This window comes from Pinus tabuliformis, chromosome 2_2 (genome assembly GCF_031772625.1).
Source record: "Pinus tabuliformis cultivar Carrire ecotype Pingquan chromosome 2_2, CPIR1, whole genome shotgun sequence".
Classification (NCBI taxonomy): Eukaryota; Viridiplantae; Streptophyta; class Pinopsida; order Pinales; family Pinaceae; genus Pinus; species Pinus tabuliformis.
This window is the reverse complement of record NC_142300.1, coordinates 406369029-406441117: the sequence shown is the minus strand read 5'-3', so window position 1 is coordinate 406441117 and position 72089 is coordinate 406369029. Positions and strand designations below refer to the sequence as shown.

The 72089-nt window shown below is 37.2% G+C and overlaps 2 protein-coding genes and 2 pseudogenes across 3 annotated transcripts; all 4 read left to right on the top strand.

The window, feature by feature from the left end:
* Positions 1-35786: 35786 nt before the first annotated feature.
* Positions 35787-36437, top strand: LOC149193007 (uncharacterized). Its single transcript, XM_089406517.1, has one exon. The coding sequence runs from the start codon at positions 35936-35938 to the stop codon at positions 36329-36331; it is 396 nt and encodes a 131-aa protein (XP_089262643.1). The 5' UTR covers positions 35787-35935; the 3' UTR covers positions 36332-36437.
* Positions 36438-43092: 6655 nt separating this feature from the next.
* On the top strand, positions 43093-44642 carry LOC149193006 (G2/mitotic-specific cyclin-2-like). Its single transcript, XM_089406516.1, has 6 exons — positions 43093-43189; positions 43392-43496; positions 43591-43680; positions 43788-43949; positions 44077-44136; positions 44232-44642. The coding sequence occupies exons 1-6, from the start codon at positions 43139-43141 to the stop codon at positions 44337-44339; spliced, it is 576 nt and encodes a 191-aa protein (XP_089262642.1). The 5' UTR covers positions 43093-43138; the 3' UTR covers positions 44340-44642.
* Positions 44496-47413, top strand: LOC149193005 (G2/mitotic-specific cyclin S13-7-like; annotated as a pseudogene).
* A 1652-nt stretch (positions 47414-49065) lies between these two features.
* Positions 49066-55442, top strand: LOC149193004 (putative apyrase 7 pseudogene; annotated as a pseudogene). Its single transcript, XR_016255022.1, has 3 exons — positions 49066-49130; positions 50487-52205; positions 55317-55442. The product of XR_016255022.1 is annotated as a putative apyrase 7 pseudogene (transcript).
* The last annotated feature ends 16647 nt before the right edge of the window (positions 55443-72089 follow it).

Here is a 72089-nt window from a genome sequence, read left to right as displayed (position 1 = left end):
TGGGATACCCAGTAAAGCCTAAGGGAGGAGTCTCGGTTTAGGGCCTAGTGATTCGGGTTTGGATTGCAATAAATCCTAAGAGACTGGTCTCAGTTTAGGGCCTAGTGATCCGGGATTGGATTGCGGTAAAGCCTAAGAGACAAGGAAACAAAAAATTCCTCAAGGATAGTGATGGATTACAGATGGCATTCCAAGTTCGGTTTGGGTTTGTGATTGGAGCACTAGTTTTGGTGTGATCACCATTTGGTAAGGGTGGAGGTGGTTTAACCTTTGGATTCCCTTGGTTATTTTTGGATTATTTTTTCCATGAGATCCCACATTCATGCTTAGAATGGCAAAGGGGTGACTGGCTGAAAGAAAGATTTGGTTCAGCCATGTGTATGGTCAGGTGGTCCATGAAAGTCTCGAACCTGGTCAAATTTTCCTATGGTTAATAAAAGCTAAGTTATCTTTCTTTTGTACTTGTTTATATGTGGATGTAATGGCTGTTATCTCACTATAATTTTCTTGGTTTAATTTTGGCTATAAGCATGGTTATATGACTGGTTATTGTCATGGTTATTTCATGTATTTACTTTTAATGGTTAAAATTATGGGTGCAATACCTAATTGATGTCATAACAGTTCAAGGGAGAAGGTGGTGATCCTTATTTTCAGGTTTCATAAGAGTTTTTAGTCATTCATGCTTTGTCTTGTATCCTAAACCTATAGATTGCATTGATGCCAAGTGTTTAATAGAATTTCAGTCTCTGTTGGGGATGGTTAGGCCTAGTCCTGAAGTTTATTTTTGGTTTATTAGTCTTTTCGTCATGTGTTTAATGGACTCTGGAAGTTACAACAAGTTCTGGGCAGTGGCCAGAATTCCAGGCTAGAAAACTGCCTCAAATTTTGTGGATGTTGGCATAGGTCTATTGGGAAAAGTCCCTGAACATAGGCATGCAGTCTTGTGAGAGTGTCTAGAGGTCCTTGGATGCTAGCATGCCCATAGCATGAGAGCGTGCAAAGGTCAAGAGGTCTAAAAAGTCAGTGGGACCCAGGGGAGGGATGCCTGAGTGATTGGGATGCCTCTTGGGAGTCTTGTTGCTGATGTGGAAGGTATGGCTGATGTGTTTCCGTCGATTCCATTTCCTTAATGTCACAAAGAAGGTTGAATCACATGATAGTAGCATCTCGTCGCATGTTTACCTTCGTTGGCGGGTTACTTGGGTAGATTTGGGAGGAGGGTGGTTACACAATTTCAAGCATTCTTGTAAATGCTTACATTCATTCACATGAAAAGTATCTTAAGCATAACCAACCAACCCTCTGTCATATAGAAGTCAAAATAAAAATATCACTCTTGCACACTTTTCATAAGAGGATCCCTTATAGTATGGAATCACCAACTAATTCGTAGCAGTGCCTAGAACATAGCAAGTACTAGTTCCTATTTTACTTACAATTTAGACATCCATATAATTCCCAAATATCAAATCTTATCTTGATAAATTCTTACCTAAATTCCTTCTCAGCATTTGAGTGTATCAAAATTATCTCTATATGGATACCGACCATTTACTATATGTTATATGATTGGTTGGCACCGTAGGAAGGGTCATTGCATTTCCCTTTACCAACCTATTTGTCAACACTTTATTGTCCATAGCCTCATCTTCACCAACCTATATACAACATGCTCATTAGTTTCTCTAGCCAACATGCTCTTTCTTAGTTGATTATCATCAACGATAGTTATCCATCATAACTCTAATATTAACGGACTAATATGAGTCTACATGTTTATTATATATATAATTAGCATATTTATATGCATAGGAAATTTCACTATTCTCATTCCCATCCCTATCAATGCATATACATTGTATCTATTTAATTCCTTGCATTTATATTATGCCTATGTTCTTGAATTATTGATATACAATAACTTTTCAAAATTTAATAAAGCATCAAAGTAACAACAAACGACTTGAGAGATTACCCATTATGGTTCTAACCACATCACTTGGCCTTATTCCTTTATCAATTAGCGCCTGATTTTTTTATTATTAAGCAACCTTCAATAATCAACCCTCTGTTAAATTTCCTAGAAGGATGGAGTCTTCTAGCCTTGTAGTTGTACTTATCCATACATTATAGTAGAAAACACACCATAATCCCACTCCAATATCTTAACAAAGATCTACCACAAATTCCGCAAAACCTATGACATTTCTTCTACCAAAATGTTTGATCTACATATCCATTTTTATGTATTTAACATCTTCGGATCCTATGCCACAAAGCCTCACTATTGTAATCATTTCTCTATATCCTTTCCTTCTGTGGTTTTCCTCTAGTCCATGTAAGTTGAATATTTAAATCCATGTTTTGAAAATTTTATTTTAATAGCCCGTGACAATACAACTTTGTAACACACACCCATAATCCTAGGTGTCTTTAAGGATATGGGGCTATAAAAATTTTCAATTATTTTATTAAATACAAACCCTATTTCTATGACTGCCATCATCTTATACTTGTTAACAAATTTCTAAAAATATAATGTTTTTAAATTCTAAGCTGGGGGCATCAAATTAGAATCGATTGAAAAATCGTTAGTTTGTGCCAAGTTAATGTGGACATATAACTGGCACATGGTAGATGAGGTGGCACCCCAAGAATAGTTTTGTGTCATCACCAAAACTACTTAGCCCTACCATGTTTTTTTTCTAAGTAATACTAATTCTATTAATAAAAACAATAAAATACAGTGAGGCTCCGGCCTCTGTGGTGCTGAAATAGAGTTATATCATGTTTAGACATTTAGAACTGAAACAGGACTGCCCACCTAGGGGAAACTAGTCCGAGTACACCAATAAAAAGTGTTGCCCACACAGGGGTCCCAACTTAAAAACCAACAGAGACGTTTGTGGAGTTTTACCAAAATTGACAACATAGTTTGACAAAACATTAAAAAAACCCCTAGGAGTAGGAGTGGGGATTCGAAACCTGATGTCATGGAAATCTAGCTGCATGGACCCACTAGGTGTCGTTTGGTGGAGGCTCTTCCACAATGAAACATCTGTACTCATCCAAATCTTCCACAGCTACTTGCGTGCCACCAGGGATGCCCCCGACTACTTACGTGCCACCCGAATTGCCCTCGATTGTATGCCTGCCTCCAGGGATGTCCTTACCATGCTGAACGCTGTCATGGCCATCTTTGTGTCTGGGCGAACCAGAGCTTCTGTCTAAGTGCTTCCGTCTGCTAATGACTCGCTTCTCCTGTGCCGTCTTCTGCTTACTGATATCCTCCTTCTTCTGAACTGTGTCATGAGTCTGTACATCCTGCTCATCCTGCGGGCGAATTTCTTCACTGAATGCCACTGTGACAGTGGCAATGATATCAGGGTGGTTCATGGTGCTGTGAAAGCGGAATTGGGTCAAGTGGTGCGACTCTTGAGGGGGCGCAGGGGGATTGGTTGTTTGAGATGCAGCATTAACTCTTCGAGCACCAAAGGCTTCAGCCCGACTTCTTCTGCTGCGGGTGGCGTGATATCTGCCAGAGAATTGGCCTATGGACGAAGCTGAGGAAGGGGAGGACGACAGAGTCCTCGGCTCAAGAGATGGCAGTGAGGGAGGGTGGATATTTTTGCCTCGGTTGCTGCCTCCCCTACTACGCATCCGGTGTCGCAGATGCGACATGGTTCTGTGGGCGGGATGGAGCTGATTGGTGTAGGCCGAGATGACAAGAGTATTAGTAGTGAGTGCTGAGGGTGAGGCAGCGTCTACATGGGAGTTAATAGAGCTATTTAGGCGAGAAACAGTGGCATTCTGAGAAAAATTCAGAGCGCAGTAAGCATTTTGGGAGAAATGGAAACCATCTTCCAGAACAATACAGCTGAGGAGCCAGCAGCGTCTCCCTGTTGTCGTGCGAGAGCTCGGCTCCGCAACATCAGGGGGCAGGAGCAATTCAGTGGGGAAGGGGTGAAAGTATGCAAGCTTGTAGAAGCCATGGCCTTAAGCTTGCAAAGAACATCGTGACCTGTGCACTAGAGTAATGGCGCCTGCAGGTTGATGGTGGATCGCCATAAATTACCTTGGATGGGGATGCGGGTGGCCATGTGGCTTAGCCGCCTACCGTCCCCCTGTCTAATCCTTATTACATTCATCTTAATCACCCGCATCCGGGGGCTTAGCCCTACCATATTAATCACCAATATAAACCTAAATTACTTTCATATATAATATTAATATTATTAATAATTAAGTATAGAACATCTTTTTCAAATAAAATTTCTACCATTTCTCTCCAAAATAAATTTCATCTTTTCTTCAAAATATTTTATTAATTACGTCCAATTTCCAAAATAAATAATGTTTTATTATTTACCTTTTATACTTAATTTATGAAAAAAAATTTATCAACCCATCCTTATTATTTTTCACATTCATGCACTCTATCATGAAATGGCAATGCAGATACGAAAATAGCATTTACCTCAAAGTGGCAATGCAGATACGAAAATAGCATTTACCTCAACCAGAATTATATATTTGAATCATTTCCCTCCACAATATTTACTCATGCATGAATTGACAAATGCAATATATATTTATTACAAATATATTTAATAATTATAGTAAACATAGTGACCACGAAAAGGAATATCATCCCTAAGGGTAACACTTTTCAATCCTCTCACATATACAGTTTCCCACATTCTACATGGTGTCATGAGTATATTATAAATTTTGTTTATGTTTTTTCCCGGGAATCTATAAAGTTATTTCCCATGCATACATTTTAAGCTTTATTTTGGACCAGTAATTTTTAGACTCGTATTTGATGATAAGAATTCCACACCTTAGAATTTTCATTCTTATTTTTATCATATTTTTAATTTACAAGGTTTTCAACTATTTTATACATAGCTACCAAATTCGTCCGTATCAGAGAAAAAAATACGGAAATTCGGGAATTCGATTCGTACGTCGAATAATTTGGTAAAAATTCGATTCGGTTCATGTAGCTTCGCTTATATTTGGTTTATGTAGTTTATTGCAGGGGTAAGTGCAATGATCCCTGAGCACAAAATAGATAGTTGCTGAATCGCAGGTAAGAAATGGAAAGGTTGCCGGATTGAGAAAAATTCTGAGTTTTAAAATTTAGTGTGGTTTCAAAGAGATTAAAAAGCTGAGTTTTAAAATTTAGTGTGGTTTCAAAGAGATTAAAAAGCTGAGAAAACAAGGAAATAAATAATTTGAGTAAAATCTTGAAAATATAATGGCAGGGTCACATGTAAGAAATGGAAAGGTCGCCAGAGTGAGAAAATTTCTTAGTTTTAAGTTTCAGTGTTGTCTGACAGAGTTTAAAAAGCTGAGATAACAAGTAAAGAAATAATAGAAAACAGAACCAAGAAAGGAAAGAAATAATTAATTGAAGAGTAATTTTATAATAATTAATTGATTTTTTAAATATTATAAAAATAAGTTTTGAATATTTAATTTATAAATATGTATTAATTATAAAAGATTTTAGATGAAATTTGAAATTAAAGAGATAGTTTTGAGTTTTGAATATTTAATTTTTAAATAAATATTAATTATAAAAAGATTTTAGATCAGATTTGAAAGTAAGAGGGAATTTTGAATTTTGAAAAGAGAGATTTTGGAAATAAGACAAGTGTGGTTGTCATTTTGTTAAGTAAACAGTAATTTTAAAATTGTTTATATTGATTAAAATTATTAAAAATTATTTAAATTTCAAATGTTTAAGATATATACTTTCGAATTTTTTCCGAATTGAAAATTTCTCATCCGAATTTTTATCATATCGTATCGTATTCGAATTCGAATTTGATAACTATGATTTTATATAGGTGTTTGACATTTGACATCTACCTAACACGATGGAATTTTAAAATACATGTTATTTTTATTTATGTTATCACATTTTGTCACTATATCCTCTTTCGAGATCCATAATCTAAATTCAGAAAACATAAAAACTTGACAAGAACAATGTGCTCTCTATCATTGTACAGTTTTAAAAGTAATTATCATTATTTAAGCACCCAAACACTTTTATTAATGAGAGTGTACATTAAATTTGGCATAAAAATAACATACCATTATTTAAAAAAATAAAAAATTTACAATAATTATAAAAATATATATATACTATAAATAAAAATTATATAATTATAAAGTTATTGTTTATAATATATTCAAATTCATTGTAATTATGTTATAATAACGTAATGTAATTCATCAATTTATATGAATTATTTTTATTTATTATAATTATATTAAGATTAAAATTAATACAATTATATAAATTAAATAGTTATAAGTATTAATTTTTGAAAAGTAATTAAATAGTTATAAGTATTAATTTTTGAAAAGTATTATATTTCATTTGCTTATAATATATTTAAATTCATTGTAATAACATAATGTAAATGAATTATTTTTAATTATTATAATTATATTAAGATTAAAATTAATACAATTATATAAATTAAATAGTTACAAGTATTAATCTTCGAGAAGCATTGAAATAATTACTTCATGATACTTATCATCTTTATAAGGATAATAAAGATTATAAGAATTAATTAAATTATAATTTTATTTTAAATCATTATTATTAATTATAAAAATAATTAATATATCAATTAAGGATATATACATTTAAAAAAGCATGTAACAATATTCGTAATCATGAAAATTCATCCCACCTTACCATGAAAATTATTAATTTATAAATTGATTTTGTTATAACACTATGAGCTAGTACCGTGGTTTAAAGTAAATATCATTGTTTAAGCACCCAAACACTTTTATTAATGAAAGTGTACATTAAATTGTCATAAAAATAACATACCATTACTTAAAAAACAAAAAATTTACAATAATTATACAAAAAAATATTATAAATAAAAATTATATAACTATAAAGTTAATTTAATTTCGTATGTTTCATTTGCTTATAATATATTCAAATTCATTGTAATAACATAATGTAATTCGTCAGTTTATATGAATCATTTTTAATTATTATAATTATATTAAGATTAAAACTAATACAACCATATAAATTAAATAGTTGTAACATTCATAGGTATTAATCTTTGAGAAGCATTGAAAGGATTACTTCATGATACTTCTCATCTTTATAAGGCTAATAAAGATCATAAGAATTAATTAAATTATAGCTTTAATTTAAATTATTATTAATAATATTATTAATTATAAAAATAATTAATATATCAACTAAAAATATATACATTTAAAAAATCATGTAACAATATTGGTAGCCATGAAAATTCACCCCCACCTTACTATGAAAATTATTAATCTATAAATTGATTTTGTTATAACACTATGAGCGAATACCATGGTTTATTAATACTAGGTGTCCAAAAAAACATACCTCAATACATATGAATTTGTTCATATCACATTTTTTTCAATTAGTCAATTTAATTAAAAGGTAAGAAAGACATAACTTTTTTTAAAATAATCCAAAACCTATATTGTAGATTATTCTATGAAGATTAAATCCCTCACATTCATCTAATAATTATTGTTGATTAAATTAAAATTATAGAAGGCCTATTCCAAAATAGACACACCTATTCTGGAATATTTTTTAGTGGTTAAATACCTATCATGCTCTAAATAATTATTGATAATTAAATTAAAATTTTGGAAGCCTTATTCCAAAATAGACATACCTATCCATGAAATTAATATAAATTATGTAATTTTATAAATTTCAGGTTCAAATTTTATATTAATTAAAAGTCTTCTCATGCTTATCTTTCAAAAAATAAATATGTGTTTATATTTATAGTATTAATCTATTTAGTTTCATTTTTTTTATTAATTACATGTTTTGTGTTTATGTATGATGATGGAAATTATTATTAACGTCTATTAAGACAAATATGGTCCATCATAGCTTAAGAAGGTAAGAGATTACTCTGAATTTCTATCGTTTTATTTGTATGCCCAAAACAGATTAAGAGAAACATTCCAAGAGCATCATAGTTTTGTTGACTTAAAATGTCGAGTTGGTAGTGTGACAAAAATTTTGATTATAATATCCAATGTGAATATAAGATGGGTAATCTAAGTGGAAGTGAGTTTCATCTTGAACCCTCTTAGAACCTCAAGGATGGAAAACTCTTTCAACTCTCAATTTTACTATGAAGCTCATGAAAATTTGTTCTTATTTTAGAAATGTTTATTTTCTTCTTAACATAAGGTCATGAAAATTTGTTCTTATTTTAGCATTGTTCATTTTCTTCTTAACGTGACAAGAGAAACTTTCGATTTTCAATATTGGGGTTAGTCACCTCCTTATAATATCTTAATTTTATTTTTCCCTCTACCTCTTGATCAATAAATAGTTATCCATAAACTTTGAAGCAATAGTATTTTTAATATTATCCTTATTTTTCCAAACAATCTCCTCTTTTATCCCAAAATGATCAAGCTAGGACTAGGAATCCATACATCATTCATGATTGAGTAGAAAGTGGGGGTTTTCAGTAGATTTAGAAGAAATTTTATGGTACACTTTGGTTTCTATTTTTTTTTTAATTTCTTCTTATCCATAAGATACCGAATCATAGACATTCTGGGGAATATTGCTTCAATAAATAGGAAATTATAAGGGGTATTTCTTTTAATATTGAGATTGAAGGTTGTAAATTATTTGTGGATGTATTATATCTCCTTCCACTCTCTAGAGTTACGGAAACCCCAAAACTCATGCATGTAAAATAACAAGAGTGTCGAGAGTTTGAAAGTGGAGTTCGTTTTTATCCCATATCCAAAGATATAGAGTTACAGAAACCCCAAAACTCAGGCATGTAAAATAACAAGAATGTTGAGAGTTTGAAAGTAGAGTTCGTTTTTATCCCATATCCAAAAACATACTGACATACAATTGTTTTCAAGCCCATTATAAGAATTCCACCTTTTTTTTGTTAAGTGTGGTCCCAACACAATGTAAATCTTTCAAGCACTTTTCTAGTTTATTAATGTATATGCCAAAAATGATAGGGGATAAGGGGCAATCACTCTTCACCAAGAGAAAACTATCATCACCACAAAGGAGAAGAGTCATGATGATACTAGTGAGTGTGGTCCTGACACAAAATACATCTTCTAGACACTCTTCTAGCTTGTTAATGTGTATGCCAAAAATGATAGGAGATAAGGGACACCATGCTTGACTTTGATATTGCACTTGATTTTTCCTAACCAATCCTTAGTGGTCCTAAGTTTGGAAATATCATTCTCATAAATCCTTGTCACAAAAAATCTAAAACTTGAGAGAAACCATTATCTCTTGAAGCCTCTTCCATATAATTTTCCTATTAACAATATCGAAATCTTTTTTGAAATCAATGAAATAATAGAGGAAATCACTTTTATTATTTTGGTATCCCCTTTCATTGATCATGGGATTAATAAGATGATCCACATTTGAATGATATCTTCTATAACTAACTTGTCTTTAGCTCTTTTACCATGGCTTTCAAACTAGAGCCTAATATTTTTTCCCAAAATAATTCCACACAACTTGGTTAAATTGTTTTCAATCATAATAATCTTATAATTATAAAAATACTTTTATCCCCACTTTGAAAAACAAACACAATCAAACTTTACATCTAAAATATTGAGAATAAAATATTAATATATATTTTTTATATTTCAATTAACAAAATGTTTTATAATATATCTTCAAATACTATATTTTCATTTTTCATATATATACTAAACACTTTTATTTTTTTACTATCTAAAATCACTTAAAGTTTATAATGATGCAAAATCAACCCTAATCTAAAAAAATAAAAATTAACACCCAACAAATTCTAAATACCTATCCAATTCCAAATAAAAAATGAATAACTCAACTCTGTCTACAACCTCCATCTATAATTATCCAAAATCGGAAGTAGAAGTTAAGGAAAAACTTTGCACTCTAGGTTTCCTTGTTAATCCAAATTGTTGATCCAAAATCCGAAGTAGAAGTCAAGTAAAAACTTTGCACTCTAGGTTTCCTTGTTAATCCAAAATCCAAAGTAAAAGTCAAGTAAAAACTTTGCGCTCTAGGTTTCCTTGTTAATGAACGCTCATTGTTAATCCAACATCCGAAGAAGAAGTCAAGTAAAAACTTTGCGCTCTAAGTCTCCTTGTTAATGAACGCTCATTGTTAATCCAAAATCCGAAGTAGAAGTGAAGTAAAAACTTTGCACTCTAGGTTTCCTTTGTTATTACGATTCATGTTTTATAAATATTTTAATATTTAGAAAAAAATAATTATCTTTATTAATTTTTAAATAAATATTTAAGTAATTTTTTTTATTTTTTAAATATTTAAATCTAAATATATAAGTTTTTATATTTAATTAATTTTAACTATTTCAAATTTTTATTTTAAATAAAAATTATTTTTAAATATAAAAATAAATTTTAATCCTAAAATAATATAAAATATTTAAATATTTTATTTTAATTAAATAAATTTAATTATTTTAAAGTTAAAATTTTTAATTTAATTGTAGTAAAATATATTTTTAATAGAAAAAGATATGAAATTCTCAGTTTATATATACCAAAAATTTCCCAAAACACATGTGAAAGTCCCAAAGAGAAACATGACTCCCGATTATTCTGTAGTAGAGGAAACCAGGGATGATTGAAGGAGCAGACTTGTGGGTCAATGTAATAGATGAACTTTGATTTCGTGGTTTACAAAACGTAAAATTTCTCCTCTTGATTGGTCAATTTCTCTTACTTGGTTCAAGCTTTTTATTATTCAGATGGCTCAATGTTATACTTTTGTTTCCAGGTTAAACCTAGTTTTTTCTTGGGCTTTGAATGAGATTATATAGGATTATAAGTGTTTTTTTTCGATTATTTAAATTTAATTTGTGAAAACTTTGAATAATTTTCTATTTTAATTTTTAATATAAAAAATATATTTTAATTTTATAATTAAAAAAATTATATAAAATATTTTTTCCATGTAATAAAATTTTTAATATGTAAATAGGAAAAAATCAATACATAAATATATAATAAAAAAAATTATTTATTATCCTGAAATAAAAGTGAGAAATATAGATTTGAAATCTACAACTATGAAAAATCCTTCTATTTAGTAAATTCAAAATTAAAACAAATAATAAATATTAATATTTAAATATACAATATAATATATGTATTGGCTTGAAAACACGTTGACCAATTTTGCATCGTTCGAGTTCTTCTCATAGCGTGTCTCCTTTCTCACCAAAACCACCCCTAATTGGGAGAAATGAAATAAAAATAGAAACAATGTATATCTGAATTGACAACAAAGAGCGTGGACCATTACTAACATTCTGACATCAATATGACATATTTAGGGAGGATGATTTAAGGTATTAATAATAAAGAGAATATGGGGAAAAAAATATAATATAATTTATGTGATAAATAATGGACAAATACTACAGGGCTGTCCTTAGGTACAAAGTGATTGGGCACAATATTATTAAAACAATAACTAGTAAAAATTTGACTTTGGTTAGGGAAGATGAATTTTCTTTTTAATCACGTGAGATAATTTTATTCAAAATATTGACAATATAATGTTATTGGTAAACTAATTGTAAAATTTGATTTTTTATTAATATAAAATTTTTTATTTTTTATTAATATAAAATTATTTATTGAAATTAATACGTAAATAGTATTATGTTAAAACAATATGATAAGTGCTAAGAGAAATCAAATTTTTTAAAATGCAAATTTTTTTAGACTATTAAATTTAAAGAAATGTTTACACTTTTAGAGATGTGATTTCCCTAGCATTTATCTCTATGGGGTTAACATAAATATATGTTGGTCTCTTTGTTTCACACACATAAAATGTTTTAATCACACTAATAAAATGTTTTAACTATAACATTTTTTTTATTTTCCTTTGCTTTATATAATATATACATAGTTATTTATAATCCAAGTCATCTATATTAAAATGTTATATATATATATATATATATATATATATATATATATATATATATAAAAGTAAAATACCACATCTCACTATATATATAAGTAAAATACCACATCTATATATATGTAAGTAAAATACCACATCTCAATGGAACACAGGTAAACTACACATCTCATTCACACTATAGTTTTAACTCAATATTACTTTTAGATAGTAGGTGTCAACCCCATATTGAGTGAATAGTAAATTACATATTTTAATTGTGGTCAAATTTGTTTTTTTTGTAATTTGTTACTGTAAGTATTATTTTATTATTTTAAATGTATGGGAGAACATCTCCCCATACTCTACCATAAACACCTCTTAGCGCAACAAGAATATGGTTTTATTTTTGAAATATTGCTTTGTTGATGGATAACCTTAAAATTGAATTATAGTAGTGATATAGATTAAATGGCTAGTAAATATTATGAGGCATCAACCCATAAGAAACCAACATTAAAAACTCATTAACATTAGATGAATCATAAGTTTATATATATATATATATATATATATATAACGAAACAAACATAGTAAAGAAACAATAAGAAAATCTAATTTTGCATCCTTATACATGATATTTTTTCTAATTAAATTGAAAAATAAAAAAGCATAACTACTTTTTAAAATAACTACTAATATTGTATTCCCAAGTGTTACTAAAAATATTAAATGAATGTTACATTTTTCCTATTTATCTAATAATTAATAGTAATTAAATTAAAATTCTGAAATCTCTATTGATCCATAAACATTTCTATTATATATTATTAAAATAAAATTGTGTATCTTGTTATTATTATTTTTTATTTATTAATATCAATGTTTTTTATTATTTGTGAATAAAATATTTATTTTTACTTTTAAAATTAAATTGAATATCATAAATATTTCATTTTTATTTGAATATAACCTTAATTGTAATATGAGAAAAGAGGAACCCGGATGTGGGTGTTTCTCAAGATTATTAATGAAAACCATTAGAACTGCCGGCGCAAGGACCTGCCAGCCGGTGAAATGCACTCTAACCCAGGCTCATCGCAGACGAAACCTGGCCAACGCGCAGGTTGCAATAAATGGCCTTTCAGGCTGAGAGCTAGAGACAATTGAAATTAGAATGGCGTCCCCTGAGCCTTCAATTCATCCACCGCTCCTTAGCCACTGTTCGCCGCAGGCCGAATTCTCTTGTAGCAGAACAACTACAGGGAGACGTTGCTGGCACCTCTATTGCATTGATCTTGGAAATGGGCACCATTTCTCCCACTCCAAACTCTGCCCTGTAAATCCTACTCAGGAGCCCTGTTTTCATAACCAGACTCCCCTCCTGACTGCTTACCCTGCTAATTTGCTCTCCGACCTCACGGGCATGGTCAGGCACCGAATGAGGAGTCGCCGTGGAGGAACTCGAGCTGGCAGCGCAGAGCTCGGCTGCCCCCTCTCCTCCTCAGCACCAGGGAAACCCTCCTCCTCCCAGGTCACCGCTTAGACATCCCCATGCGCGCAGTGGGCGGCGGCGTGGGATGGCATCCATGGCTTCGCCCAACGATTTTAGGCTCCACTTTGCAATTCCTTAGCTACATCCTGGCCCTGTCCCTCATGTTACCCAATTCAGGTTCCAAAGCCGTCTGAGTAGACCCATCATAACTGCCAATGTGACCATCGTCTTCACTGAAGAAGATGAGCTGAACAGGGAACAAGCAAGAAATTCCGAAGAGCTCTCACAGGAGGTGCGAATTCCGGATTTGGGACAGAGTCATGGGAAAAAACTGAGCACGTTGGCCAAAGCTCCAGTGATAGCAGAATGCATGGAGGAGAAGCTCACGAAGGCGACATACAGCGGGCTGGGGGCAGCTCTGTAGGCGCAGCCTTGACGATGGGGTTTGCTGGCAGCTCAAGCGGCACCCAACATGCAGAGGAGCAGCCAGGTGGTGCTGATAAGGGCGATGTGGCAGGGAAAGGCATAGTATGGGACCAATACACCTGCCTCGTGGTCGAGGAGACACTTGATGAGGAAGATGACAAGTGACACCTCGTGGCATTCGGTGCCACCCACGAGCCAGATCTGCCTTTTGCTAATGACGGGTTGGTCTAGTCAGTTGATGTTTTTGCAGTTTGATTGTCTGAGCAATGATCTTGCTGTTCTATTGTCGAGTCCAGAGATGTTGAGATTTATCTTTTTCTGTTGTTCGAAGTATAGATGTATGTTGCTGATAGTTAAGGGCTATATGCTGGTCATTTTTACAATGTCAAGCTGGTTTCCCCAATCTGGGGCAGCTTCGACTGTTTTGATGAACTTTAGAAACAAAGGTAGAGGCGGGGCCTGGTTGTAACTTTATTTTGTTTTTTTAATAGAATTAATCTTACATAGAAAAAAAATTATGAGAAAAGAGGAAATGGATGATGAAAAGCTCCACACATCTTTATTGATTAATTTTTTTAAATGTAAAATTTAATATACATTATCATTTCATTAAAAAATTGTTGCCGTTTAAATAAGTTTGTATTTTAGTTTTAAAATCGTTGCCATTTTTATTTTGGTCAGGAGATGGTTCCGTCTGATTTGCTTGGACGATGACGATATTTTTATATTTACTTACTCTTTATTCGATTGACAAACTAAAACGGAAATTAACATAAACCTATTTTTGTGCAGGAGTTGATGAGATCCCTTGCTCTCACACTGAAATAGAAAGATAAGAATGCCCGTCAGTCGGGATACCTACATTAATCCACAATATACCCGTGAATCGGGATACCTACATTAATCCACAATATAGGGAATATGCAACAAGAAAACAAGAATCTTCAGGTAACAGTACTTGATTGGATTGCTGTGAAGTTTTTAATATTACAAAAAGGGAGTTGTTTTTAGTGTGATTTTTTGGTGATAAAATTTGGTCAAAAATTTTGAGGTGAAATCTTAATTTGTGTTATTTAAACTGGTTTTTTTACTATATATATGGATTCAACGCTCTCAAAAGCTCTTGAGACACTTTGATTGTACAGAATTGTCAGGTGGGCTGGCCAGCACTGCCAAAACAACTCCGATTGTCAGTTGGGTTGGCAACCTTTAAGCCTTAATAACATCTCCAACCATTTTAATAACAGCTCCGACCATTTTGATTTTAGTACAGTGATGTGTGGTTTGACGGTAAGTCACATGGGCGAAGCCCGGGAGGACTGAAGTTCAAATCTCATTGAGTACAGTGACCTGCTGTGGTGGCGGCTAGAGGGGCGGACCCCCCTCCCGTGGGTGTGCTCTTGCTAAAATCATAGGATCTTAGTATAACCGACTTGCAGGTGGTTGGTTATGCTCTTGGTGTTATAGTGGCAGCAATGAGGTTTGATCCTGGGTCTCCCGTGGATTAAATTTGATAGTTACCGATTCACCATGTGTTAAAAAAAAAAACAGCTCCGAATATCGATTGAAAATATATTAAATATAAATTGATATAAAATTATTAAAAAATTGATTAAAATCATATTTAATAATAAACTATTTTCACTATTTATAAAAAATAGTAACTAATGTATTAATTAATTAAAATTAATATAATTTAAATATTTAAATAATTATACTTTAAAATTACAATTAAAAAATATAATTAAATTTTCAATAAATAAATATGATTATATAATTAAAAAGTATAACTAAATTTTCAATTAAAAAATATAATTAAACAATTTTTTTTTAAATACTCTGAATAAATTATATTCAAAAAAAATTGGTCAAGTGTGATTCGCCATTAAAACAAGATGAAAAAATATTTTAAACATTTAAACATAATTAAAAATATATAATCGAACATTTTAAAAATGTAAGCATTTAACATTTAAAATAAATGTTTAAACATTTAAGCATAGACATTTGAATATTAATATAATTTAATTTATTTAAAATACATTAACATTTAAACATTATTTTCATTTAATTTAATTTATTTAATAAAGTTTAACATATTTAAACATTTAAACATAATTGTTTAATCATCTTAACATTTAAATATAGTTTAATGACGATGATGATGGTGGTGGTAGGAAGCGACTAAGATAATAACACTGAGATCTAATGTGGTTATATGCAAGGCACTCTAAATAAGAGAAGATGACAACACATCATATAACTCGTGAGTTGAACCCGAGTGAAGAGGTTAATAACATGCCTTCCAACCACGCGGGATAAGGCATTGTTCCCAACTTGAATGATTTGAAAGTTTAAATTTCCTTCGAAGCCAAAGAGCAAGGCGAAGAGTACTTTTGCGGGGTAAAAAAATAAGAAAAAAACATAGCAATATTATATGCACATGTTTTATTTGTAATACATTTAGTATATAATAAAAGTTATTATTTTTATTTTCTTCTCAAGTTTTACATTCATCTTCATACTCAAATATAAAATTATTATTTCAACAAGATATCGAATATTCAAGAGCCCGTGTGAGCATAGATGAATTTGGTTTGACCATAGAGCACGTGTGAGCGTAGATGAAGTTGCTTTGACCATAGAGCCCATGTGAGCATAGATGAAGTTTGTGCATGCTCTACAACCACTCATCGATAAGGAAGCTTGGTCGTAAGCCATGGATGCCTCCTCGACTGTGTCAAAGGTGCCGAGCCAGTGCCTTTCTTTGGTGAAGGGATTTCGAATTTCAGCCGCATAGCGACCCCAAGGCCTTCTACGGACTCCCAAATATTTGCTCGGTTGATACTTCCTTTTCATTGCTTTCGACGACGATCTACGTGGCTTGGATTCATAATATTGCAGACCCTTTTGATCAGAGCTTTCGACGACGATCTACGTGGCTTGGATTCATAATATTGCAGACCTTTTTGATCAGAGAACTGCGAAGAGTTTTTTTTTTTTTCAGAGAAAAAAAGCAGTATATCATTTATATTAAGATAATATAAAAGCCTCCCTGAGATACATAAAGGTGGCATGTGAAGCCACGATTCAAGATGTTTGAGAAGAAATTGTGGCAGATGGTCCAAAGATTCTCAAAAAAACAGGTTGACATGAGACATACGCTATCATATATAAAGTAGAATTCAGAGAATATAAATGCAATGTGCCTATTTAAGAGACAGCATCACCAAATTTCAAAAAGCAAAACTATATAGATGTATCTGTACAGCCAGCTAAATTGAAATTGAATCATATATAGCAATGATGCGATGGAGGATGTTAGAATAGGGAACTTTGGAATCACGGAAAATTTTGTGGTTCCTCCAATTCCAAGTGCACCATATCATGACGAAGAGTTGTACGCAACAATCTAAGTCTCAATGGGTGGAGAGTCCATCTCCTTGAGAATAAAATGGGGATAATTGTTCTACCAAAAATGGGTAGATTTAACACTTTCTCTTGCATCAAATGCATAACTTGCACTTAATCCTTATGCACTTAAATAAGCTATCGAGGTAACTATGCATGGTGGATACAAATGGCTTAGAGATTTGCAACTCTGATAGAAACCTTCAAACAACCACTACTACACCAAGGGCACTTTTGAGACATTTTTTTAAAACAAAAGAAATCTTTTGTTTCAAAAACTCATTTTCTATTTTAGTTATTTTACATTAAAAATTAATATCAATTGATTTGTCTTAAATATAGACTTTAACACAAAAATAGGTTGAGACAAAAATATTTTAAGACAAAAAAAAGTTTAAGACGAATATTTTAAGACAGAAGTAGTTTGAGACAAAAAATTTTAAGACAAAACTTTATATTTTAGACAAAAATAATTTAAGACGAAAATATTTTGAGACAAAACTTTATATTTAAGACAAAAGTAGTTTGAGACAAAAATTTAAAGACAAAACTTTATATTTAAGACAAAAATAGTTTAAGACAAAATTATTTTAAGACAAAACTTTATATTTAAGACAAAAGCATTTTGAGACAAAAATATTTTAAGACAAAACTTTATATTTAATACAATGACCACTTTAGATCAAACCTATGTTTAATACGATATTTTACTTCGAATGAAAATGGAGGGCAACGTTGAGTTTCAGGGTGATCTGTGCGCGCGTTCTGAACTGGAGCTCCCGCGCCCCTACTTCCTCGGCCCCTGCGGCCCTCCGCAAGCCCCCTGCCTGGCAGCCCCTGCTGCTGGGCTCTCAATCCTTCCCAGCATCTCCGCAATCGGGCTCTGCCTCCCTCCTCTGGCCAGTGTTGTTGCTAGCACAACGTCTGGGGATGCCGGGCTCTCAATCCTTCCCAGCATCTCCGCAATCGGGCTCTGCCTCCCTCCTCTGGCCAGTGCTGTTGCTGGCACAATGTCCGCGTCTGGGTTTTGCGATTGCAGAGGAGCGTAGCCGCTGCCATGAGTGCACCTAGGGGTGGGGAGCCTTCTCCCACCTCACCAATCTCTTCAGAAGAAGCATTCAGAAGATTGCTCTCGCAGAAAGGGAAGAAACATTTGATTCCAGAAGTCCCAAAATTCATCAAAAAACTGGAGGAAATTCCTGAGATCGCCTTGCTAGAAGACCAACCGATAAAAATCGCCCTAGCCTTGGCTGACAGAGGGTTGGTAGGACAATTTATAGGATGTTGGCCCTCTACAAAAACAACAGATGACTAGATCCAACGCAACTGGAGGCCCCAGCTGGAAAACAATGTGATCTTCTATGTTGTCGGAAGAGGGTATTTCATTTTCTAGTTCACCTCCAAAGAAGATCGAGATTTGGTTTTCAAAAACGGTCCGTCTTTTATGGGAAATCAGGGTTTGTATCTTAATAAGTGGACCCCCGACTTCGATCCCTCAATCGATACCCCTAAAGAGCTCCCAGTCTAGGTCCGGCTTCCCAATCTTCTGATCCATTGCTGGAGCTATCACACCTTGCAGAAGATTGGAAATGGCCTAGGCCATTTCATTGACAAAGGAGATAACAAGGGCCAATATACCTGCGCAAAAAATCTGTGTGGAAGTCGATCTGGAAGCTAGACTGCCCGAAGCGGTAAAACTTACAGTCAAGGAATGGCATTACTATCAAAATTGGATTACGAGCAACTACCTTTCAAATGCAGAACCTGTCACGAACATGGACACTTCCAACGAAATTGCCCAAAAGCTCCAACTGGGGACAAAGTGGACGAAGAAGGATGGAAAGAAATCAAAAAGGGCAAGGCAGTCCCAAAACCAACTGAGAAGAAAAATTCAGGGCCATTGGTGAAGCCCCGGCCTAAACCAAAAGCCAAAGAAGTTCCAAAAGAGGGTTCTTCCTCTGGGGTAAAGATAGATGCCATTGGAACCCAAGAGGAACCAGAAGACCCATCGAAGAAAGTGAAAGAAGCAGAGGCAAAGTCAACTCTTCCTCCATCAGAGGATGAACAAGGGGAAAAAGAAGAAAATGAGGAGTGCATCAGTCTGGGCTCCGATTCTGAGGGAGATTCAGAAGATGGAGTCTCAGATTCAGACAGCTCGCAAGTCACTCCTATCAAGTCGGCCAGGGGTCGAAAGTCCAAGAAGAAACAGAGAGAGGAACAAACTTATTTGGATGTTCTCCAAGGCTCTTAGAAAACTCTCAAAGGAATGATGAATACCAGATCTAGGTGCAAGCATGGTCAGGCTCCAAAAGGAGCCACAACCTTCCAAGCCAGTAAATAATGAAATACGTCTCCTAGAATTGCAGAGGGTTAGGCAGCAGGTTGAAAGAAGAAGCTCTGAAAGACATTGTAAGGATGTACTCACCTGAAATCCTTCTCATCCAGGAGACAAAACTGGAGGACCTTCTACTCCTCCAAGCAAGCAAAGCATTCTGGCATAAAGGCCAAGGGAGAGCAGTCAGCGCTAGAGGCGCCTCTGGAGGGATTGCCTCCTTTTGGGACAGCTCCAAATATGATCTGATTCACGAAGAATGTTGCCCCCATTGGCTACTCACTAAGCTCCTCCATAAAGAATCTGGCCACCAAGTAAGTATGTTTAATCTTTATGCTCCGGTCTTACCATCTGAGAAAAAAATTTGTTGGGACTCGCTCCAGTCCTATCTTTTCTTGCACAACCCAAAAAATATTATTATTGCAGGTGATCTGAATGTTACGCTAGCTGCAAAAGAGAAAAAGGGGGGCTCGCTGGTCAGGGACCCAGCTAGAGAATGGGTTGAAGACCTCATTTTAGATTGGGAATTGGAGGATATCAAGCCCACATCTGGGAAATTCACTTGGTCAAACAAAAGGATAGGCCCCGACCACATTGTTGCTCCTCTAGACAGATTTCTAGTCCAATCCTCCTTCTTGACTTGTGGTCTAATGGCCACCTCTAAAATTCTGCCGAACTACACCTCTGACCATAAACCCATTCTGCTTGAGCTCTCCTTGGATGGAAATCTTGGCCCCATTCCCTTTAGATTCAGTTCTCTATGGATTCATCAAGAAGGATTCCAGGAGGTGGTCTCCGAGGCCTGGAACTGGCAAGTTCATGAAGGATCCCCTTTCTTTGTGTGGGAAGAAAAAATGAGGAGACTTAAAAGGGAGCTCAAGGAGTGGGCTAAAAGGTTGAAAACGCCCACCGCCAAAAGAAAGGAGATGCATGACAGTTTAGCAGGCCATCAATTAACAATGGAGAATTCCGATGTAACTCAAATCCTTCTTCAAAAGAAAGTAGAGCTGCAAAAAGATCTCCATAGAGCAAGTAGGGATGAAGAAGAGTTCTGGAGATAGAAGTCTAGAAATCTTTGGTTACAGGCCGGAGACAAAAATACAAGCTACTTCCATAAGCAAGTTGAAGCACGCAAGCACTTCAAAACAGTAAATGAAATTCACTATCAAAACACTGTGGTTAAAGATTCTGAAGGCATAAAGCGAGCAACCCACTCCTTCTTCAAAGATATTTACTCTGCCCCGAAAGACCCTCCTATCGATTCTCAAGCCTATCTGATTGATCTTATTCCTCACTGTGTTCAAGATTCTGACAATATTATGCTAATTGCTCCGATCAGTATGAATGAGATTAAAGAAGCTTTGGATTACATGGATCCGGATAAAGCCTCGGGCCCTAATGGGTTCACTGCAAGGTTCTACCTGACTTGCTAGCCTACAATTAAAAAAGACCTTCTGAGAATGATCCGTAAATCTCAGACCTGCACCAAGATTGGAGGCAGTACCAACTCGGCCTTCCTTGCCTTGATTCCGAAAGACAAAGGCACCACTGATTTCAGCAAATTCAGGCCCATCTCTTTGTGTAATACAAGTTATAAGCTGATTACAAAAATAATAGCCAACTGTATTAAGAAAATTATACCGGTCATCATCCCTGAAAACCAAGGAGGATTCATAAAAGGGAGAAAGATTCTTGACAATATTGTGCTGGTGCAAGAAGCAATTCATTCAGGTTGTCATCGAAAAGAGAAAGGTGTGGTGATTAAGCTAGATTTGACAAATGCCTTTGACAGGGTGAGACATGATTTCCTGTTTTCTGTGATGGAGAAATTTGGCTTCTCAAAAGTTCTCATAACTTGGGTGAAAGCCTGCATTGCCTCCCCTTGGATAGCGCCTCTGGTTAATGGTCATTCAACGGAATTTTTCCAAGCCTCGAGGGGGCTAAGACAAGGTTTCCCTTTGTCCCCACTTCTTTACGCCATTCAAGCTTCGGTGCTCAGCTTCCAGCTAGACTACTGTCAACAGATCCAAACTTTGCCAGGCCTGAGAATGGCTCACAATGTTAAAGACATAAATCATGCCTAGTTTGCTGATGATACATTATTGCTTGGAGGAGCTAGCATAAATTTTGCTAGAACCTTCAAGAAGGAGCTGGACATTTATAGGGAGGTTTCGGGCAGCAAGATTAACTATCTAAAAAGCACGATCTATGGCTGGAATTGCTCGATCAAAGATTTGATAGACATAACAAGGCTATTAGAAATGGAAAGAACCCTAACCTGGGAGTCATTTAAGTATCTTGGGATCCCAATCTTCAAATCAAATCCTAAGGTAGCTCACTGGATGCCCCTGCTAGACAAGCTAAAACTCAGAATACAAGCTTGGGGAGCCTCATAGTTGAATAATGTTGGGAAGGTAATCCTTATGAAATATGTTCTCATAAGTCTCCCAGTTTATTAGAACTCCATTCTACTAGCCCCTAAAACCTTTATTAGTAAAGTGGATGGTCTCCTGAGAAGATTTCTGTGGGAGGGAGGGAAAAATAATGAAAGAAGGCTCCATTTAGTTAATTGGGACACTATTAAGAAGCCATTATTGGAAAGAGGTCTCCAAATGCGGGATCTGGTAGCTCAAAATCCTGCTCTGGGCTCCAAGCTCCTTTGGAACATTGTTTCTGGGAATCCTAGTTGGAGCGAGAGAGTTCTGTGGAAAAAATATTTTCATGGGTAGCATTTGAGGTGCTTGGACCAGCCTCCTAGAATTTCCAAAGGATCACCAATTTTCAAACTCTGTCTCACAGCTTTTAAACTTTTCAGTCATAAGCTTTATTGGATCCCGGGTAATGGGAAAAAAATAAAAATTTGGGAAGATTCGCTTCTTGGAGATCAGCCCTTGAATCAGATGGCAGAACTGGAAAATATTAGAGCTTGGCTTCAGGCCAACAATTTGGAAACCCTTTGGGACATCTCCAATTGGACAAATGATGCAGAAAGTCTATGAAAGGTTGGAATTTGGGGGAGGTCCCTCGTTGGCTAGATGGTGAAGCCAATTTATTGTTGGATTTGCTCCAAGGAAAATCTCCCTTAAAGGCCTCTTTTAAGGACAAAAGAGGGTGGGGTTCTCTTTCAGGCTCTTACTCAGTAGCAGAAGGTTACAAAAGTATGATGGCTGTCCCTAGCGTCCCCCCAGAGCCAACTCAATGGAAATTTATTTGGTCTTTTCCTGCTCTCCCCAAAATTGACTTCTTTTGTTGGACTTTGGTGCTTAAAAGTATCCTCACTAGAGATAACCTAAGGAAGCGTGGAATGGAAGGTCCCTCCAGGTGCCCTCTTTTTGCATCGGATGAAGAAACGGCTAACCACCTGTTCTTATTGTGCCCCTTTTCTCAAGAAGTTTGGAAGGGTGTCCTGATGTTAGGACCTGACAAAATAGAGCTTCTAGGAAATATTCAGGACCTGCTAAGAAACTAGGCCAAGTTATTCCCGTTCTATCTCTCCAAAAAAATCCTTCTCAAGACTAGTTGGATGTGGATCCCCAAATTCACATGCTGGAAACTGTGGTTGGAGAGGAACAACAGAATATTTAGGGAGGAGAGTTGTAACCCGGTCAGAATTATCACTAAGATCAAAGCTATGTTGGGGGAGGCCTTAGAAACCAAACCCACCATAAGATATGGCATGATTCTGGACAGCGAGGAAGATCAATGGTTAAAAGAGCTTGTTCCAAATCATCAGAATAGATCCATTCCTCCTGCTAAATACCCTTCTCATTGGGAAATTCATCTGGAAGAACAAGAATTCATCAAATGGAGATCTGCTTTGGATGATCACTGCCTATTCTTCAATGGGGCCTCTAAAGGTAACCAAGGAAAGGCGGGTGGCGGGGGAGTTATCTTAAGCCCAGGGGGCTCAACTAAGCTGTGCTTTGCTTGGGGTCTGGGGCATGAAACAAACAACAGAGCAGAGGCTCTTGCTCTGTGGCAGGGTCTAAATCTGGCTATCAAGAGGAATCTCCTCTCCATCTCAATATTTGGAGACTCTAGACTAATTATACAGGCTATGAACTCTCAAAAGATCCCTTCTTAGGTGCAGTTAGCTCCCATCCTCAAAAAAATCATACTACTGTTGCCCAAGTTCCACAAAATCTCCTTCTATCATGTTTTGAGGAAGTTAAACTCACAGGCAGACTTGGCAACCAACCTAGGCTCTCTCAGGAGCAGGAGATCTCTGTTAGCAAATGATGTTGAATCGGATTGTAGCATTCCTTAATTTTGGAGTTGTCTGGGCCTCTATTCCTTTGAGTATTTCACTGATTCAGATTCTCCAGACTTTGGGACCGAACCATTTTGAGCTGGCTACTGTTAGGAAACGCAGACTCATCCACAAGGGAAAAGTCAGAACGCAACCGTGGCATTTTCGATCTCTATTCGTCGTTGGAACTCACTGCTACATCTGGGTAGGTGCTGGGGAGTTCACGAGGGCCTCTTCAAGGCAAATTTACCACTCTTGGCATTCTTGAACACTATATAACACTCCGCCAGACATTTCAAAAAGAAAACACAGTGATTCTTGGGATGATCCAGCACTTCGACGTGTTGGATCTCCTCTTTGCAAGCTAGGAAGCAGAGCTACGTCACGGAAAGCAAAAGTGGCGGAATTTCAAGGCACCATTCTGAAACCAAATCAAGTTCTTTTTCAAGCCTCTATCTGCATTCACAATGTAACTCATTTAGTGGACTATTCAAAAGCAAAATCTTCTTTCCTTGCCGACTGTAACAAGGAAATACAGGGTTTCAGTGTTAAAGTCCTCGGTAGCTGATTTGCCGAATTTTAAATAAAAAATAACCGTTTATGTCAAAAAAAAAGAAAATGGAGAGCAGAGCGCTTAGGGTTTGATGCTGCTCTGCAACTGGCAAACCTTCACAGACTGCATCGTTCTGCCATTAACCTTCAGCCATAATGCAGCTACAGCACAATAAGGAATAGCTATCGCACAATGGAATCCCATCAGGGGGAGGACATGATGCCTCCCCCCGCTTATATGGAAAACGGCCTGCGACAGACTGAAAATGTCAGGATGGACCATCAAGAAGATACAACAACAGAGAATGAAAATACACCAACGAATAACAACACAAATGAAGAACCATGAGTGACGTCAAACACCTGCAAGCCGGTAACAGTTGACAGACCCAAAATCGAGTTCCCAAGTCAGCGCATCGACACTCAGATCTAGTTTATGAGGGATCATGCTTTGATAGGAAAGTTCATAGGCCTTTGGCCAACAGAAAAAGCTTTGCACGACTGGATCACAGCCAAATGGAAGCCAAAAGGGCATATAACACTGTAGTTAGGGCCTAAGGGCTTCTTTACTACCATTTTCAATTGTCTGGAGGACCGAAATAGGGTATTGGATGGAGGACCATATTTCTTCAACATAGCAAGGCTGTACCTAAGAGGATGGATCGAACGCTTTAACCCGGACAAAGAAGATCTGAGCTGGTCCCCGGTGTGGTTGCGCCTTTATTCTCTCCCTCTGGAGTATTGGGATGAAGACTCTTTGTGAGACATTGGGAATGGTCTAGGCGAATTCATCAAAGTGGCAGAGGAGACAAAGTTGAAGCGATACACCTCCTATGCACGAATCTGTGTATACATGCACCTTAGCAAAGCTCTCCCGGACGTGGTAAGCCTCTACCATGATGATTATGAATGGTTAAAAACAATAGATTATGAGCATGTACCATTTCGCTGTCAAAAATTCCACGCCCTGGGCCATTTATTCCGAGACTGTCCCTCCAATATGAAATCCATGACCACCCCTTCAATGGACAAATCCGACCTGGATGGGTTCACAAAAGTTCCCAATCGCAAAAAGACCCATAAAAAGCCCTCTACCTCAGTCAAAAAACCTGTCACCAGCACCTCCTTGCCTTCAACAAGCAACAGCTTTGAAATCCTGCTCCAGCCGAAGGTTCATATTTTAGATAATCAGAAACAACTTGAAGCCATTCCTAAGACTTCCACCCATTCTACTCCATCAAGCTCAAAGAAAGCCCTCACTTCTAAGCAACCCATGGACACCAAAACGCCCTCTCCCAGTAACATGCAGAAAAGGACTGGTTAAGGTATCGAGGTAGATAGCACTCAGATGCAGCTCACGATTGTAGATGATTCAGAGGTAGAGCAGGAAATAGTATAGCACATGGAAGAGGAACTGGACAGATTCGACATCGAAGATCTAGATATACTGCGACTTGAACAAGCTTGTAAGAAAAAGGAATATGACAAAATTCCTGAGTGACAGCTAGAGAACTTAGAAGTAATTCTCTCAATAGCACAAAAGCAAAGATCATTAGGCGTCCAAATTGGTAGTCAGTGGGATGGAAGAAATATATTCAAAGACAACAAGAAATGAGGACGGAAAATCGATCTTCAGAGAACCATCCACATAGGGGAGATGCTGGTGGAATCTGGAAGATACTCCAAGCTCACCAAATACTATAATCCCATTCCCAATCATGAATCATGAACCTCATCTCATGGAACATCAGAGGGCTCAATAGCCCGGGGAAGGGACGATTAATAAAGAACATGCTACAATAGGAAAAGCCTCAAATTCTCTTCTTGCAGGAGACCAAGTGTAATTCCACAACGTTGGATCATATCCTTGCAAAAGCGTGGCCAGGAAGCAAAGAAGTGGCGGTGGAAGCCATGGGAGCCTCAGGAGGGCTAGCCAACATTTGGGATGATAAAGATATAACACTTACCAACATACATGCCAGTAAGCACTTTATTTAGGCCAAGTTTCATTTAACAGGGACAAATGTTCATGGACACTTAACTAATGTCTACTTCCCCCAGGAGGCAACAAACAAAGTAGACACATTGAACACCCTAACTCAGATCAACTCAGAAAGATCCCACCCACTTTGAGTCACAGGAGGGGACTTCAACATGTTTACAAGATTGGAGGAAAAAAGAGGAGGACGGATCAAGCTGGACTGTGAAAGCACGCACTTCAAAAACTACATTCATAACAACAGGCTTATAGATATGGAATTCAACAATGGAGTTTATACTTGGAACAACAAGTGTGCAGATGCCCACCAAATTGCATCTTGGTTAGACAAATTCCTGATCTCTGATAATGCAATACATCTTGGCGGGGATCTCTTGGCCTCTATATTGCCACTCTCTGGCTTGGACCATTGGCCTATTAGGCTTCACTGGCAAAGACTGGGAGACAATGTTCGCAGGCCCTTTCGCTTTGAAGCCTTTTGGCTGAATCACCCCGATTTTCATAACCTAATAACAGAGACATGGAGAAATTTCACACCACCAGAAGGTGCAAAAATGTACAAGCTCCAATGTCGACCTTTTGATCGCATGCGAGATTTTGAACCGGAGCTCCCGCGCCCTTGCAACCTCGCCTCCTACAGCCCTCCGCAAGCCTCCCACCTGGCAGCCCCTGCTGCTGGGCCTCCAGTCTTCCTCCTCGGCACCCCTGCAGTCGGGCTCTGCCCTCCTCCTCTGGCCAGTGCTGCAACTGGCTCCCTTCTAGCCTTTCCATGGCTGGGATCGACCCCTCCCAGATGCAAGACAATGAAGACCAGGCTGAGATCTTCGCCTCTCTCATTTCTGAAAATGCTACCATCCGAAACAAACCCACAGCTTCAAAGTTCGTCAAGAAACTGGCTGACATCCTAGAAATCTCCCTTCCCCCTAGTCTCCCAAGGAAGGCAACAATCTCTCTAGCAGAGAGAGGTCTGGTTGGACAATTTAATGGCCTATGGCCCTCTCCCAGAGTTGTACAAAAATGGGTGGAGCACAACATGAACACGAACATCCAAGGAAAAATCGCAGTAAGATTCTGTGGAAGGGGTTACTACACATTCCTCTTTGAAACCAAAGAAGACCGGAATCTCATCTTCAGAAATGGTCCCTACTTCATGGATTCGAGAGGTCTCTATCTGAACAGATAGTCCCCTAACTTCGACCCAGAAATGGATATACCTAATGCAGTCCCGGTTTGGGTTCGCTTGCCCCATCTCCCTCTTCATTGCTGGGGAGATGAATCGGTCAAAGCCATCGCGAACACTGTCGGAAAATACATCGACAGATGCAAACCAAAGGACAACATGCACGCATGTGCAAGGATCTGTGTTGAAGTCGACTTAGGAAAGGGCCTTCCGGAAGCAATCAAGATCAAAGTGGACCAATGGACCCATATTCAGCAGCTGGCCTACGAACAAATCCCGTTCAAGTGTAAGGTATGCCATGAATATGGTCATTTTGCTAATAGGTGTAGTAAACTAAAAGAAAATGAAATGAATGAAAATGTTGAAGCCAGTGAAGACACATGGGAACAAGTCAAAAGAAGGAAAGCAAACCCCAAACAGTCTGGCCTAAAACCAAAGCCTCCCCCAGAAATCCAAGCTGCATCCTTGTCCCCCCCTCCCATCTTGACTCAGCCATTACCCTCTACATCAAACCCCTTCGAATCTTTGGAGGAAGAAGACCCCTCATCCCCCCACTCTCCTCCTGATCCCCAGAAGCCCCCTCTCCCTGAAAGCCAACGCCAAGACACTATTGAATCCTCATTGCCTCTTACTATTTCCTCTCAGGCTCTTCTTGTTCCTCCCCTCAACAGAATCACCAGAAGCTCATCTAAAGATCACGGGGGTTCTAGTGAACCCTCCAAGAAACCTGGCCCAAGTAGGAAATCTGCTAAGCAGCACAGGGATGAGAACGTGCAAAAGGACATAGCAATGGGAACGCAAACACCCATAGAAACTTATATCCTGGGGCAGCATGACAAAAAAGCAATCAACAAGGACCAAGGGGGGTGAGAACCTCCCTGCATACCGTATATCCAATGATGAAAATATTATCTTGGAACATCAGGGGACTTGGGCACCCCTCTAAGGTAGCAGCCCTAATGGATCTTATCATTTCTGAGAAGCCAGGAATTATTATGTTATAAGAAACAAAACAAAACCACAAGGAAATGAATAAAGTCATTGAGCAGCAGAGACAGTATAGAGGAACCATTAGTGAGGCAAGAGGAGCCTCAGGAGGAATAGCAACAATTTGGAATCAAGGTATATGGAACTTCATTTCGGAAACAATAAATCAACATTGGATCAAAGCAACTCTGGAAAATAAAGCATATCAGTAAGCCATTATCATCTACAACATCTATGTGCCGAATCACTGCAGAGATAAGGATAGTTGTTGGCATGATCTAAAAGATAGTTTGGACGCAGAAGAGAACACTAACATTATTCTAGGAGGTGACTTTAATTTAATCCTCCACGCCAATGAGGAAAGGGGAGGTAGTTTTACGCCTGATCCATATAGAATACAGTTGGAAAATATCATGCAGGAGTATAATCTTATGGATGTCCCTCCAAAAAACTGTAGATACACCTGGAACAACCGCAGGATGGGTGTTGGTAACATCATGGAGTGGTTGGACAAAATTCTCATCAATATTACACTTCTCTTTGCTTTCTCCGTCGGATATGCTAACATTCTAACGTGCTCTGCCTTCGACCACTTCCCAATAACTCTAACGCTGGAAAATCATAGGCCACTTGGGCCCATTCCATTCAGATACAGTTCTCTCTGGAATGATATACCAGCAGTTGTAGGAATTGTTTACAGCTCTTGGATCCAACACGTGGAAGGCTCTCCCGGTTTCATTTGGGAAACAAAACTACGGAAAACAAAACAAGCCATCAAAGAATGGGCTAAAACAAAGTATCAAGAACCAGAGAAAGTAAAAAAAGAAATTAAGAACAATCTGGAGAGTATCCAAAGATAAATAGAGGATAATGACCTTTCCCAAGAGAACAAATAGCAGGAAAATGAACTCTACTTACAACTATACCGAGTTAACAGAGAAGAGGAAACAAAATGGAGGCTCAAGTCGAGACAATTATGGTTACAAGGGGGTGACAAGAACTCAGTTTTTTTTCACAAGCAAACGATAGCCAGAAAGATAAGGAATAATGTTAGCTCCATCCTAGATGCAGAAGGTGATAGACAAAGCACTCAGGAAGCCATTCGAAGAGCTGCTACAGATCACTATCGGGACCTGCTAACTGAAACAAAGGAAGCAGAGGATTATACAGATTTATTGCAGCATCTCCCAACAGGGATAAGCAGGGAAATGAATGACATTTTAAGCAAGGAGATAGATGAGGAGGAAATCAGGAGATCAATCTGGACTCTTCAACCTGATAAAGCCCTGGGACCGGATGGCTTTCCCATCTGCTTTTATCGAGCATTCTGGGGAATTATTAAAAAGGACTTGACAAAAATGCTCAATTGGATCCAACAAAAAGGCAAAATAGGAGGATATACCAATGCTACTCATCTAGCACTCATCCCCAAAGAAAACAGGCCATCTTCCTTTGCTCGTTTCAGGCCCATATCACTCTGTAACTCCTCCTATAAAATCTTGACAAAAATCATTGCTACCCGCCTAAAGCCTTCGCTCCCTTCTCTCATTTCTGAAAATCACGGGGGATTCTTAGCCAACAGACAAATAACTGATTCCATTTTACTTGTGCAAGAAGCCATCCATTCGAGTCAAACCAGAAATGAGAAGGGGTTTATCCTCAAGCTTGATCTGGCCAATGCATTTGACAGAGTGAGACACTCCTTCCTCTTGGCAGCTTTGAAGAAGGTGGGATTTGATGACCACTTTCTCAACCTCATTCGAGCTTGCATTTCGCGGCCATGGATCTCCCCTCTTGTAAATGGCAGACCTGGAGAAGTTTTCCAATCCTCTAGAGGCCTCCGACAAGGTTGCGCCCTCTCACCTTATCTCTTCCTTCTAATGGCTGAATCCTTCAGCAGAGCGTTGGACTTTAGCCGGAGGGTTGGCTTAATCACAGGAATAAAATCTGGGGACGGGGTCAAGAACATAAATCATTCAAAATTTGCTGATGACACCCTGCTGATTGGAGGGGCCTCCACCACAATAGCCAAGCGCTTCAAATCTCTCCTTGACAAATACATGAGCTACTCTGGCGGAATGGTAAATAATTTGAAAAGCTGCATATATGGCTGGAACACAACAATACAGGTGCTTCACAATATCGCCATCATCTTTGGAGTCACATGCAAGTATGATTGGACTCACTTCTCTTACTTGGGCATGCCTGTAAGTGCTGGACCTTTGAGAGCAGAAGTCTGGGACATAGTAGTCGACAAAATGAAAAGAAAAGTGCAGCAGTGGGGATCTATTTGGCTCAACCCAGCTGGTTGCCTCACTCTTCTTAAGTCAAGTATATCTTCTCTCCCCCTATATCATTTTTCTCTTCTTCAAGCTCCGGCCTCCTTCCACAACAAAATGGAAATCGTCCTTCACCAATTCCTATGGCAGGGGGGGAAATGATAAAAAGAAATTCAACTTGATTAACTGGAAGTAGGTGATCCAACCCCAAGATCGAGGAGGTATTGGAATTAGATCTCCTAAATTTCTCAATTTAGCCTTTGGAGGCAAAATTGTCTGGAGACTCATTACTGGACTCCCAGCATGGTGGAAAAAAGTTCTGGAAATTAAATACCTCAATTTTCCTAGACAACAGCTTCTTGATTGAGATATTCCCAATAGAGAATCCTCCAAAATTTGGCGATTATGCAAGAGAGAAATTCCACTAATTGCTCAAAATACTTCAAAAATCCCCAAGGGAGGTGCAAGCATCAATATTGGAGCAGACAGAATCATGGGTCAACAGCCAATAAACAGACATGGGGGAGTCCACCCTATCCTTTCCTTTTTTGAAAGAACAGGCATTCATTACTTGGACCAGATCTCCCAATGGGATCCTCACACCCTTCTTTGGTCAGGTTGGGCCTTCCCAGCCATACCCAATAGTCTTAACGCAAGTCTTTCTGTCCTTCAATCCCTTTTGCACAGTATAGCCCCTGTCAAAAAGAACGATCTTGATGTGTTTCGTTGGGACCCATCCAGATCCTCTTACACCATCCAAGCTTCTCACCATTATATTTGCAACATCAGCTACCCCATGCCAAGTTGGCACCACTGGAAGGTGGTTTGGAAATCCGAGGCAATTCCAAAAATCAAGTTTTTTCTCTGGACCCTCCTCAAAGGGAAAACCCTCACGGCCGAAAATTTGCAAAAGAGGGGAATTAATGGCCCCTCTCGTTGTCCTAACTGCTTAGCTGCTGAAGAATCAATGCATCATCTCTTTATTGAATGCCCTTTTGCCATCAACTGCTGGAGGAACTTGTCTCATAACAATCAAATCCCATGGAACACCCAAAACACCATAGGAGAAATTCTTTACAAATGGAAAAAAAACTACCCTTGGCAGCACAGGAAAAATAACACAGTGAAGAGAGTCTGGGACATTCTTCCCCACAATATGCTATGGAATATTTGGCTGGCACAAAATCGGAAGGTTTTTAAGGATAAGGACTCGATTGTTAGAAGCCTTTGCACCAAGGCAAGGAGTCTTGCCCTTGAGATCATCTCAGTTAAGAATCCAAGAAGTATAAATGTCAGTGAACTCAGCATAGAAGAATGCATTTTCATTGGACACATGTTAGACCAAAACACCAGCAATCAGAAGGGCGACGCTGCTAACAACATAAACAACAATGTTTCCCCTAACTGGAAGATCAGGCTAAAAGAGGAAGAATTTGCAGGTTGGCTTAAAAACATCAATAGGAATTATCTCTGTTTCGATGGGGCCTCAAAGTCGAATCCTAGGGCAGTAGGGGTGGGAGGAGTTATTTTTAATGCTAATGGGGATAACATACTCTCATACGAGTGGGGTCTTGGCCACACATCCAATAACAGAGCAGAAGCCCTAGCCCTTTACCAAGGTCTTATCCAACTTGGGAAGCTTGGTATAGACACAGTCACGATATTGGGAGACTTGGCGATAGTCGTCAGTGCAATGGTTCAGAACAGGGATCTGCCCAATGCTCTCCTTCAGCAGATTATTAGATGGTGCCAAATTTTAGGACACACCATGAAAGATGTGCGCTACTATCATGTTTTGTGATCGCGCAATAAAATTGCGGATAGTCAAGCCAACAAAGCTTGTGCCAGATCACTGGGCTGCCTTATCTGCAATGGCGTGGAATCATTTCAGCATATACCATAATGAAGAGACCTCCTAGATCCGAACAACATCTCAGCTCATCCAATATACCTTTGGTTTCTGTTGTTCCGTTTTCCTGAAGGAATAACAGAAGAAATGGAACAACAGAAAAAATGGAACAACAGAAAAAACGGAATAGCAGAAAAGGAACAACAGAAAATACAGCAGAAAAGGAACAACAGAAAAAATGGAACAACAGAAAAAATGGAACAACAGAAAAGGAACAACAGAAAAGAAAAACACAGCTCCAACAAGTTTGTCAAGCTATGTTATTATGTATTTTCTTCTAGCTTATACTACATGCTGCCTACATTATTTATTTTTCTGAGGTTTATACCCAACCACACCCTCCATCTAACATTCAAGACTTTGGGAGTGTCTTCTGGCTAGGCCGCTGCCAGGCTATGCCAGTAGACTAACCAAGTTTCCCTACCGGTCTTCCTCGTTAAGTTTTCCCACAATTCTACTGTCCTTTTTGTTTTTATATTTCATTATAAGTCAAGATAGCTTAATTCCTACTGGAGTCGTTATCAAGATCCTTTATTTGGTTTGTCATCATACAAAATGTGAGTTTAATTTATTTCATAGAACATTAATAACAATCATAAAAGGAGATTTAGTTTCTGCAAATTTATATAATAAATATCTATACTTAGAGTTTCCTTTCCGTTATCCTCATAGAACACTAATTTGATTTGTATTTGGTTATAAGTTATACATTTGAGCCATAGAATACTTACCTGAAGCCTTGCGAGTCTGCACAAACATTTTCTCCACCTTCTAGAAAGAAATGTGGTTTCCTCCCTACCACGACATTAGTCACAGATGAAATCCCTCCCCATGCTCTTCTCACAAGCATGATGTTCTAGGACAACCTAATGTCCTTGTCAACTCCCTCTCATCTTCCTTGTCACGTTTTCTAGGACTTGTGTATCCAACAAGAAATTTGGGATATGAATTCCATCAAGGTAGAAAATCAAGGGGTTTTCAAGTCATTTTTTAGGGTTGCCACTAGCATAGTCTCACAATATGATCCACCTAGTCCCTAAATTGGGGTCTAGTGCTATTTCAATTAATTATTAGATGATCATGGTGGGCCATAATTCCAAGTTAAATGTTATGACTCTTGATAGGATATTATTGGAGATACTTGAGGAGACACCTCTTTGGCTAAAGGGTTAAGGATTTTGACTTCAATATCGAACCATCAACCATATCCTCAACATATCGAACCAACAACCAAGAAGATAACTGAGGTGAAGCATGGGCATCCTCTATTGCCCACGTTGTTCAGGATATATATAAATCTATGAATGCCTCTACACTCCAAGTCTAAGTTTTTGATTCCTTCTCGAGTCGGAAAAACCACTGGCAGTATCGAGTTGGTAAAATAAAGTAGGATCTATTATCCAAAATCCTAGCTTAGTGCCCTGAATCCCTAATGTGACTGATACTTTGATTAATTGAGCTGATGTATCGATCCTTTGTCTCATGGCTAGCTGTGACAACTCGATTTATTGATTTAGCTTATCTAATCTCAGGGTTAACTGTGGCAGCCGAATTTGAATCCATGATCCATTTTCCATTTGTAGAAAAACCACGAGTTCACTGAAACCATCAAGAGTACATGGACAATTCTTCATGTTCTTCCACTCCAACATAATTATATTATCAACATTATAAAACATATAAAATATGTATCAATTTGTGCCAGGCAAATCTACTTGAAATGATCACAACCTATAAGCTCGACCATGAAGTCTTACTCCAATAACGTCAAGATAATTAAACAAGTGACCTTTTAATAGAAAATATTTTTTAACAATGGGAACTCAACTAACTAGGTTGACCCTTAAGACTATGTATTTTTACCATTCACTTTGAAATTTGAGAAAAATAATTTTAAATTTATAAAATTACTAGCATTATAAATGAAATATTTATATCAAACTCATTTTTGCATTAAAATAAAACTTTTATTAACTTAAAATTAAAAAAATTGTATTACCAAACTCCTCCAACAACTAGAAAAACAAACAAAAAATATATATAAGAAATAATAGTACTCAAGGTGTAAAGAAGCAATAAATGTAAAACACACTCATACCGATGAGAACACACTTAACATAATATCAATGAATTTTATGGTTAAAGACTTACATAATTACATTAGCGTAAGTTTTGGCGTAGGTTCTAGATAGAGCCAGATTTCGCCAAGGGGGTCTTATGCCTCCCATCCTACCCTACCTTTTCAGTTTCAAGAACAAATCTCTTTCTTCCGGAGCATTACGTGCAGTCCAATAGTGAGTAGACTTTGGAGGGATCGAATCCCATTACCACACTCCAATAGCGCGCAGAATTCAGAGGGATCGAATCCCATTACCTTAGTTCAAGGTAAGAATTCTTTGAATCAAAATTATCCTCCACTTCCTTGTCGGAGCTTGATTCTATAATGTTGTTGGAAGTTGTTCAAAGAAGAAATTTTAAAGAATTTATGCTTGTATTGTGAAAGTTTATTTATTTTCATGATCGACACGATTTTGTCCAGCTGACTGTGAATGTAATTAGGCCGATAGGCCTTACTATGCATCAACTTCTTCGTCAACACTTTCATTCTCTTATTGACATCTGTCAAACCTCCCTGGATCATATATTCATGCACGTCTTTGTATTCAAAATGGCATCATATTACAAAATATAGAAATAACTAAAAATAGTTGCAGAAAATCTGTTGCGCAGAAATCCAGAGAAACCAAGCTTGCCAATGTCACTGTTGAATATGGCTGTGGCATCTGTGCACGCTGAGGTCCTATAATCATGTCTTCGAGGTGGACGGGAAACAATGTATAAAGATGCATGGGTTAGTTCTATATTTTCGGTTGTATGGAGGTTTAAACACTTGCTCATATAAATGTCAGACTCCATTGTACCAATTTAAACCTTTTTTTTTCATCAGATTTCTCTGCATTTACCTCATGGTCCATCATATTCTTTCCCGTATGCGTGAGACAAAGTCTTGGTTGGCTTAGTTGGAATTTGGTAGGAAGCTGCTGTGCTCTCATCTGGTCTGCTATTTGTATGTATGAATTGGGCCGGAGCAGCAACAGATGCAATCTAAAAGGTCAATGCCATGGCTGGTTATGTGCAGCCAGGTTTCGTATTGTTCCTGCTTTACCTGATCACAAATGCCTTACTGGGAGCCGCGTTGTCAGGGCCTGAGAATGAAATCGCCATTGCTCTCCCCAGTGAGGGAAATACCAGAAGATTATCGGTCTGCAATGAGAATAACAAGTCTGTTTCTTGTCTGGTAAGCTGTTTCAGACCCGATCCAATGTGTGGTGTTGATGGCATTACATATTGGTGTGGGTGTGCAGATGCTCAGTGCGCCGGCGTAGAAGTGGCCGAGATCGGTTTCTGTGAAGTGGGCAATGGAGGAAGCGGCCTTTTGTCTGGGCAGGCTCTTTTACTGGTACATATAGTGTGGTTAATTTTGTTAGGGTTCATTGTCCTCATTGGAGTCCCTTGAATTAGTGACTGTTAGGGTTAGGGTTATTTGGGTTTCTATGATGTCTGGATCGCTATTCTACTGGGCTTAAGATTCTGCGGAAGTGCTGACGTCGGAAAAGAAAAACATCTAGCCGTTATTGGGTTGGTAGTTGCAGTGCTCTTGTGTTCTATGTATCTTTTTCTTTATAGGGAAGTTTGGACGCTATTATGTCAATAAAAGGGTACTTTCTGATGTATTGTTTTTGCCAGCATTTTTCGTTGTTTTTGGGATGTATTTGTACCCACATCACCAGAGAGGTGAGCCATTGATTATTACATTTCAATAAAAAAACCCTCTGAAGGGTTAACTGATTTTTTAAAATATGTTTGTTTGCATTTCAAACATTTGTTGTGGTTAATGAAGGAGGTTAATGAATGATCTCTCTTTTTTACCTGGTGACTTAGTATGATGCTACATGGGCATGTTTTGCTAGTAGAGGACATAGGTATCTTCTTATTTGATATATTTAGAGCACTGAAGGAAGCGCTTGTGATGCACATTAAATTCAGCTCATCCAAACTATTATTCTTCTCTAAACAGCTATCTTCTTCATTGCAGCATTCCTATCTCCGCCAAGAGGGAAATTTGGGTTGTTTTTCGACAAACATGTAGACAATCCTTGTATTATATCTGCCATTAAATCTACACACTAAACAACTATCCTCTTCATTGCACCATTCCTAACTCCGCAAAAAGGGAAATTTGGGTTGTTTTTCTACAAACGTGTAGATAATCCTTGTATTTCTCTCCAATATCTGCCAATAAATTTACACACCATAAAAGAAAATGGAAGCTATAAAATCCAAGGTGAGCTGTTCTTAGTGGGAGGTCAGCAAAACAACATAAGCAAGAGACATTCATCAATCCTTCTCTGGACAAGTATTTACATGTACAAAAAACAGAGCATCTCAGATTATATTCTTAATTAGTATTGGGTTTGGTTTCTTAGTTGATTTTAATAGGAAAGGATATCATTTGTATTAAAAGATGGCTGTGGCCAAGCCAAAAAGTAAGATAACAGAACAAAAATAATGGTATGACAATTGTCTTTCAAAAAGACTCGAAATTTAAAAATTGCCGTCTATTCTTACCTTTCTGGAGGTATAGCTGTAAAGCCAACAGGTACAATGTCTAGCATACTAAACTGGTAAAAAAACTACTTTGCAATACATAATAAAAACCTAAACTTAAATGAAATCATGTCTGCCAAGGGCTTCTTGCTTGATGGCTGCCGGAAGATTGAATTCCAGAGCTGTATTTCTGATCTCCATGTCACGAGAAGTTTGCTGAACAGTTGCCTCATCTTTCACTGCAATACAAACCAAGCCAATGGATGCCTTTGGAGGGATGACCCTAGAATGTGAAGTGTCTTCATTTAAGTGTGAGCTTCTGGCTAGGCCTAGAGTCAGCTCATAGGGTGTCATAAAGTTGCTTCCACCTTCTGTATTTGCTTACTTTGACATGTCAATTTCCCATAAATCTCTGCGTCACTTTTCTATCTACAATTAGAATAATAGTCATTCTGCTGTTGAAGTATGGAAGGGCTACTTGCATGTCTCAACTTGGTGATCATTTATTATCTGGGCTCTTCAAAGGTCTGAGGACTCACAAAGAATACACCGACCCAAATGATTGTGTCCCACCTTTCTTTTCTAGATCTCCCCAACAGATATTGTGCCACCTGCTGGGAAGAGAACCTTCACTTAAATCAATTCAATTTGCCACAGGACAGCTTACCTGTTGAATTTTGGTAGTTCTCTTAACTCGATAATTGTTTGTTATGATTTTACACTCAGGTTGATATTTTATTTTATTTATTATGCAACATAAAACAATTATACAGAGAACTACAACATAAAAACATGAAGAGACAGCCACACAAGAAGTTACACGGGAAAACCCCACTCTAAGGGGAGAAACCCAACAATCCTTTCCTTATGAAATCAAGTCAACAAGACATCAAGTCATATACAAACCAACCAGTAATGTAGCTAAGATAACCAACCTCCAAGTGCCAAGTCAACCCTCGAGCATACCAAGACAAAATGCTTCCAAATCTGTCCACAAAAGAGGTCTGCTTCAGTTCTCCAAAAGCCGAATTTTGCCTTCTGCCTCAGCCTCAGATTATGCCACAGAGCTTAGCATTATACTTCAGAATAAAAGCCTCAAACTTCACATGGTTCCACTTCTCATTATTTCACAGAGTAATATGCCTCAGACTTCACACTTACTTCCATAGGAACGAGCCACAAAACCCCAGAAAATTATGCCTTAGGCTTTGTCTTCTACTTGACCTTCCAAGTCTTCTTGAGCAAGGGCAGATTAGAGATATGTTTTACTTCTGTTTTCGGCCTCTGAGATCAGAAATATATGTGTGTGAGATGTATCAAATGAGGAATGCGAGTGGGCTATATGTATAGTCTCCAAGCCATGCGAAAGGGTGCCACTTAAGCTGAGCCGACATGAGGGTTAGGAGGGCCGACTTGCCAACTTGGTAGGGTAAATGGCACTTAACAAAATTCAATTTTATTCATTTGAAAGGGGCACGAAGAACATGCCCTTCTATATTTTTTTTTGACCCATACAAAGCATGAAGAACATGCTTGTCAATAATAATTTTAATTATTCAAAAGTACATCAATAAAATAATATTATGAATACTGACCATATCTACATTCTTCAACATTACCCAATCCAACTTTGAACTGCAAAATCTGAAAACACTGAGCCAAATGATGCTTAAGAGCAGCCATGTCCCGCCACAGACGGAGGAACCAAATACCAGAGAAACCCAAAACCATGCCACAAAGAACACATGGATACAAGGTCAGTTGATCATTGACTAGTGATCAACTTCTCCAGAGATTGAGAATCCCACCCTCAACCTTCCAATCCATCACTCAGAGTTGATAAACTTCACCATGCGTCAGAGTAAATGACAGGTTACCAGATACTGGGAGGACTTTAGTGCCCATTCTTTCACCATAATGATGCTCCTCCACTTCTCTTGAATATGTGTGTTTCCTTCATTCTTATGATATATTGTGTACTTTGAATGTTAAAGGAAGATGTGAAATAGTTGGAGCCCGCCCATTTATGCATAACTTTCCATTGTCTATCAAAGTTACTTCATTTTCCTGAAGGTCTAAACTTGGTAGAATTCTATTTTTTTGAAGCTCCTTGCTGGCACTTGAGCACTACGAATGAGTCTACCTAGACACATATCTCGAGGGCTTGATTGGTTTTGCATATGCTGAACTATAACCGTAGAGCCCCCAAGTACTGTAAGTCAATTTATTTCTCTTGGCTTGGGACTTTTCAACCCTTGAAACAATGGCACGCCTCTGCTTGATGTTTGGTGGATTCTTCTAAACCCCTTTCTTAAACTTAGTTCTTGATTTCCTCTGGGATCAAGGAGGATCCCTATTACACCTGCCACCTCAGAGTTTGGTTTCTTAGTTTTAGTTTTAGTTTATATTTTTACTTAATTTGTTTTTTAAGTTTAGCCTTTATTCCTTTAGCTTCTATATTTGTTTTCTAAGGAAAACTTCTCATGATTCCCCCTCTTCCCTAGAATATCAAAATGGAGGGCAGCTCAATTGCCAGCCACCACAACAATTTATTCCTATAGAATAAGCACTGCTCTAGTGTTTTAGTATTATTGTCAATAAATTTTTGAGAAGAAATATGTACCGTAACTTTCTGTATCTTTTCCTTCAAATTCAATCTCTTCAAACAGGCTTGGAATTTGAGGATCAGCTCCCTATATGGAATCGATTTCAATCCTGGCGGGCCCTTCAATCCCATGGGTAGATTCTGCAATGGCAAGACCGTCGTGGATTTCGTTGGTAATATTTTTACAACCCTAGTTGAGCCATGCATATTAATCTCAAATACCTGCATTCATGCCTCATTCATGTTTTTTCTTTTTTCTGCAGGAGAGTATTTCAATTTTCCTCTGATACCAGCATACCTGGACCCCAATGCAACGGGCAACATAATCCTCAATGGAGTTAACTATGCATCTGCTGCTGCCGGCATACTTCCTGGAACTGGTTTGGATTTTGTAAGTACTATCTCTCTGCAATATAATAATTTGATGCTCTCTCAGGCTGGGGCTTAGTGGTTGGAGGGACACTGGTATGTAATTAGCATCAAATTGGTTTAAGTAGAACAGTTTTCTTTGTGTTTTGATTTGACTGGAAAAGATGGCTGGTGGTGTTGAGCTGAACTCGATTACAATTATAGAATATTTTGGAATTCGATGAAAATATGTTATATTTTAGAAATATTTTTTTTATAATTTTAAAATATTTTGAAATGTGTAAATTAAAATATATGTTTTTAATGAAATTTAACAGAAAAAATTTTGAAATTTGTTAAAGATTTAATTTGTAAAAAGTTGTTGATTGAATTTTTCATTACATCAAAATTTGCAACACTAATAAACTTTTAAACCAATAACATTATTAGATTTCTGATTTCTGTGACATTCATTGGTAAAAGAAGACTTTTGTTTATCCACAATTGTTTTCATATTTTGTGTGACTTATCCCAAAATGGATCCACTTTGGAATTCGAAATGTGGACAAACTATGAAAATTGTTGTGGATAATCCAAATTCTTCTACTACCAATAACATTATCTATTTTGAGTTAGCTATTAATCTCATATATCAAGTGACCTGTAATTCATATATATGAGCATAGATCACAGAAGCCTCAATTCAACAATTTTCTTTTTCTATCGTTGATATCTACATAAATTAGTTAATATTGATTTTCAAATAGTTTATTTAAATCTCTTTTTGAAAAGTATAAAATTTAAACATCTTGCTCACAAATATTTTTTTTACTTCTAATTACTTTAGATCATATTCATTTATTTATTTATTATAGCTTACCTTAATTTTTTATTTAGCTCATAAAATTTTATTTTAATTTTAAAGAGACATGTCCAATAATAAACAAATTTACACATTCCTTGTACTAGGCTTTAGAATGAGACTTTAGATTCAATGAACTTCTAAACTCAATAATCATTTCATTCCCAAAAATACTATAATGCAACCGAAAAGATGATGTGATGATGAGCCCAACACCCAATCTACTGACTCATAGCCAGCCAAAAAACGCAGAAGCTAATGGAGAGCTGCTATTTACGTCCAACGTTATCTCTACCTTCTATTTATATACTGTTGTTTTAAACTATAAAACATGCTATAACTACTTAATTCTTCCAGCTCTGTAAACTATTCAAGTAAGTCTAGGCTAAGCGTTAGTTAAAGGTTCACTTTCCCGTGCCTATTTTTTTTCGCCCTTCCGAGTATTCTTCCATCATATATTTGATGGCAAATCTGAAACTGCAATTCCACAAACTAAAAGTTGCAATTTCGTGCAATAAAGGTTTTGGATTCTTAGAGGTTTTGTGGCTCTGCTCATCAAAATTGCGAATCCAACAATTTATCATTCAGAATTTGCAAATCTATGATGGGCATGAAAGTAGGGCGTTTTAGTTGCCCGGTAGAAGGGGCATTCAAATATGTTTTATTATGTATTATTTTTATTTAAAATTTTGATGAGTAAATTTAAACAATGGACTTTATTCTGTTAAATTTCAAAACATCTTTAAAATTTCAAATTATTTTATTATGTGATTCTTCTTTACTTGAACATCTCTCTGTATTATATGTACTTCATCATCAGCTTTGCTCTTCTTGATTCATATATTCCATATCCTTATAGAACTTAAGCTGAATTCCTAGGTTGTGTGCTTTTTGATTCATATATTCCCAAGCTGAATTCATAGGTTGTGTTTTTTGATTGTTTCTTACCAAAGCTTCCCTCTTGTATCAAGTCTGGAATTGTTGTTGCTGTTAATGGACAAGGCAAATTTACCTATTCAATTGCTTATTTTCTAGTGCATTTTTTTCTTGATTAACTTATAATAAGATGATTGTGGGAGATTGGAAATTTTTTGGGAAATTGAATTCTCCAAAATAATTTCTATTTTCAACCCTATAAAATTTGAACTTATAACCTAATAAGAACTACACCCATGCAAGCCAATGAGAACTACACCCCATGCAAGCCAACTGATCTATCCTTGTAAATTATGTTTAAAATATCCTTTGAAATGACAGCTTTTCTAATAATAAAGTATCTGGCAATATCGATTTCAATCCATGCCTTCCAATTAATATATTACCTATTTTTGGTTTTTCTTTCGTAATACGAGTGAAACTTGATTTTCAATTTTAGAATATTTTGGAAAGCTAACTAATATGAACAACTTCAAACGCAATTAGGCCTTTTTCTCACATTCCATTTCCCTAATAAACAATTAACATAAGAGAATTTCCCCCTTATGCTTCAAATACATGATAATAACCAAATAGTTTACAATGTTCACGGCCCTAGTTGTTGGATGTGAGTGTGATATTTAAATTTTGAACATGCATAGATGAACATTGATTTTTTTGGAATGGCGCAGATTGGTTGCAGGGACTTTGCAGGACAGGTAACATGGTTTGAAAGCACCACACTCCAACTGGGAGTGCTCGTAGGAGAAGCTAATGCAACAAATCTCATCAAGAACGCCATTTATGTAGTCATCATTGGATCCAATGATTATATAAACAATTACCTATTAATTAATCCTCCCAACCTCATCAATACTTCGTCATCAACTTTCCAACGTCTGTTTCTATTTTGTGATTGAAAATTGGCTGTTTAAGACTCAAGTGCACAAGATGGGGGATTACAAACATCTAGCCAACTCAAAGCAATGAAACCCATAGCACAGTCACAGACTGCGGTGCTAACAGCTCGAAGTGAGGTCTGTCTTATTGATTAAGTTTATTAGTTTTCTGATACTTTTCTTGTTTTATGTACTGGCTCAAATCCAAATATATATCAGCCAAAGGTACCCACATCCACGCCCAATTACTAAGAGGTTTTATAGCTGTAAGATTGATTTCTGTTTATCTATTATGTAGTTTGGATAAAAATGATTAATAATTTTGATGGGGGTATTTCAGGACGTTCAAGAGGTTCTCCCTAGCATTGATGATGGAGACCTCGGAAACCAATTGGCAGTTGCAGAATATGTTGGAGACATATACAAGTCCTATCAGAAGATTGAGGTATGTTTCTCTATCAATGATTGGAGATTTGTGTGAATGTGAAGGTAAATTTTTAATTTTCATTTAGTAATCATTGGCAGTCCCGTATGTCCAGAACATGAGCCGTGTACCTCTAGATTATATGAAAAGGCAGGATGAAATCAATGAGACAATGAGGGCAACCCTGATTGATTGGTTGATACAGGTACAAATTAGTTCCTATCCTAACTTCGTTTGCTGCCAATGTTGGATCTAGAAGAACTTTATGTGGGCAATTTCTTAGGCTTTACCTCGAAATATTAAATTTTGCAGGTGCATCACAAATGTGAACTAATGCCAGAAACATTGTATCTCACTGTAAACATTATGGATAGATACCTTTCTATTTATATTGCTAGGAAGTGGGAATTACAATTAGTGGGTATCGCTGCGATGTTTATAGCTTGCAAATTTCAAGATACCTACACTCCTCAAGTAGGATGACTTACTGACATCCGTAAGCATGACTGTAAGGAAACCTTTTGCATATATCTAATTGATAGAATACCTGGTTGGCTGTTGAACATTGACATAAGAAGAATCAATTCATATTTGGTTACAGGTCAATGAATTGATCTGCATCTCAGGATACCAATACACATCCAAAATGATAGTAGCCATGGTAATTATCTCTAGCTGATATCTTTCTGTTTCATTTAATTACAATAGATTTTAAAGATTCAGTGTGAGTGATACATTGATAATGATACTTGGCAGGAGCATACAATATTAAATCGATTGGAATTCAATCTTACCGTTCCCACTCCATATGTATTCCTTGTCAGGTTTCTCAAGGCAGTTGGTCCTGACAAAGTGGTAAAGTGATGAACTCCACTGTTTCTTTTGTATTGTCAGAATAATCTTCTGATGTATTGATCAAATTGACTTTCAAAATGCTTCTGGAAAATTGAGATTTTGGTTTAAATGTCTTTTCTTCATTGTATTTCCTAATAATCCTCTCCTTTACTGTTAAAAATTAAAATGTATTATCGCATGGTTCAGATAGAAAATCTAGCATTTTACTTGGTTGAGCTGTGTTTGCTTCATTACAAAATGATCAAATACAGTCCATCAATCCTTGCTGCTGCTGCTGTCTACACTGCTCAATGCACTTTGAAGAAGGATCCATGTTGGAGTAAAACACTTGCTCTTCACACAGGCTACTCAAAAGAAGATCTCAAGTAAGTCTTCTAGTTCTCAAGGCACCATGCTTTTAATGAGTTTAACCTTCCAAAGGATACTTACTCCTAAATATCTTAGGAATTTCCATGAATTATGCAATCTGTAGATTATATATCCAAAACCTAGTGGACCTGCTACAACACTAATTTATTGGCAACCTGTCTGAAATTGTATCTAATTCTACATATGGGAAAGATTGACAAATGTGCACATCAAACTGTCTGGGGTGTGTGCACATTTAGTTAACCCTGTACGTTGTTAAGGAATAACATTTAATTTACTTGTTCCAGGGAATGTGAAACCACTTAAGTGTAGGAAGAAATGAGCTGAGATATGTTCATGAGAAGTATTCAGATCCATGTCATGGCTATGTTGCTTTTTTATGCCTTGCCAACTTACCCAATGATGACAGTTGCACCACCAGCAATGACGTTGTCATTTGTATTAGTGATAACATCGACTCAAGTGCACAAGAAGGGGGATTAGAAAGACCTAGCCAACTGAAAGCCAAGAAACACACTGCACCATCATTGACTGCAATGCTAACATCTCAAAGTGAGGTCTGTGTCACTCTCTTATACTTTTCTTGTTCTTGTTCAACAAATATACACAAACCAAAGACTGCAATGCTAACATCTCAAAGTGAGGTCTGTGTCACTCTCTTATACTTTTCTTGTTCTTGTTCAACAAATATACACAAACCAAAGAGTATCCATGTCCACTCCAAATTACTAGCAAGTTTTATAACCTTAAGATAGCTTTGTGTTTAGTCATGTTGTAAGTTGGATGAAAATGATTAGTTATCTTGATAGCCTCAAGTTAGTGTTGTGTTTATTTATGATGTAAGTCGGCTGAAAGAGATTAATAATCTTGATGAATGTATTTCAGGATGCATTCAGGGATTCCCATCAGGTGCTTCCTAGCATTGATGATGGAAACATTGAAAACCAATTGGTAGCTGTTGAATAAGTTGAAGATATATACAAATTCTACAGGACAATTGAGGTATGTTTCTCTGTCAATGATTGCAGTTTCTTCTTAGGGTGAAGGTAAAGTTTTATTTTCCTTAACTAAAATTTGGCATTCATGTATGCCCAGGACGTGAGTTGCGTACCTCCAGATTATATGAGAAACCAGGTTAAAAGCAACGCAAAGATGAGGGCAGTCGTGATTGACTGGTTGGTGGAGGTACAACTTTGTTCCTATGCTAGTTCCAACTTCCATTTGCTGTCAAACTTAGATCTAAAAGAGATTTATATGGTCTATCTCTTAGGCCTGACATCAAAATCTTAAAATTTTCAAGTGCATCTGGAATTGGAATTAATGCCAGAGACGTTGTATCTCACTGTGAACATCATTGATAGATAGCTTTCTATTCAGAGTATTGCAAGGAAGAATTTGCCATTACTTGCTATCGCTGCAATGTTTATAGCTAGCAAATATGAAGAAGTCTGTCGTCCACAGGTAGGATGACTTGATGACATCTGTAAGAAAGGATGTGTATATATCTAATTAAAAGAACACTTTGTTGGCTATATAAAAGTACATACACCAACAATATCTACTCCTACAGAAGATTACGCTTTATGCTGGAATCAGCACAAAAATTATATTATAATAGGTAACACAATATTGATAAGAGCTGGTTTATACTTGGCTATAGGTCAATGACTTCATCCGCATCTTCCCAAATGAATGCATGTCAGAACAGATAGTGGCCATGGTAATTAGCTCTAACTGATAATTCTTTGTCATTGATTGCATCATAGTCTCCAAACATTCAGATTGACTGATTAATTGATAATAACACTTTGCAGGAGTATACGATATTAAAGCAACTGAACTTCAAGCTTACAGTTCCCACTCCATATGTATTCCTCCTGAGGTTTCTAAAGGCAGCTAATTCCAACAAAGTGGTAAAGTTTTGAATGACACTACTTTTATATTTTTGAAAGCAGCCTGTGTGGCATTGATCAAATCTACTTTTGAAAATGCTTCATAAAATCTAGCATTCATGTTTTAAATTACTTTTCTTCATTGTATTCCTAATAATACCCTGCTGTACTGACAAGTCGTACTGTCTATTATTCAGATGGAAAATCTGGCATTCTTCTTGGTTGAACTGTGTTTTCTTCAGTACATAATGAGCAAGTACAGTCCATCAATGCTTGCTGCTGCTGCTGTCTACACTGCTCGATGCACTTTGAGGAAGGATCCATGTTGGAACAAAACACTTACCCTTCATATAGGCTACTCTGAAGCAGACCTGAAGTAAGCCTTAAAATTTTTAAAGCATCATGCTTTTAGTGATTTTACCCTTCTAAAGAAATCCTACTCCTGGACATTTTAGATTTCTTCATCAATTACAGGCAGGCATTGTTGATCAGCTATGGCCAAAACATTGTGTCTTGATCAACTATATGTTGGAACTCAGCTACTAACACCCTGTCTGAATTGAATCTTTATCTAATACTAACGCGCATACTAAGCGTCTGGAGGCGTACGCACATTTTGTTAACTCTGTACATTGAGGTAATAACATTTATGTGCATTGTTCCAGGGAATGTGTGTATTTCATGGTTGATTTTCACCTAAATGTGGGAGGAAATAAGCTGAGAGCTGTTCATAAGAAGTATTCAGATCCATTTTTTGGCTATGTTTCTTTTTTAAGCCCTGCCAAGTTATCTGCTGAAGACAATTGCAGTTCCAACAACTGATGAATATGTGCACCAGATTTACTTTTGGAGTCTAATTGAAGGTGGCCTATATGTTCTAAAATGAAGCTCTGTTGCATATATTTTGTCCTGTTCAACCTGCAAACTAAATCTGTGGCCAAAAATTTATGTTACGCTCGTGATTCCTCTGTGCAGATATCAAGGGGCTAGCGCGAATTCTATGCCGATGAGTAATGGAAAAAAGACACACGTGAAACTATGCAAGAAGGAAGAAAACCTCAAGAATGGAAGGATTTTAAATGGGATCCATCCCAGTACCCTTTTGGAAGGAAAGACAGTAAGGACGAAAGGAGGGTCATCGACAAGCAACAATGGGAACCACCAGAAATCTCTCAAATGCGTAAACTCCATTCCGAAACCGTTCCATGAGAAGAGTGAAGATAGAAAGACTAGCCAAGAAAACCAACCCTCAAGGCATTGCGTTGCAGAACGAGGAGATCTTCTCCTACAATGGGGCCAAAACAAGAGGCCTCGTGGTTATAGAGCAGAATACAGAAGCATGGTTGAAGAATCTTCTATTTAGGCTAAGAAAATTATTCAGATCGATAGACATAATGGAAGGCATGACCAACAGACATTCAAAATGATTTTATTTATTTTTTTTTAAATAATTTTTTATATTGTCTCTAGAGAGACAATAGTTTGAATTATGGACATTTATTTTTTTTAAATAATTTTTTATATTGTCTCTAGAGAGACAATAGTTTGAATTATGGACATTTATTTATTTTTTAAATAATTTTTTATATTGTCTCTAGAGAGACAATAGTTTGAATTATGGACATTTATTTTTTAAAAAATAATTTTTTATATTGTCTCTAGAGAGACAATAGTTTGAATTATGGAATTGTCTCTAAAAAGACAAATGAAGTTGTCTCTAGAGAGACAAATCAAATTGTCTTTATAGAGACAATAATAATATGTGTTCTATATTGTCTTTATAGAGACAAATTTTGGAGACATTATATTTTGAGACACCCGCTTAGAGACAATATTTGAGTTTCTTTTTGTCTTAAGTTAAGACAATTGACTCAAATATTGTCTTAAAACCCCCTATATGTAGTAGTGACCGTTTTTCATTTAAAAACGAAAAAGATGTCCTCTCAGAAATTAAAAAAATGTCCTCAATGCATATCGATTGAATTTCTACTTCTTTGTGGAGTGATGTTTGTCGAGAATGCTTTTGAGTGCACCAAAATTGTAGCTACTTCCTCCATCTGGCTCAGAGCAGTTAGTTTTATTTTATAGAAATTATTCATGCATACATTGTTTTTGAATGTAAGAGTCGGTTACAGTCCTTACCAATTCAAAATGAATTTTAACAGCTATCCCTGTCGGATAGAATACATGTGAAAGAATAAAAAAACAACGAAATCAATAAACTACAGTTTATTGAATGTAAGTCTACTACAGTTATTACCATTTCAAAATGAATTTTGAAAGTTAACCCTCTCCAACCGAGTAAAAGTGAAAGAATAAAAAAAGAAGAGAATCAATAAACATTGAATCCATAAGCTTAGACAGTCATAACGGATGTCCGGAAGTCAAATCCTTTTTTGTAGACATTTTTAAACTATGTTAGACATTGCGAAGTAGACATTTACAACAAGATTAGAGTTGTTGTGAACGCAGATATGGCTGGAGACATGGACACTAGAAAGTCCATTACAGGTTATTGTATACATTTGCAGGTGCAACAGTATCTTGGGTGTCAAGGCTACAAAGAATAGTAGCCCTCTCTACAACAGAAGTAGAGTACATAGCTGCAACAGAAGCTTGTTAAGAGATTTTATGGATGCAGTGATTCCTAGGAGAGAGGAATAAAACAGGACAAGTATGTGTTATATTGTGATAGTCAGAGTGCCATTCACTTGGCAAAAAACCCAACATTTCATTTAAAAACCAAGCACATTGACTTAAGGTACCATTGGATCCAGCATGTGTTGGAGGAAGAACAGTTATCCTTGGAAAAGATCCATACAGATAGGAACCTTGCTGATATGCTCACTAAGATTCTACCACGAAATAAACATGAGTTATGTAGAGGCATGGTAGGACTCGGTGTGACTTGATTCATGACTATTATTTGGCTTCAAGTGGGAGAATGTTAAGTGTGAAGCCAAACTCAACATTGTGCGAATGATGGCACCAACTCTCCAACAATCCGTCGTCCCAGCCGTCACCGCCACACCTGCACCAAACCTACCATACCGCCATTATCTTCTAGATCTCCATCTGAATCACATGCAAGATTCTAGATCCTCCTTCAGCCTCCATAAATTTGTAATTTCTCTGGCTAGTTATTGCAAGCCAAGGCCCATGCCTCTCTGTGTGTAATATCTGTGTGTAATATGAAGTTATGTTTTCTCTTCTGCTGTCAATTTCTTTTGTTGTTGCTCCATTGTCTATGATTTGTCTATGATGTTTGTCTACTACCATAGAAGTTTTAATTAAGCTCTATTCTCTGAACTAACACGGAAGTCAAAGCCTTTTCTGTAAACATTGTTAAATTGTGTTAGACATTGCGAAGTAGACATTTACAACAAGATTAGAGTTGTTGTGAATGCGGGCAACATTCTGAAGAATGAAATTTCAAGGATAAATAAGGTTGGAAAAAGAATTACCTGTCGCCGAGACAGTTCCCTTTCTCTTGTGAGTAATAGTCCTTTGTCGCTCTTGTAGCATCCGGAAAGAAGGGTGAGTCTTGATTCTGGCAAGGAGTTGCAAAACCCTCAAGACATGGAGATTTCAAAACCCTTGATTTTGCCAAATTTATAGCAAATCCTCGTAGTTGGTAATCTACCGAGAGAGAAACAGTAAACCACAATATTAAATTTTCTTCCGAAGCCATTAGACGGTGGTGAAGGAAGCGTAACTAGGTTCGGTCTTCATAAATGTAAGTTTGACATTTGTATGTAATTTAGGAAAAGAGAAATTATATTTATATTTACGCCGTAAGGCGTTCCCTCCGAGAGGAACTCCCCTCCGTGCCGCGGTGTCTCGTTATGGGCCCTTAGATCGATTGTTAGACGATGAAATAAACTCCAACCATTAGATCATCGGCGAGTCATTTCTCTACATCTTCATCAGCTTCTGGCTCTTCTGTTTCATCTTCTGCATTGCCGCCCTTAGCTTCACCCTTCAGGTCTGCATGGGCAGGTTATGGAAAGACAGGTGGCCTGCGGCTTTCATCGTCTCTCCAAGACTTCTCAACATACCGCAAGGTTGGTTCTGAAGAAGGGGATTTAGCCTTGAGCGGTGCTGGTATTCTTCGAACAAAACCTTCATCGATAAGGGAGGGCACAGGAGGAGGCACTAGCTTTTCAAAGGAGAAGGGCCTACCTTCAACACCATTGAGAAAACAATGCTGGTTAAAGGTGGCTGTTGGGTTTTTACTTCTCTTAATGCTTTTAATTCTGATCGTTGCGGGATTTGGTTGGTTAAAATCTTATCGGAGTACAGAGGCATCACATTTTTCTATAGTTTTGGACTGTGGGAGCACTGGTACCCGAGTTTATGTGTATGAGTGGGTGCGGGATGATGGCAAGCATCAAGGGAGTCTTCCAATGGTGCTGCGCCCATTTCCTGAAGGTACTGATGGCAAGTCAAGGCAACAGAATGGTCGAGCTTATCATCGCATGGAAACTGAACCTGGTTTTGATAAACTTTTACACAATGAATCAGGGTTGAGGTCAGCCATGGAACCACTGCTCCAGTGGGCTGAAAAGCAAATACCGGCTCATGCTCATAAAAATAGCCCTCTTTTCCTTTTGGCCACAGCAGGGCTTCGCAGGATGCCAAGTTCAGATTCAGAATGGATCCTGGACAAGGCATGGTCAATTCTAGAAGAATCTCCATTTATGTGTCGAAGAAACTGGGTTAGGATAATTACTGGGGTAGAAGAGGCTTACTATGGATGGGTAGCTCTTAATTATATGATGGGTAGATTGCAGAATATGCCGATTCTGGAGACGTTTGGTGCACTTGACTTAGGGGGTTCCTCATTACAGGTGACATTTGAGTCTAAATATGGCTTGAATCTGACCATTGGAACAATGGAACGCCATCTAAATGCATATTCTCTTACAGGTTATGGCCTAAATGATGCCTTTGAAAAGTCCGTTGTACTTCTACTCAGAAAAAATTTAAAAACTAACAGTGGGAAATTCTCTGGTGGTCAGTTGCATCTCAATCATCCTTGCATACATGCTGGTTATAGACAGCAATACTCATGTTCTCAGTGTTCTTTCTTACTCCAGAATGGAAGTCCTCTGGTTGGTGGAAGAGACATAAGTAAAGAAGAATCTCGAGTAGGGCTTGAGTTGATTGGTGAGCCCAACTGGGAAGAATGTGAAGCTCTAGCGAAATCAACCATAAATGCCTCTGAATGGTCACATTCGGGGGCAGGGACAGACTGCAAACAACATCCTTGTGCTATCAGTGATCAGCAGCAACAATCTCAAGGGCAATTCTATGCTATGTCAGGTTTCTTTGTTGTGTTCAAGTTTTTTAATCTATCTGCTGCTGCTTCATTTAATGATGTTCTAGAGAAGGGTCGGGAGTTCTACACTAAAACTTGGCAAGATGCTGAGCGGAGTGTTGTTCCACAGCCTTTTATAGAATAATATTGTTTTCGTGCTCCATATATAGTATCACTCCTGAGAGATGGTTTGCAATTGAAGGAGCAACAAGTAGTTGTGGGGTCTGGTAGCATTACTTGGACTTTAGGTGCTGCATTGTTCCATCGGTAATGGAATTTCTCCAAGTCGTTCTGGTAAGCTCTGTAACTGAAACTTTAAATTATTCATCTTCAACAGTTTTTTTGCCATTTTGATTAAATTCTTCCAGATCCATCACAGTGAGTTTTTTGAGTTGACATTTTGATCCAGCCAGAGTGGCTCACCATCAGGACTCAAAAAACACTTGCTGGCTCGAAGCCTCCAAATATCAACTCAAAAAACTCAGTGTGATGGATCCAAAAAAAATTAATCAAAGTTATTCACATCACAGAATCCTTAACTCAGAAAAAACTTATTTTACCAATTGAATAATCTTAATTGATCATTTTTCTTTTCCTTCACTCACTTGACAATCTGCCTCTATATGTTTGTGTTTATGTTGCCTTTTAATTCTCTTTTCTTTCAGAGGCTATGCATTTATTACTCTTCGCTGCATCTTATGCTTATGTCAAGTTTTTAACCTCCGTGGTTACAGAAATGTTGATTCCCCTGTTTTTGCATAAAATTTTCACTTAAGTTTCTTATTGAATTTACAAGTGTTTGTTGCTTGAGTGCCATGCTTGGTTGTCTTTGGTTTGCCAAAGGTTTTGAGAAGATTAATACGATTAGTTTGGACTAGTGCTCAGCTGAGTATTAGCAATAGTTTATAATTTATGTAACTATACTCATGATGATGATTTGTTCCATGAAAAAATAACACACAACAAAGGATCTGTACATGTGAAACTGTAGTATGTGGAATAAAGTCAGCTCACTCCCGTTGAGGATGTCAATTAATTTTCTCATGTTCCACTAATCTCAACAAGGGTAAAACCACAGAAGAGGCATCCTCAGGTCATGAGCTGTTCAAGACTAAAAGCTCATGGGCTCTTGATATGTTTGGCTATTGCTGTTCCACATTTTTCATTTTTGTGATTACTACACAATTAAATGCAGAACAGTTTTAAAGTCTATGAAGTGTTTCAGATGATTGGGAACACCTATGGCAGTATTGTGTGGAAAATGGGTATATTATAATGTGGCATTGTGGCTGCATCTAATGTTTCCTCATAATCAGGTTTCTGGGATTCCAAGTGAGCTGAGGTGCCTCCCTTCCTGGATGCTTTGTTCACAAGGATGAAACCAAGTGCCTTTGATGCACCATTTGCGTGAGTCAAGAACTGTGGATATGAAGAATGGGATACTCGATGACATTCTACATGATATCGTTGACGTTGTTGGATTATGTCAAACAGTCAAAGTGGACAATGAAACATTTGGAGATTCCATGAATTTCAAAAAGCATGCCTTCCTTAAAGCAAATATAAAAGATTTAACACTGTACACAGGATACTTCCCAAAGCTTGTTTAATTATAAAACACATATATTTCTCAAATGTAGAAGTCATACCATGTGTGTGTTCCTTAATAAACCTTATAATAGAGTTTATAGAGCTGATCTTTTCTACGGACGAGATAGTCATTTAGGAAAAGAGGCTAACTTGAATTTGAAATGTTGTGTGGTCATTAGTATGTGTCGTAACTATGTTAAAGAAGCGACCAAATTGAAGAAACAGCAAGTGTATTTCCCTGGAGGTACCTTGTAGTACTGAGAAATTATTAATGATATGTTTTTCACCCCTTGTATTTAATATGCAAACAGGAATCTAGCAATTAGTTATTTCGTTTTTTCTATTCAAGACCAGATCCATAGTGCCTAAATTTGCTACTGGGCTAACCTGCATAGCCATGACTCTTTTCAGCATCTGGTCACAAAGGAGTGTCCTCTCTAGTTCTGTTTTCACACCAACACGTTTCTTGGCATGTGCCTTAGGGCATCTTAGTTGACCCTTGTTTCTGGTCATATGCTCAGGATTCTTTCCTTGTTCCCTGCTTGTGAAATGTGTCAAAAAGATCTGAGCTATAACATCAATTGTAACATTGCAGATCATGCTTGTCACTATTTTTTTTATGCTCCTCTTCATTGGCCACTGATCCATGGCAATGCATTCCTTTTCTGATGAGTGACATTCAGAAGAAGTTTTTAACATTAGAATAGTTTGATTCCAATTTTGGTTATAATTTAATACAATGCATACTTCTTCGATCCTGGAAATTGAGGGAAAATTTTACATGCAAGAGATATCGAAGACAGTGCACCTTCGTAGGTAGTTAATCCAGGGGATAACCATCAACATGGTGACAAACTCAAGTTGAATGTGTTTCCCGTGTGATCTAGGCTTAACTTTCCCCAACCTCTTACATGCTCATTATTTGCTTATCATTTCCTTTTTTCTCCAAAGGCATTGCTCTAAGTTATTCTTGACAAACGGAGTTATATGGGGAAGTTGTTCATATCATGGACAGAATTAGCAAGGATCGAATAGAAGTTCACCACTTTTGCATCTCTCCAAAAGCTTTAGCTTTGTTTACACATACTGTAAACATGGATACGTTTTGGATCTGATTGGATTTCTTTTTTTATGGGCTTGGTTCTGATGCAACTGACATTTATTTACAATGAGGAATTTCATCTCTTCTTTTCCATTTTCCTAAATTTGTTTGAACTCATTTCCAGAATTGCTAACTGGTGTGGTTGAAGCTACTATAAAAAACTAAAAAAGGATCAAATAAGGCAATTCTAGGGGATGGGCTGACATCCATTGTAGGAGGTAGGCTGCATGTTCTACTCTTCTCATGTATTGAACTGAAATTTAAGTCCAGGACTACAGTTTGTAGATCTGTTTCTATTGTCTTTGGTGCTTTGATCCTTCAACTAGTTTCCCCCATTTTATTCTGTCTCATGTGTTGTGAAACTGCCTTCCCTATAAGTGGTTCGGGGGAGAAGCTTTGCTTCTTTTAATAACATGCTCAGTCTACTAATCCTGATTGGATGGGATAGAAATTCATGTGGTCGCCATTAAGATTTCTATTGTTTAGTTTTACTTTACAAGAAGGATTTTGTATCTACTTTATTGATCTCATCACAGGAAACCTTCCAAATTCATTTGTCATGTAATTCTAATAATGTTGTTTATTCTTCCTTGAAATGAAATTAAAACAGTTATGAATCATGATGTTGCAAATTGTATATGATTTCTGTCTGTGTTTTCCCAAGCATCATATTCTGTAATGTAACTGGAATTATTTTTCTTCATTATTTTCAGGGGATGGAAGAGCAAAGATACCACTTAGCCCTTCAAATTCAGGGTGTCAGCAACCATTTGGACTTGCGCAAAGCCTTGCGGGTGGAAGTGTGCAACATGTTGATTCTCTCAAGCACCAGTCAACTGTGTCAGTTGGATTGTGTTTTCCAAGCAATGTGGGGCAAATACAAACTGATACTGGACCCTTGTGGACGCCTCACAGAGGTCAAATGCGGTTGTAGAGTCGACGATCACAATCAAGAGAAGATCTCAGTTTATCAGTTTTAGAGAGCCATGTCGTCAAGTTGTGATGGCTAGAAGCTGTATATAGATTTTAGAGAAAGGCTGTGCTTTTCTCAAAAGTGTACATTACAGGAGAATCTGGAATATCAACTTGTTAAGCGAGTGTAGCTTTATGCAGCATCTCTGGGCTGGTTCTTTATGTATTGAGGGGAGATCCCTACAGCACAACTGAAATATATACTAAAATATTGCGAATTGTATTTTTGGTCTCTCTACATTTTGGCGGATGGTTGGATCTTGTTAATTTTATCTGTAATGTTAGCATATTCATCTCGCTTAGCGTCTTTGATGGATATTTGTAACATAAATGCATTTTAAATAACATTTTTTTTTCAACTTCAGGTCGCTGACAGCCAAATGTCATATTATAGAGTTATCATTTTATTCTTTTTGGAAATTTCGAAATCTCTTGGGACCCGTGTTGTTTCCTGGCAGTGTAAAGTTTCTTTACTTTTCAGAGGTTAAAAGGAAGATTCTGAACACAGTTCATTGGCAGTTCATTCATGTGTTATCTTTAATAGTCAAACTCCAAGTTCATAGGATTCAATTAGTCTCCAAACCTTTTAGACTATTTAAATTTATACCAATGGCAAATAATTATTACAACAATGTACTTGATTTATATCATTCAATTTTTTAATCAGGAAAGAAAATTGATCTTAAATTTAGGAAATGTCATTTTTCGGAGCCAAAATGGCAGAAAATAGTGGTTGGAATACCGTAATTACGCCGTAAGGCGTTCCCTCTGAGAGGAACTCCACTCCGTGCCGCGGTGTCTGGTTATGGGCCCTTAGATCGATTGTTAGACGATGGAATAAACTCCAACCATTAGATCATCGGCCTTTTTAGAAACCAAGCATCACCGAAGAGAGGCCAAGCGTCTGTGGATGGATGAGAGAGGACAGCAATCTGAGGCACCTCGATCCCCTTCGATCTGAACATCAGGGAGCTCTATGAAGCGGATCATGTCCCTTGACGAAGATGGCAGGGTGTGGTGAGGAGAGCCGTCCATCCATTCGGCGGTGAAGAAGGTGACAGAAAACCCATGGTACACAGTGAGCCGAATATTCACACCAGTTCACACCAGTTCTTCACTTGATCACTCTACTTTGTGGTCACTCATTTCATGGCTCCTCGGCATTCTCGTTCTCTGTTGGCGAAAGCTTTCTTATTCTTTATTCTTATTCTTTCCCCCATTGCAATTTCCACAGGGCTTTGCATTGCAATCAGCCATGCAATTCAAAGAAAAACCAAATATTCTTGCAGCAGATGTCTTCCCTGTACCTTTGGGCCCATGAAAAAGATAAAAGGGTGCAATCTTATCTTTGTTAATTGCACTGGAAAGAGCTTGAGCAATAATGCTCTGCCCAACCAGTTCCTCGAAAGACTTGGGACTGTACTTTTGACTCAAGCTTCTATTCACTAACATGTTTTCGTTAGTCCTCATCTGTAAGGATTCCTCCTCTGTCTCATATTCACTAATCCCTGACTTTCTGGTCCTGTGATGAGTTTTGATGAGAGGATGGAGATCTAGCTCACTGAAACGTCTGTTGTTTACATGGGGAGAATCACCATAATCGTCCAGAGGCGAGTCCAAGGTTAAAACATTCGTGTGGGGGGGGATCTGACCAATGGGGTTTCATCCTTTGAATAGGAGCAATCCGAGGAAGAAAAATCTGTAACATATTCAAATTGAATAGGTTCTTGATAGTGCAGAGTACTAGCAGAATCAGAGAGTGATTTTCTCCTATTGGCAACCAGCACACCACATGAAAACCTCTTCCCTCTGATGCCCTTCAATTTTTTACCTCTACCATTTCGCCTTCCAGACCAGGACCAAGGAAGTCTGCATCCATTTCTTGAAATTGTTTGACAACCCCCAAACTCTTCAACATTTCTTTGTATGTCGATGTTGTTTTGCAGATTTTCCTCCCTTAAAGTTTTATGATCATAAGGCCCAATGTAAGGGTCTATAGTATAAGCCCCATTGTCATCTAAAACAAGTTCGAAGCTTTCTTCTTTGCAAGTATTAGCGGGAGAACTAATCAATGAAAAATCATCTTCATCTACAGGCAGTGTAAACTCATGGAAGGAATTCAGAGCTGCAGGATGGTTTTCATCGGTAAATCCCTGGTATATTTTGAATGATCTTGAAGATGTAGATTTGCTCTTTCCAGCAACAAGTTTTCTTTTCTGAAAGTACTTGGGATTTTTTCGGTTGCTTTTCCTTCTATGATATTTGAGTGCACCTTCAGCATCGAGATCCTCTACCAGAGTACTTCCACCAACAAATTCTCTTTTTGAACTCTTAATATTTTGTATGATTTTCTGTACTGTATCATGTATGCTGTTTTTATCAGAAGTTGTCAAGTTGGTATCAGACACTTTTCCTTCTTGTAAGGCCATGGAACTCATTTATATTGAAGCAGTTAAAGATAATTTTGCATAGGTTATTCACATTAAGGACTGTAGCCTTTCAATTGTTCATCACAGACCAACATTATCAAAATTCAGTCACAAGTCTGGTGTCGAGATAAATTTGCCACGTCACCTGGTTTTTCAAATAAAAAAACAGATATCTTAGAATACCCAAAATAGGAAAGCTTATTTCTATTCCAAAATCTACTGTGCTTTTTGGCTTCTCTAAGCTCAGGTTTCTACTTTATGCCTGCAAGTTTCCTCATTCACTCAGTTTTATCTACGTTAAGATACCCATGAGTTCATGGACTCTCATTATGATGTTTTGATCTATTAATTCGTCGCAGAAATCCATCTTGTTTTATCTTACTTAGTGGTACAATTCCATCTTTACTTCGTAAAATTCCTGGATGTACCAATTTCAATGATTTTGAATAATTAAGACTGACACATCAAGGAGTTCTGGTTCAAAATCTCTCAAGTTAGACTCAGTTTAAGAATTCCAAGTCATGTAATACGCACACCTAAACAGTTTAAGAGCATTAAAGTTTTATCGGAAATTTAAGGTTGAAAAGGCTTTCTGATGAGATTCTAGCTTTAGGAAAATCTGTGCGAAGATAGAATTTCAGTGCCATGGATGGAGAAAGTCAAAGTTATCCTCTACCGCCAGCTTAGACGCCATCAAATATTCCAAAAATTGAGGACTTCCTGTGAAAGTTCACGCTTTCCCTTCATCATTAATAGAGCAAGCAGCAAGAGCTTATCATTTCCCATGCACATGTACATATTATTCATAATGATCCCTATCCATGATTAATACATAGCAGTTACGATGAATCTACCACTCAATATAACTTCCAATTGCAGGGAACAGCACTAAGAAAAGAAAAGAAAAAAACCCTGCAACACAGAAATTGGACGAAAAATTCTATTATCTATAATAAACTCTTTGTGATTTCATAACACAGATTATCCTTGAAATGAGAAAAAACCAATAACTTCCCTTTTTGATTCGGAAAGAGTAGGCAGTAGTAGGCAGGTTGCTTACTTGAATTTTGAATTTGAATGATGATATTCTCAAAATCAATGCCCAAGCCAGCACCATTGAATTATAATTGCTAATGTGACTAACTATATATATATATATTTATAGCACGATTTCCATCTCTACGACTTAATATAAGATTTGGAAATGGTGGCCATCAACTACTCCATCACCATTAGCAGGCCTGCATTTAATAATATTCAAATTAAATTTTGTGCAGGCCTAATGGAATGGAGTCATGCAGTTTAAATAAACAAGAGAGAACTCTTGTTAAATTAATTAATAGAAAATGCTGGTTGGTGGCAGAATGCAAGGTCATTTTAAGATCAGGAAGGTGACTTTCGTTGTATTGTGGATTTGTGTTGGTTTATTAATCACTTATTCTGATTCATATATGTTGATCTCATTATCTATATGATCTGAATATAAAAAGCAGAGGATTCCTGAGAATAGAGAATATATTCATTAGTTTATAATTTATGTTCTAGCATTATTTGGCTAGCTGACCAAGTCATTTGGACATGGCTTTGCCCTGGTTGCAGGTATTCTTCAAAGTGATCCACTAGTGCAAGTGTTTATCATAGATCTCCACAAAAACAGTGAAGTGTTTATCATAGATCTTTATCGTAGATCTCCACAAAAACAGTGAAGTGTTTATCATAGATCTTCACAACAACTATTAACAGTTAATCCATATGGATATAATTTCGAAAACAGTTTGGGATACAAAATTCAATTCATTACGCCGTAAGGCGTTTCCCTTTGAAATGAATTGCCCCAGCCGATGCCGTGTCTTATTGTTGACCGAGTTTGGGATACAAAATTCAATTCATTACGCCGTAAGGCATTTCCCTTTGAAATGAATTGCCCCAGCCGATGCCGTGTCTTATTGTTGACCGTAGATTTGTGGTGTTAGACGATTGAAGGAAGTTTGGTCGTTGATCCTCACACTGTCCTTTTGTATCCCAACCCAATGGCCTCTGTGTCTTCTGAGTTATTGTTCGGGCGGTGGCAGATTAAGCATTTCTTGCTGTCGAGCCTCGCACGGACACTGGAGGCCTTTCCTACGATGGTCATGATTTTCGCCGACTATGAACCCCATTGGCATTGCAATGGAGGGAAAACTCCAGAGGATTTCCTTTTCGTGAAGCCAAGGTTCGAATCCTGCAGCCCGACGGGATCTATATGCTCCATGGACCCGGCCTCATGGGACTGGGACGGAGGCCCCGGGGTTTCGACAGTCTGCGGATGGGATCTCGTCTGCGGCCAGAAATACAAAGTTGGGTTTTTGCAGTCTGCGTTCTTTGTCGGGTGTTTGCTCGGTAATTGATATTTTCAGCCCCTGTGCGCTTTTATATCTGACGGCTGATCGCCATTAAGATTTTCTTTCAGTTTCTGATTTATTTTTTGATACAGGTGCAGGGATATCTGGGCATCTATCGGATTCTTCGTTGGGGCGTGAGGGTGTCCTGAAGTTGGTCTGCATCTGCAATGCCATTTTTTGGTTTCTTGACGGCAATGTCGCCGAATTTCTGGGTTTATTTAATTCTCCGTCTATTGACGGGAATTAGCAATGGTGGCCTGGGGTTGTCGTCGTTCATCTTGGTGACGGAAGCCGTCGGACCGTCCAAGAGAGCACCGGTTGGCATGTCGACTTTCTACTTCTTTTCTCTCGGCATAGCAGTGCTGCCGGCTCTGTCCTACTTTTCCAGCAACTGGAGATATATGTACGTCGCGGGCTCGATCCCCTCGGCCGTGTATTGCATCTTCGTTCTGCCATTCGTTTGGGAGTCCCCGCGGTGATACCTGGTGAAGGGCAGGCTGAAAGAAGCCATGGGCATCATGAGATAATAATCATCATCCCTCCATGATTCACATTATAGAAATAATAATTGACATTATCCACATACACAACTCTTGTGATGCATCTTTCTCATATGCTCAGGTCATTTTTTGAAATAAGTGTACTCATCCAATGATGGAGACTCAACACGCATGAGGTACATTAGTCATTTATTCATAAGAATATTTTTCATTTAGTATATTGGGATGTAAAGATTGTGGGTTGAAGTTGGAAATGAATCATGATGCTTGGAACTTATACTTGTTGCATTATTTCATTTTTGTGGTTTGTTAAATAAATTAAATCCCTCTAAACTCATGTTAGATTTATATTTAAAATAAATCTAAATTAATTCTATTGGAAAAAATGGTGTCCATTTTCCCTGCAGTTCAACCTCGCACTTTATTTCATTTCATAAAAAATGAACACCACTCCATTCAAGTACAGCCTTTGACATGTTACAAAAATTGAAAGATCCATATAACCAGCATCCATATGCTCTTAATCCGTGCTGCTATGAAGCCTTCACATGGGTCCCCTCGACCTAAAATTATTTAATGAGAAAGTTCAAAGGGGAGGTGCATTTTCGAATGGGCTCGCCTTTTAACAACCTGCGGATCCTCACTTGATTGTCCGTGCTGCACTAATTTGTTTATCCTGTCGCACAAAAATTCTGTTTTCAATGACAAATTTTACAAGTAATAATAATTTTTTAAGATACAGTGAGCGTTTACAATGATTCAGTGCATGGTTTAACGACGTTTTAGGAGCTAGCCATGGGAGATTTCAGAAGACTATGCTGCTGCTGATGCCTAGAGAGGTTTGTCTATTTTGTTCATGTGTGAAGTCTCGAGGAGACTGCATTTGTAGTTGGGACACTGTTGCCTGCACCTTAAAGGCCTGCTTAGACCTTCATAAACAAAGTTACATTCAAATGAAGCATGCCAACCGAGCCAACATACTAAATAAGTAGCTTCCACTAGGTATTTAGTCATATATTCTCTGTTTGATATGTGCTTATTTATTTTTTATTTTTCAACTTGAAAGGGTGTACCTAATGTCTGTGCATATCCTTCTTACTTCCAGAACACCTAGAATAGGTTACATCATTTGCATTATCAAAAGTAGAATCACAACACACGCAAACAAATACATACGCCCACCAAGCACAAGAAAATAGTGTGATGGCTATCAACTTTTTTAAATCAAACTTGTAATAATCTCAATAATAAATCTAATGTTCTTTAGAGAAGACCTGCTACTCTAGTTTTTGTTGGGTTTTGTACAGTTTATAGTGTATCATAAGGAAATACATTTCTTGAAGGGATTGCATCAGAAGGCTCAACGAACCTTTGAGCATTTTTGTAGGGGTTTATGTTATACAATCATTAAAATTTTTGATAAAATTAGTCTGGACTATCCACATGCCTATTTTTTTCAATAAATTTGAAGAAGTGCATGTTTTTGCTTTAATAATATGTATACTGAGTACTCCTAAAATTTTCTGAACTGTAGTTTTGTGGGCCAATTGTTTTCTGTATTGTACGGTATCCACATTTGAATTCAGATTCTATCTTGATAACTATCATTTCTTAGTATGTTTTTATGAATATATTGCATTGTAAGTGTTCTCTCTTCTTACATTGGACAAGAGAATACGACTGTCTTTGACAATGTGAAGTTGTGGAAGATGCAAAACTTCCCTTGCTTTACATGAGCCAACTTGACCTTCAATAGAAATGTTGCTGAACACAATGAGAAGTTTCATGCTTCTTTAGAGAGCATCCTGAAAGGCTTGTGTAATTCCTGCTTTGTTTTGGTTGATGCCTTGCTGAGGAATCATTGAGACTCATCATGGTTTTGTGGTCCAATCAGAACCTATTCAATACTCACCTTCGTTGACTATATTAGTCGAACACAAACCCTGTCAAAACTCTCAAGCCAGTAGGGCTCGGGCACAATGTTAGTTCCTCAATATGGTGATCAAAGTCTATCTTCAACATTACAATTGTCTTCACGCATCCTTTTTCTAAATGAATCTACATTACATGCGCTTGAAGAACTAGCTTTGAAGTCTCTATTCTCAGGCAATGTTCAGGTCTAAGTTCATGTAGGCAATTCTATGTTGAAATTATACTTGCATACGAGAATCTTATATTGGCGGAAGACCGTTACTCAAATGTCTGCCAAAAAGAGAACCCATTTTGACACACCACCTATGCAGAGGAAGAAGCTTCACAAGTGTTTGGGCTCCTTTTCTCTATCATGGCTGGGGAAGTAGCCAAGAGTAAATATCTCTACAGGCATGAAGTCCAATAAAAATAATGTATAAGACATATTTGACAACCAACAATTGCATCTAAAATGAAAAATATGTTCCCGGCCTTTCAGAAAATGTGGAGTCTAGCAGAATGTGAGGCCGTCATTATCATCGAAATTCCAACCAGATATGAATCTTTCAGTCTTATGGTATTATGGGACAATAACATCACTGATATATGAACTATATATCAAGCTTTTAATCCTAAAATATAAGTGATGGATGCTTCATTACAAAGCCTAGAAGTCTTCTTTCAAATGTAACAATTGGATGATGCACATAAGTTGATGCTAATAGAAGTCCGTATGGAGTGACCAACCCATAACATGGTGGTGGGCTCTTGTACAAGAAGCCTTCTTTCAAATATAACAACTGAATGATGCATAGAAGTTGATACTAAAAGAAGTCAGTATGGAGCGACCAACCCTTAACATGGCGGTGGGCTCTTGTACGAGACTTAGTCAACTGAAATTCACCTCCTACACAAACTTTGATATGCTTCAAGCAAGAAATACAAGATAGGTTATACCTGAAGGGGAAAGCAGAGGAAATCATGAAGCAGTGGATTCATGTAAGGCAAGTACCTAGTCAAAGGCATCAAACAATATTTTTGATGGCTTCAAGTCCATGGTGACGAATTGGAAGTTCCTTGACTCACTTCTCAGAGGACTCTCAACCAAAATATCCAAAGAAAAATGGACCTGCTTAGTATAAATGCTTTGGAGAATGCTTTACAAGTAGCTTTCGAGTTTGAGGCCAAAGCTTCAGAAGAAAATGTACTAAGCCTCCACCAACTAAAGTAAGGTTCTCGAAGCCTTATCTTTTAGAACCGTCTCTATTAGTAACTCAGAGCAGCCTTTAAATCAGGGAAATGATTACACAATAGATAAAATTGGCCAGCGCTTATCAAAAATTCCATCCAGCCAAATAGTCGATGCTCAATCCTACTTTATATTTTCTAAGTGCAACCAATAACTCCACGAGGATAACATGATCCCTATTTAGCAAATACACCCCCTGCCTGCTCAAATGGTTGGTACCTATAATCATAGCCCTGTATGGATAAAAATGATGACTACCAGTTACATTGGCTCTATACATTGATGGCAGTTTCTTTAGCTTTGCCAACAATCATTGTACTCTAGTATAGACTAAATGGACACTGGAATTTCCGTTATCCAGAAGATCGAATCTTACCCAAGGAATTCACAAAAGTTGTTGCCAGCACACAATTGGTTGAAAATAATCTCCATCATCATAACCAACTTTATGCCCATAATATGCACAAATGGTAACACATGATACATCTCCCAAACCAACAGAGTCCAACTAAAGTCTAATCCGAGATCCTCCATTCTCAACACTTTATACATAAAAAAACTTGTTTGTAATCGACCTCTCTTTGCACTTTTTGGGGCAATTGCTAGTTATATTAAGTTACTTGAAAAATCGGTCTCCTACAATGTATTTTAGGTATTAGAGGAGGGAAATGGTTATTTCCATTAATTGAGGAATCATTTAGGCAATTTCAGTCTTGTAGAAAAGATTTGTGTTGGTTGAAAAGATTTGTGTTGGTTCAACCTGGGCTCGAAACTTTTTTGTTGTCATCTAATTAATGAATGCATTAGGTTGACCATAACAAAATATCCATTTTCAGAATACACATTATCGTCCACCCTTGCTTTCAACAATGCCCATTCACATGTCGCTATTCTTCCCCACTCTATGCCTTACCACTCTATGCCTTACGGCGTTTCCTTTGCAACATAAGGTGCAAATGCTAGTATTTGTCAATGAGTTTCTTTCTCATTGAAGTAGGTCAAGCACATGTTTAAGTGCTTCTAGGAAGTCCAAAGGTCAATGTATTTATTTAAGACCCTTAGAGGGCATGTTACACTATGCATATAATTATATTAGAGTCAAAAGGAATACCTCCAAGAAAATTCAAAGTCATATCCTTGCAAGGAAAACCTTCAAGCAGCACAATGGTGAAGAAATAAACAAGTCGGCCTCAAGTTAGCTCAAAAGAAGGAGACAAACTCCTATATAAGGAGCCATTAGACGTCCTTGACATAGAACATAATCATCTCTGAAATATGTGAGATAGAGGACAAGAGAAGGGTTCCAAAAAGGAGATTCTAAAGGTCTCTAAGTGCAACGAAGAAGAAAGGGAAGAAGAGCAAAGTTCTAGATTGTTTCTAGGGCTAGAAACAGTCACACGTGCAAAGGAAAAGGAGGACTATATGCAAGTATAACAACAATAACATATCATTCAAGTATCCATATTTGTTTGGGATACATCTTAGGCCTACAAGGCCTCTAACTCAAGCGAAGGAGTTCCTCCCTCAAACAAAGATAAAAGGAGCCTAAACTATAAGCTAACCTATCACACATGAAAGAATTTGGGGTTGTTGTATAGTCATATCGATTTGCATATATATCTCAAGAAGTATTTCATTGGAGGAAGAAAAGGATGTCTCCATAAGCAAAGGACATCACCAAGAATTAAATAAGGAACATCTCATCTAGAAGCTCACATAAGCAAGGTCTACCACTAGTTGCCGAAAGACGTAGCAAGACGAAGTGTCAGGGGACGAAGTGCCGGAAGAAGGAGGATGAAGTGCCAGGAAAACAAAGTGTTGGAAGAAGGAAGGACTTGACTTGTGCTTGGAGGATATTATTAGGGTATAGGGTTTGGCATTGATCAATAAGAAGCTTCAATAAGAGAAACTTACCGAAGGGTTTTCCTCTCTAAGAGAGAGAGGTTTTGGCCTTGGTAGAGAGCCAACATCTGTGTTCTTGTCTTTATGTTTTTGGTAGCAATTTGATGAAACACACACACTAATAAGAAGAAGAAGAAGATCAAGCTAAGATAATTGTAAAAGTGCTTCACAAATTGTTATCAAGTAGTGAAGAATCACACTACACCTAATTGCCCTAGATTCTTCAACAGAGGGAACAACAATAAGCCCTTTTGCGCATGCAAGTATGGTTGTCTATGGGTGCGAAAAAGCCTTGGCACGGCTCATATGGGAAAGGGAAACCTCCAAACAATCGAACGTGAAACCCTCTAAGATGTGACATTAAAAATTGCAAACATTTAAAAAGATATTAGACTTGTAGTATTCAAATGGAAGAAAAGTTAGGAGGAAAATAACAATAGAAACAATGTTGAATAAACATTTACCTGTCGCACAAAAGGTTTTATTCCACCATGGAGTGTTTCCCTTTCTCGGCGTTGCAGCTCTCAGGGGAAGAAATAGAGTGAATTATTAAGATTAAGCAATGATGATGAACCCACTTGCAGGTGTGATCGGCCAATGAACACAAACACAGAATGTCTAGAGCCTAATGAGACTAAAGTATGGCAGGGTTCATGAAATGCGGCCAAGGATTTTACGAAACCCTAGACAAGTTTTGAGACTTGCTCAGTGTGTGAAAGACCAGGCATATCTGGAGGAAAATATATTCGGGGCGACGGAAAAGGGGGTTTGACATTCCTTATCATGAAATTTTGGGGTTCGATCGTCCTTCAAAGATCAATCTGCCCATAAGGGTTGTGAATGCTCCTGCCCAAGTCTACGCGATGAAAGTGAGCCTCTCCTTATCGCTAAAGGCATGAGTTGTTACCACGCAAAACTCATTATTTCACAATCTTCGATGTCAAACCCTCGCAATAGGGGTCTTTGATCAAAGTTACGCGAATCTCATAGGATCGTTGATCGAAGTGTACATTGTTCTGCCAAGTGGCGGGCGGTGGATGTGTGTAGAAGTGTTGAAGCGGTGGGTGGTGGATGTGTGTATAAGCGTCGAAGCAGCGGGTGGGTTTGTCTAGAAGCATTGAAATGAGCATGGACTGCAAATAAGGATTGCTGATGAGAATGGTACAAAGTGGTGTCATGTGTCTACAGGAAGATTTGTGTCCATGACCCTCGCAACCAACGGTTATGTTTAAACAAGACCAGTGGATATATAGTGGGTGGGATTGTAGTAAGGATATAGAGTTTCACTATAAATATATTTCATAGTGCCTTATCATATTTGAGCATTTTTTAATAAAAGAAAATTTATTAATAGTTTGAAATTATTATTTATTTTGATGTTTATAATGGACATTTAGCTTTGAATAATGTAAACACATTGCTCTTAATAATGTAAAATAAGTATTTTGGAATTATAGGCAAAAAAAAAAAAAAAATAGTTTATAATTTTTTTCCAAGGAAAAAAACGGTAACTTTTTATTAAAGAGATAATGAAAAGTTACACTAGCATATGCATTGAAGCATTTCGTAAGCTGCCACAAGGGCTCGAGTGCTTTCGCACCCCACGCAATGTTAGAAGACTAACGTGCACAAAGAATAAGAAAAGAGAAGAGAGGAGAGAGAAAGAAAGAGGCAAAAAACTGAATTCCGGCTGTGAGTAAGACTCACGCTTCAAGTTTTTCTCCCCTTTTTCTTTTCGACCTTACGCCACTCTCCTTGAGTGGGCTCGATCGAAGCAATGACTAACTGTGTTTCTGCATTCTGTGGGCCAGTTTCTTTGTCTGAATCTGAAGTATCTGAGTGGTGGTGCCGTTTGATGCCTCCCATGCTAGGATCCACGCTTGTCATCTCTGCCTTGTTGTCTGATGTGGTTCCCTTCTGATTCTCCATTTCTTGAGATGCCTCGGTCTTCTCTGCAGGGATCTCTTCCTCCTCTGCTTCTGATTCTTCGTCCTCTGAATCTGGGGGTGAAAATTGCCATCCTTTCCTCTGCTTCCCTTTCTGCTTCTTTTTACTGTTTACTTTCTTGGCTTCTGGACATGAGCTTTGCAAGTGTCCTGTCTGCCTACAGAGCCTACATCTGAAAGCGGTGTTTTCATAATCTAGTACTTGCAACCAGTTTTGTTGTTTGTAGATCAGCCTTATATTGTCCGGCAGCCCTTTACTTAAATCTACTTCCACGCAAATACGTGCGAAAGTGTAGATCCTTTCATCAATCTTTTCCAGGTCTGTTTTGATATATTTCCCTATGCTGTTCCCAATGCCTTCCAAAACTCGTTCATTCCAAAAGTGCAGAGGAAGATTGTATAGTCTAACCCAGACCTGCACTTTCGTTACAGTCATTTTGTTTGGATCAAAGTCTGGAAACCATGGGGTCATAAACAGCCCCGATGTTCCCCAAAACCATGGCCTAGCACTGATGACTGTATCTCTGACTTCCTTGGATGTAAATCTTACTATAAAAAACCCCTTTGAACATAGATGAATATCACATTCCATGGTCCAGCTGGTGAAGATCCAATGGAATAGATCCAAAGGTTTAGGCCAAAAGCTGTTGAAACGGCATATGAGAGCTTGCGTTTCATAGGACTTAACGAAATCATCAAGCCCTGTAGAATCTAAGTTTAAGGCTGGGGTTTGCTCTGACTGATCTACTATGTATGGCCTGGGTATGTGTCCGCCTTGATCTGGAGAGGGCCCTGAATCTCTGCTGCCCTGTAAAATGTTTTTGTAGGATAAACCTCCCTTGGGTTGGTGCTGGGGTGCAGTTTTTTTCCCTTTGTCTCCCCCTGAGGAGCTTGGCTGTCCCTGAGGCAGAGCCCCTCCTCTCAATCTGAAGTTTAAAGTAATGATTGATCCTGGCCCAATCTCATAGCTTTCCATCGATCTACAGTCCTGGAGAGACCGCCTACCACTGACCAAATGTTGGATCTGAACTGGGTATCCCATTTCTGCCCATATTTGTTGTTTCAGCTGCAAGGAGGAGCTTCCTGCATGAACCCACACTAAACGAGTTTTCCCCTGAGGGGGTTTAATCAGAATCTGAAAATAAGTAGTTGTTACCTGCTCTGGCTGTAAGCAAACTTCCAGATCTGGCCCTGTTTTTGTTCGTTTTCCCTTGTGCATGTCTAGATCTACAAAAACTCTGCTCGATCTATGATTGGTGCCTTCGATCTGCTGCCTGGGATCAAGCTGTGCTCGGATATAGGCTAGATCGTGTAGATCCAAGCCGAAACTACAATGTTTGGGCCCATGTGTTGTAGGAGGGAGCGGATCTGCATCATGCAGTCCCCCCCTGCCGTTTCTCCGTGCATTCAGGGTTTGACGAGGCCTGGCCTCTAAACGCCATACGTCACGAAGGCTTCTTTGTTCAAGAGCGCAGTTTAGGACCTCGATCTTCCGCAAGAGAAAACCCTCCTCGTATATCCACGCAAATAGGTGAGCTTCCGTTGATGCCCTCGCCTCACGGTCTCGTTGAAAACTTGTATTTCGTTCCCAATCCAGGATCGCATGATTCCTTGTGACAGAAAACCCCACAGATGCGTAGCTGCGCTGATCTGGGTGTATTTGAGGCGTTTGTCTGCGAGAGACAGGCCATTTCTCTGTAGACGCTTGCAGTAAAGACAACCTTCCAGCAGCGTTCACCGTTACCCCAAACCCTGGATCGCCTTCGGCCCCTGAGGCAGGCTTGGGAACCGATGCGGCAGCAACCAGAACTCTGCTCGAACAAACCCTAACCATCGCCATCGCTCTTCCAAAAATAGTTTATAATTATATGGTATCATCATTTCCATTGTAATAATTAAAGTAACCAATTTATTTATATCAATTTTTCTTTAATAATGACGACATTATTCTGACATTTTAGAAAGTCACTAAGTTTGAAAGAAAGACGATGAATATTTTACTTAAAAACACTAAAGAAGAAGATCGCATTAAAAGAAAAGAAAAAAAAATCAAAATAATCAAGTCTAAATCAAAATAATCAACCCTAAATGGATTAATTCTTTTACCATCCAACAATTTTATAAATAAATGAAATTGTAATATAGATATGAAAAATATATAAATTTTTTATATATAATTATTATATTATAGATGTAAAATATTTTATTTTTCAACACGGTTTTTTGCGGGGCTATCTAAATTTTTTTAGATATGGTTTTTTTTGTTAGATATGTTTTCATTGCACGACATTTATATTGTAAGTTTTTTAGTTGATATCTTGGCTATGAATAATTATTTAGTGTGGATGCATCTAATTTCAAATGTAGATACACTTGGCAGTGTTATAAGATGGGAAAATATGGATTTTAAAATTATGAATTTTAGCAAATCTTAGAATTAAAAATTATGGATAGAGTAAGGGACCGAACATCTGTTGTTCAAGGATTGGGTTTGAATTGATACTAACCTTCAATGTTCCTACAGCGAGTGATTTGCATGTCCACTTCCCCTAGTTTATTTTAAACAATTTATGTCAATGTCAATAAAGGAGCTTAACTCACTATAGTCTTGCATTTGCGTGTCCACTTCCCCTAGTTTATTTTAAACAATTTATGTCAATGTCAATAAAGGAGCTTAACCCACTATAGTCTTGCATTTGCATGTCCACTTCCCCTAGTTTATTTTAAACAATTTATGTCAATGTCAATAAAGGAGCTTAACCCACTATAGTCTTGCATTTGCATGTCCACTTCCCCTAGTTTATTTTAAACAATTTATGTCAATGTCAATAAAGGAGCTTAACTCACTATAGTCTTGCATTAAATATAGTGTCTATATGTAGTGTATCAAATAAAGGATGTTTATCGTTTTCCAAGTCTTAGCGATAATAATGGTGGAATGTTTAATATACAATTTGCAACGCATTTATGTTGTATAGGGTAGGGTTTATTAGATTTGGTTTGTTATAATTATTGATAATTTTATTATTATGTGGGGTTTTTAAATTTTTTTAAGCATGTAGTTTAATGAGGCGGAGGAGTTGTCTGGAAAATTATGGAAATTTAGTCATATTTATAGAAAATCTGGCAAAGATTTTTGTAAATCTAAGTTATAGTTGTTAAACTTCAAAATTTTAGGTGTTCTAGACGTTTTTGATGGTGCTGAATCCATTTCCACCATCAAAAACACAATTCAAACACACCTTGTACAAGATTTTTCGAATTTTTTACTCGAATTCCAGCGACTTTTAGCCATCCGAGTAATTCCTTCGCCTCTTTAAATGACTCCCTTATTAAGTGTAAGTATATTAGAAAAGGGATTGAAACTATAACTTTTTTTAATTTCAAAATAAAGGTTCTTTGAGAATGTGGGTTTTTTAATTTTAAAATATAGGTTCTTTAAATTTAAAAATATTTCAAAATATAGATTCTTTAAATTTAAAAATATTCGGGTAAAGAAGATTTCAACAACTCCAAATATTGTTTATTGTTGTTAGAAAATTTTGATGTCCCTTTTCGACATGGGATATTATTTGTATGGATGGCTTGGTTTTATTTCCTTAGCAGTCCTCTCAAAAGATTTTTTAATGTTTTTCATTTCAAATTTTTAACATGTGGAGTTATGTATGAGAAAACACTTAGTTTATCATTGTCTTGTTGTTGAGAACCAATGCCATGTAGTTTATTTCTAGCATGGATGCGTTGAATGAAAAGATTTGGTGCGTGGATATTGAGCCAGTTTGGGTGTGCCTAATGTAAACACGTTGCAAAGTAGTATCATGCTTGCTACTATGTTTGTTTTAAATAATGTGATGCTTTTGTTTTATTTTTTTATTAATTTTACTTATAGATTTATTAAATGTATTGTTTTTTTTTAAATTTTGTTGCTATAAAGATGGTTATATTGTTATATTTCTTGGGTTTATATTTTTTTGGTTTAATATTATTTCTTTATGTTTATAATCTCTTGAGTTCATATTGTTATAAAGATCGTTATATTGTTATATTCTCAAGGGTTTATATTTTTTGTGTTTAATATTATTCCTTTATGTTTATAATCTTTTGGGTTTTTAGTGTTAATACTTAGGGTTTATTATTCTCTCCCATTTATAATATTTATGGTGGTAAACCATGTTTTATAAATTCAATCATGGTCA

Excerpts from the sequence above, each read along its gene's own strand:
- LOC149193007 (XM_089406517.1), top strand. The coding sequence starts at position 35,936 with ATGGCTGGTTATGTGCAGCCAGGTTTCGTATTGTTCCTGCTTTACCTG.
- LOC149193006 (XM_089406516.1), top strand. The coding sequence starts at position 43,139 with ATGAAACCCATAGCACAGTCACAGACTGCGGTGCTAACAGCTCGAAGT. Across the intron at positions 43,190-43,391 it reads TGCTAACAGCTCGAAGTGAG|GACGTTCAAGAGGTTCTCCC; the intron begins GTCTGTCTTATT and ends GGGGTATTTCAG. Across the intron at positions 43,681-43,787 it reads TGATTGATTGGTTGATACAG|GTGCATCACAAATGTGAACT; the intron begins GTACAAATTAGT and ends TAAATTTTGCAG.